At 35.9% G+C, this 72,089-nt stretch overlaps 1 protein-coding gene and 1 non-coding gene across 2 annotated transcripts; both read right to left on the bottom strand.

The window, feature by feature from the left end:
* Nucleotides 1-36,912: 36,912 nt before the first annotated feature.
* LOC147829621 (U4 spliceosomal RNA) lies at nt 36,913-37,055 on the bottom strand. Its single transcript, XR_015448825.1, has one exon. It is a non-coding gene; the product is annotated as a U4 spliceosomal RNA (small nuclear RNA).
* Nucleotides 37,056-38,354: 1,299 nt separating this feature from the next.
* Gpr37 (G protein-coupled receptor 37) lies at nt 38,355-58,287 on the bottom strand. The gene is made up of 2 exons (XM_004856418.4): nt 56,147-58,287; nt 38,355-39,653 (listed from the first exon to the last, which is right to left on the bottom strand). Exons 1-2 carry the CDS (start codon nt 57,158-57,160, stop codon nt 38,835-38,837), a joined length of 1,833 nt encoding a protein of 610 aa, XP_004856475.2. The 5' UTR covers nt 57,161-58,287; the 3' UTR covers nt 38,355-38,834.
* Nucleotides 58,288-72,089: the final 13,802 nt, after the last annotated feature.

Here is a 72,089-nt window from a genome sequence, read left to right as displayed (position 1 = left end):
ATCAGCCAATATAACAGGAAGTTATAGGGGTAAAAATATTCACTTAAAAAGTCTTTCTTCAGAAGAAAAACAAAATATGAATACTGATTACTCTATTAGCATTAGAGTAACAATATACTTAGCATTCTGATTAGCAATATATTTGACATGAGAACAAAACTGTGTGGGTGTTCAGATTCCCATCAGGCTTTTTACCATGGGTAATAAATACAATTGTCCCAAACTAGTGTTTTCTTTAAATAAGACTTAATAAATTTGACTAAAACATACACTTGTTCAATTATTTCATAAAGAAAATGACTGTAAATGAAGCTTTCCTACAGTCAACCCATTCTACCTTGTAAGAATGATACACAGATTGATATAAATGGTTTTCTAATTATGTCAGAAAATCTTTAGAGAATCTTTCTTTCCAAGGCTTAAAAGAATATAAAAGAATTCAATCTGGCAGCTACAATTTTGAAGTCAATTTGCAAAAGACATTTAACTATCATTTAATAATCAGTGACAGGCTCTCTGAATCATCTCAACATCAATGATAAAAGTTTTTCTCTTTTAATTGGCCACATAATGATCTCTTCTTTCTCATAGAAGATAGTAACATTTTATAGATCTTGTTGAAAATAATATTTTTATGTTCACACACACTCAGTAAAGTCCACAAGATATTAGCAAGTTTTAACACATTTTATATTTTCTTTCTGTGCTTTGAAGCAAATTCTTAACACAACTAAGGGAACAAAAATAAAGATTTGTCTATAATTTCTGATTTTCTAGCATACGTCTATTTATATATTCATGTATATGTTTTATTATTTATTAGTAGTATTTTAAAAATCAACAGTTTAATTTAAAAAATAGTGTCTCTTACGAACTACACAATTATACCTATTTGAAATACCTAACTTGCCTTTTAAATTGGAAAAAATTACTATATTTTCATTATTTTCAGGTGGACATTCAGTAGTATCAGCCTCACCCTGGAGATCTTGCTAATTAGATCCCAGAGGTTACAGCCATTTAATCCACAACTACTTACCAGAATGGAGCTTCCATTCATCATCTTTCTCCTTTTCTTTCAACTATTCACAATCCACTGTGGCTTTATTGACATCGTGGTTTCTAGGCAGCCCAAGTTTAGTATGTATCATGGCATATGAATATGGAAAGCTTTTGTTTTATGAATAATCAATCACCACCTCTGTCCTACAGGGTACATTTATATGAATGCACTCTTATGGGAAAAAAATGGCACAGGTACTGTACTAACCTACCTTCACAACATGTTTCATTGGGATCTGCCATCCTTATAGAGCATAGCTGCTAAGGATCATGTCGTATTTTCACTTAAAAATGTTGTATTATTCACTTTTGTTGAATAATCGTTAAGGATTTCCCCACTTTGAGAGTTTATGAAGAGTTACAAATAAACAAGTTCCACACAGTTTTCGCTTGTGTTTCCCATATCAAGATTTCTACTATTTTTAACAGATTGAAACAGATGGGGATGTTATTGGCTTGTTTGCTTGCTGTTTTCTCAGATTCTGTAAAGAATGATTGTCAGGGAATTGCTTCAGCAGTCTTTGACAGCAGACTGAATGAGCATGTCCAGTCTATATCAGGATACTACCAATAGTTCATAATTGAAATTAATCACCCAGAAGTTTTGAATAAATTTTTAAAGGCCAACCTTGATGACTCTATCATGAGAACTAGGAATCTGCATTTTGATCCCCAGCTGATTCTTATCCCAGTGGTAAGAAACTGTATTTGAAAACACTGATTTATCTTTAACATGGTAGAGTAACCACATGGCTGGAGATAGATAAAAGGGGCAAACTTGGCAAGGGCACTATTATATCCAACGTATCATTCTGAATTCTTCTTGAACTCTTTATTTCATATTTACTTTCCCTACGCCACATCTAAAATTCACATTTCTTTTTTTTAATTTTAATTTTTGTTAAAATTCACCTTTTTCTTGTGCCCTAGCTGTGCCAGTGCTAAGTGAGGTTAGTAAACAGGCAAAAAGAAGCACTTGCCTTGTGACAGGATGTGGTTGTGATGATTACTGGTCACACAAATACATCTATGGGCTTTGAGGAGAGAAAATGAAGATGGTGAATGAAGGCAGGCAACACCCTCACCTCTTCAGTGGAAGAGGAAGCAGAGTGGTTATGACATCTCAAATTGGGTTACTGCTCTGCACAAGTAATCAGAAAATACAAAAGGAATGAGTTATATTTCCACTTCTCATCACAGTTGGCATTTGATTTCTCCCAGACCTCACTAAATTGTAGGTCTCAAAGCTAAAAAAAAAAAGTATATAAATATCAAACTTTCAAAAAATGGAATGGTAAATCCTTAAAACAATCCTGTGGCCTGCTAGCTGAGTCTGTAACCATTATCCCCTTGGTTTTGTTAAGTCCAAGTTAATGCATCTGGCATCCAATTAACACCCCATTTAACTATGCGCCTGAGACTTTTGCTTCAGAACTGTATTTTAAAACAATTAGCCCTCTACTGAATAGGGTGGTGTGATCATGATTAGGAGGGAGACGCAAAGAGAAGTGTGATTAAGCCTTGATGAAAACTCTCTTAAAGGGAGTGGGGCCACCATGAAAGGAAACTAGTGAAATTAGGACAACAGCAACCTTCTTTTAGGATGCAAGACATTTTAGCACCCAGTAAAACTTACATTAATTACGTTACCTATATTAATGCATGGCAAATGAAACTCCTCATGTAACACTTTTCCCAAGCATGAAGGTCCTTCAGTATTTTATTCGAAGGTACTATCATATATTTTGCTCAAATGAAAACTTATAACTAGCCCTATCTCTGAATTTCAATTTTACCTGGAGACTACTGGAATTATTTACAATGGAAACATAGTAATTTTTATAAATTTAATTTTTATATATAAATATGAATCTAATTTTCCCTGCAAGCTTTTAAAATCTACCAATAAAAGGCATTTATTTATACTCTCCTAAACAAGGAAGTAAAAGACCTCTATAATGAAAACTATAGGTCAGTACTGAAAAAAGAAGATTGAAGAGGACATTAGAAAATGGAAAGACATTTATCCCTGGGTGAGCAAAATAAATATTGTCAAAATGTCCATATTACCAAATATAGTACATAGACTTAATGTAATTACAATCAAAATATCAACATTCTTCATAGAGCTAAATAACTCTAGAATTTATATAGAATCAGAAGAGACCTAGAATAGCAAAAGCAATTATAGGCAACAAGAGCAAATAAGCATAGATTTTTTGTTTCTGTATTAAGTCTTTCCAGAGCGATGTAATCCAGGGCAGTGTTTCCCAAACCTTGATGTATAGTAAATTCCCTGGAGATGTTTTGAAAATACAGGATCTGATTTGGTAGGTCAGGAGTATCCTTTAACTCTATATTTCAAACTCTCAAATGACACTCATGTTGATGTTTCAAGGAGTACACTTGGTATTACAGGGCTCTGTATGGACTATATCTCTTAAGTATCCAAGGTTAGCTTTTACAGAAGAGAAATACTCTTTTCAATATCAAATCTGACATTTAAACTAGCAGAAACAAATTCTAGTCCTTTGAATGTTTCTAACCAGTATAACATGCGCTAACATAGTATCTTCAACTGGGTTCAATTTTTTCTGATGCTCTCTATAAAATATTTTATTACTCATGATATTTCAGATGAGATGTTTAATTAATATTCATTAAGGAAATAGTTCTTTAGGTTTGTAATTTAGTGAAGTAGTTTCCCAAAAGGCTAAGTGACTAGCCCAAGGTGATAAGCAAAGCAGAGCTGATTATGGAGCTCATTTGTTTAGAGTATAAGTTCCTGCTTATGCCACAACATCAAAAAATCTTGAAGCATGTGATGAAGGGCAGAGGAAGGATTAAAGAAGGAAAAATACATTTTCGGGAAATCCCTAGATTCCCCAATACTGTGTCTTCTAAATGGAGTAAACTATTTGACCTAACCTGATATGTCATTAAAGTGTGTCCTTTGGCACTTACAAGGAAACTGTTATTAAGGAATAAAAATACAACAATTAGGTAAGTTTTTATCATCTATAATCTTTGATGTCACCAAGATTCCAGTCAGGTTTTCAGTCTTTGTACGCATTTGCAAGAGTTAGATGTTAACTTGTACACACAAATCAGCTTTGTTATTATTAATAGTAAAGTTTTCCTCTATAGACACTTTTTAATAGTTATAATAAACACTTTTGGTGGTACAAATATGTGTTTCATTTTAAGCACTGTACTTGTTGTCTAAATATATTTAATAAAAATGCAAATTGTGAGAGTAACACACTGTGTAATAATGAGGGGCATTTTGGTTGGTTCTAATATTTGCTTCACCAAAGCAATAAAAAGAAGTATTTATTTTGAACTTTATTTTAATAGAAAGGCTAAATTACAAATGAGGGAAATTTGAGGTAATATTATTTCCCCAAAGACAAAAGTATCATACCAATAGCAATTAATGAAAGGCATATGAATTCAGATATTATACTTTAAAGTACACTACAGGCTGAACTTTCTAGTTACCTGATGAGATAACTAGGCTTCAGAAATTACTGTTCCTTTATATGACCAGTGTTTAATATTCAAATTGCATTACATTATCTCTCTACATAGGTGCTGAGTATGTGTATCTGTTATTTTGTATAATAATTTCATATTTTTCTTCCATCAAGTCCTTGAAATGGTCAAGCCCTATGAAACAGAATTTTTAAAGAACATTCAGCACTAGACAGTTATACTGAGCCTGGCATAGCGGCACACACCTGTAATGCCAGCAGTAAGGAGGCTAAGGAAAGTGGATTGCCATGAGTTATAGGCCAGCCTGGACTACATAGTGAGTTCAAAGCCAGTCTGAACAGCATGGGGAGACCTTGTCTGGAAAAAAAAAATGAAGACAGTTATAGTGGCCTAACATCAAACAGTACCATGTGTCTTTCCTCACCATTCTCATTTGTGAAAACTGAAATTTTAGGAAATTCAGTTTCTATACTAGAAACAATTTATACTAATGTTAAATTTTCTTTCTGTAACAACAGACAGAAATCTATGATCTAGATTTTTTTCTGAAATAGATATTTGGAAGGTAAAAGAAAAAATTTAACAGCCAAGAGAGCAATTATATTTTTGTTTTCTTTTAAAATTTTCATTAGTACATGTTTTCAGTATACAATGACTAGATTCATTGTGAGGAGTTGGTACATGTACATAACACATTTTAATTCTTTTTAATCCCCTTCCCCTCCTCCTTCCATCGCTTTTAAAAACACAGAAAAGAATGAACCACATATTCAATAGGATAGCTATTATCAGAAGAAAAAAAGTATATCAAGTGTTAGTGAAGATATGGAGAAACTGGAACACTTGTATATTGTTGGTAAGAATACAAAATGGTACGGCAGCTATAGAAAAATAACATGGAGATTCCTCAAAACTTAAAACTAGAATTAATGTTTCTAGTAATCTTACTTCTGAGTATATATCTAAAAGAATTAAAATAAGGATCATGGTAAGGTAGCTTCACTACCATATCTATTGTAGCATTGTTTCTTATGAGGAAAACTTGGAAAATCCCAAGTTTTTGCTGATACATGAATAAAGAAAATTACATATAAATATATAATACAAAATACCACTCAAACTTAAGGAATACTGTCATTTACAACAACATACATGAAAGAAAATCTTTCAATAAAATAGTCCAGGCAGAGAAGGACAAATAGGTGGTATAATTTCTCTTCATGAGTTTTCTATAATAGTGCAATTCACAGGTGCAAAGAATAGAATGGCATTGCTGGGGGCTGGACAGCTAGAGAAATGTGGGCTGCTCTAAATGAATACAATGTTGCAATTATGCTAGAAGAACCAATTTTAAAGATTGACTGTACAATATAGTGCCTATAGTTGACAATATAGTATTGTACAGTTTGAGATTTGCTAAGAGGATAAATACCATTTTAGGTGTTCTTCCCTCCAAAGCAAACAATCATGCAAAAAAAAAGACGCAAGGAAAATTTGGGTTGTATTGTGTATTTCTATTACCTTAATTGTGGTGATGATAGTATGTGTGTTTGCATATAACCAAAGTCATAAAATATGTGCAGTTCAACCAGGTATGGTGACACACACTTGTAATTCCAGCACTTTGAGAGGCTGAGGCAGAAAGATTGAAATTTTGAGCTCAACTTAGGCAGCTTTGCAACTTAGAGAGACTCTGCCTTTAAACAAAAAATAAAAAAAACTGGCTGGGAATGGAGTTCAGTGCAATGTCCCTTGGTTCAAACCCCACTGCTGAAATAAATAAATAAATACGCTTCTTTATAAATCCATTATGAATCAATCAAGTTATCGAAAACATAAACTACAAATTTAAAAGAAACCAAATGGGCTGAGTTTTACCTACATGGATAACAGAAGAATCATTTATAAAATATACTAAGCATACTCTGATGCAGATTTCAAAATGGCCAGTGCCAATGGAAAAGAAGTAATTGTACACTTGTAAAGTTCTAGTAGTGATGAGAAGCGGGATACCCTAAGTGTCAATGATAAGATCTCTAGAATCAGACATGTGGGTTAAAATTCTCACTGTGCTGTCACTGTCTAGGTGAACTTGAATGAATGACTATCCAGAAATAAACAATGACAAATTGTAGCAGACAGAATAATGTCCCCTAGAATGTCCATACTCTCATCCCTGATACCTGCTAGTACTGTGTATTACTTGATGTGGCGAAAAGGACTTTGCTGGTAGATTAAATTGAAGATCGCAAGAAGGGAATATTACTGTGGATAATCCAGGTGTAATCACAAGGACCCTTCCTTGTAAGCAATGAGGTAAGAGAGAGCAAGGGAAATAGGAAGACAGAAGCAGTGCTCAGGCTGAGGCAAGTTTGCAAGCCCAGGGAAATGGGAAATTTTAGAAACCCCCAAATAGGCGAAAGAACTGATTCTTCCCATAGCCTCCAGACAGAGCATAGCCCTATTGACTCCCTGAGTTTAGCCAGTGAAACTGATTTGTGACCTACAGAAGTGGAAGATAATAAGCTATGTGGGTTGAAGCGCCTGTTTATGATACTTTGTTACTGCAGCAGTAGGAAAACAATAGACTACCTCATAGAGTTACAAGCGTGGTAAATATTTGTAAAGCTTTTAAGATAATGTCTAGAGCTAAGTGCTATGTCTTACAAGCTACTGCTAGTATATATGCTGTGATCTAAATATACATTGAATATTCAAATTTTAAAAATGTATTGCCATAAAAGACACATTACCAATAATCCCCTTCCAAATACCCTTCTCTTTGAACACACTAATCCTGTAATACTTGCCACTTTCTGAAGCAATTCTGCAAGTCTTTTTATAAATTGTGGTAAAAATTTCTGAATGCCATCCAATGGCAAGGCCTACTATTAAAAATATTGTCATATGTCATTATCCACCTTATTCACCTAAATTGGTACCATGCAACTTCTGGCTCTTCCTCAAAATCAAAATGACTATGAAAGGTAAGAGTTTTGAATCACTTCAGGACACAGAGGCAGCCATGACAGCACAACTAAAGACACTCAGTCATGAACAAGGACTTTCAGATCTGCCTCAGAAACTAGCAAGAACAATGGGCTAAGCATGTTTGAAGCAAGAGTGGGAATATTTTGAGGGTAATTAATGCAATGTGTCTTGTGCTGTAACAATTTTTTAAAACTTAAATGTTCACCACATTTTTTATCAGACCTCATCAAATTATCTCACTTCTCTGCTTAAAAATCTGCTCTCTTTCTTTTGACCTGTGAATGAAATTAATTTTCTGAATTATAAATTTTCATATGCTTCACTCTAAACTTTTTGTTGCCACTTTTGGCCTCACTCAATCCTGCTCAGCCACAAGGGGCTCCTAAATGCCCCAGAAAAGTAGATGCTTCTGAGCATTCAGACCTTTGTAACAGCAATTCTCTCAGCATGGACAGTCCTTTCCTTCATGTTTATCCCATCTAAGTCTTACCTACATTTCACATTTATTACAGTGGCTTGTCTTCCTAAAAGCCCTTCTATGGAAATAGAAATTCCTTCTCAAAATATCCTATTCTCAATAATCAATAAGCATGTGAAAAGGTGGCCAATATAATCAGTCTTCAGGGAAATGAAAACTGAAACCACAGCCCATTCACTGGGAGAGTTATAATTAAAAAGATAATAATAAGTGTTAGCAAAGATGTAAAATGGTGCGGCCACTTTGGAAAACAATTTGCCAGATTTTCAACATAGAGTCTTATAAGATACTTAAATATAGAGTTACTATAACACCCAGGAATTCCAGCATAGGTATGAACACAATAAAAATAAAAATATATACACACTTAAAAACCTGTACATGAATGTTCATAATGACATCATTCATACTAACCCAAAAGTGACGGCAACTCAAAGTCCATCACCTAATGAATAGATAAACAAAATGTGGTTCACCTATACAACGTAGAATTTTTATCAGTAAAAATGAATGAAGTACTGACACATACACCAGGTATGAACTTTGAAAGCTTTATGCTAGGTGAGAAAACTCAGTCACAAACAGCATATAGTATAGTAACAGTTATAATAAATAAAGTTCAGAATAGGCAAAGCCAGAGAGGCATCAAGTAGGTAAGTGGCTGTCAGGAACTGGGGGGAGTAGGAATTAGGAAGTGACTGGTCATGAGTATTGGAGTTTCTCTTTTGGTGATGGCAAAAATATTCTAAAATTCTGGTGATAGTTGTATAACTCTGTGACCACATTAAACACATTGTATTGTCCACTTTAAAAGGATAGATTTTATCATATGGGAAATATAGCTCGGTAAATCTGTTTTAAAAATACTTCAAAAATACCCCAATTAAGTTTCATAGTGACAGTTGTCACAATTTGTAACCACTCTGAGGCCTCAAAGGCCAGAAAAATGTCTGATTTTTTCACTGCTGATCTGTATTGCCTAAATCTCTTATCATAACACAGTCTATGGCAAATGCTGAGTGTTTTTTATAGAAGTGAAAGTATTATGAATAGTATTTATAAATGACTATGATGATGATGATATTAGGAAAGCAGACATCAGTTTGTGCCTGAGTAATACTAAAGGTAACCTTGAAAATCAGCTCGTGTTTCCTTTTATATACAAATTAATTCAGGGCCGTCTGACTCCTCTGGTAATCAAATTTATCCTCAATGTTTATTTCTAAACTAGCTTCAGAGAAGAATAGGATGTTCTTTATGTCCAGAGAGTAATATGGGTTTTCGTGGTCCCAATGGCAGCACCAAAGCCTGCATTAAAGCCTATCTTCTGGTGGGTTCCAGCTTTCAGAACACAGACATGGCTGGGTCTCTAAAGTTCATCCCTTTTGTGTCATGAATTTGTTCACTGGATATTTATTACCATGCATCCTCTCTCCAGACAATAAAAATATAGAAATAAAACCATCATATCTTCCCTCAAGAAAAGAGTGTCATAAGGAAACAATAAGTGAGTTATAATCTAGGTGACTTTGACCAAGCTGACAACAATGAAAGCAAAATAAAGTGATAATATTTGTAATATAATGCGAAGATGAAGTCAACAAAATTTTCTACTTCAGTTAGTGGGGTGTTCATTGTTACCCATATAAAGAAGGCTTTTAGTGGCATGAAGGGAGTAAATGTCTGTTTACAGTGGGTTTAAGGAAAAGAATTGGACATAGATTATAGAGAACAGTTCTGGAGAGCTTTTTTAAAGACCATACTAGCTAAAGATGAAGTGAGGTTAAGAAGATTGTTTTTATTTTAACAAAGAGAAATAATAGCATTTTTACAGTGACAAGAATAACATAGCAGCTGGGTATGGTGGCATACACCTGTAATCCTAGCACTTGGGAGGCTGAGTCTGGAGGATCACCTAGAATTTGAACCCAGCGTGAGCTACATAGTGAGATCCTGTCTCAAAAGGAAAGTGACATGGCAAAGAGGGAAAATTAAAACTTGTTAGGAGAAAGAGAGGAAATACTAACCAGAGCAATTAAGTCAATAAAAGAGGATAGAAGCTACTGTGCAGTAGAAAGAGCTATTCATTCAGGAGTGTGGACAGTGAGTCCTTCATAATGGAAAGAATGGGCTGTGAGACTACAGGTGTGTACAAGGGATGGTGTAGTTTTGGAAAGTTATCTGCTTTTAGGTGGTCTTTATTCATGAAATAGGAAGCAAGATTTTCAGTGAAGAGTGAAGGTAACAATGGTTTTGACATGTCAGGAGGCTTATGTAAGGCATAACTGTCTAGCTGGAAGACAGAACAAGAGCAAGACTGGGAGAGAAAAAAGATAGGAGTAAATGACTGAGATTGTGTAAACATTTTGATGAAAAGTCAAGGAGATGAGAGGCTACAATATCATCTATTTGTAAATTTATACAAATCAACAAAAATCATACTGGGAAATATTGGAGAACACATCTTCAAGTTTTACCAAACTGATTTGAGTTTAAACCTTTGTTTTCATTTCTACTGAACACTTGATCTCAATTTCAAAAATGTGTATCTTTTCCTAGTTATTACTTTGTTTTCTTTTATCTTTAAAATATTAAGAATAGGAACTTATGACTACTCTGTGACTAGTGTGTTATATGATGTTTGAAAATTATAAATCATACCCTATAATTAAAAACTTGAAATACTCAGTGATTTATAGCTAAAAAGAAACAACTCATATTGGGTGGAAAGAAAAAAAAGAGAAATTTTATTTATTTTATTCATACTTTCAGGGAAAAGAAATCATTGAATAGCATTGAAAAGAAATAGCTGGAAAATGTGTGTAAATTTGACATGTTGCATTTATTGAGTTTGATAACTTTGGTGAATGCTTGCCAGGGAAGAATGTTAAGTGAAAAAGTCAAGAAACACTCAGAGTAAAATCCATCACAAACTCATCATTTTACATTGGGCCATCAATCTTCAGCAAGATGCCAACTGTGAATCGCATGAATATTTGGATGTGAGAGGGCATCATCAATAACACCCAGTGTTAATAGAAAACCATCAGACCCATGCTCAGTTGCCCACTGGTGATGGTCATTGATCTGCTCTTCTGGCAGGACAAAGACTTATGAATTCTGGACACCATTTTGAAGCAGATCTCTCCATGCTGCCCCTTCAAACACCTGCAAAATATTAATCAAACTCCAGATATTTTTAGTATCAGATGGTTCAACCTTTTCCCAATTGGATACTGGGGAAGAGGTATATAAGATTAATGTGAAACCTAAGCTGATATTGAAGTGTTGAGCACTGAACAATGGAAGAAAGATTCAATTAGTGTGGGTCATATTTCAAGTTGTAATTCTGATTCTTTCAAGCTGTAATTCTGATTCTGATTATTACTACTGAGGATGGCAGTGATCAACAGAATTCAAATGTCTTTTTTGCGAGGAATCTCAGCTTAAGGCATGTGAAAACACCCATACCATGAAATTTCCAGAGATAATCTTTACCCTGGCAATGACTCCAGTAATTGTATTAATTTGTTATTTCACTTAAAAAGACAGAAAAATAATTTGTAGGAAACCAAGGACTTCTTTTAGAATGCACATACATTAAGAGAATAGAAAATTGAACAAAAATCATGAAATTACAGAAAGTTTGATTATACTATAAATAAATATATGCGAATAGTGGAGACATTCAAGGACTTATTTACAAAGTTTGGAACACATAGACCATCACTTTATGTACTATAGAGGAAATTACAAGAAGAAATTAATCCATTTTATAACAAATTCTTAATAAGATCGATGTACTAAAGTGACATGTGCATTATGTATATCATTTTTCTCCTGCTGTGTGTGAGGAGTCTGAATTTATCTCATGAGTGTTACATGATGTTTTTCATTTGTGGTCAGGCAGTCATTGACATAAGAGAAAAGGGACAAAGTTGTATTAGAACAAAAGAGAAAATTTGTTAAAAACACGAATTAGAACAAAATTACAGGAGCAAGAATGAATATTGACACTAACTATAGTAAATAAGAAGGAATTTAGACAACCAAGAAGAAGCAGCAAAGACTAGCTTTTGGTATTTGACACTGGGCTGAAGGAAAGGCAAAGAGATGATTCAGAATGCTCTCCATGTAGAACCCAGTATGAGATGCTTCTAGATCCAGAGAGACAAGTGCCCCTAGAAATGGGTTGTTATACAAAAAACCAAGTCAGAAAAGTATCCTGGATTTCTACCAAACACTGGAAGCTAAACAAAATAACTTAACTAGACAGAGGATAAATAAAATGTATAATGACCATAAATTCATAAATCTAGCTATTTGCAACAAAGCTACCAACCTGCATACTTGTCTGCCTGTGCATACATTGAATACCAACCTTTTTCTATTGGGTCTCTCCCTCTAATGAAACTAAATATATGATCTCTTGAGGGCAATCCAGAGGAGCACATGAAAGGAGGAGGAAGTAAGAGATGGAAACTCCTGAGCTGGTCCATTTTCCAGTTGCCTTCTGCTGTCCCTCAAATTTCTCTGCTCTCCTCTTTCGACATATATGGAGTGTTAGTACTTCCTCATCTCCTGAAGTTAGTGGTGGGCATGTGGCTTCCTTGAGAAGATAGAATGTAAGTAGAACTGATGTGCATTACCTCTGGAAAGAAACACTGAGTTGTCCTTGTGAGGTATTTCAAAATATTCTTCCCTTCCCTATACTCAGGAAGCATGTTGAAACAGAGGTTCAAAGGTGAACCATTACACAGAGTGCTGCTGCCTGCCAGGCCACAAGACATACAATGCAGCTTTTCTGGATAAGACTTAACACTGCTTTTAGGCCACTGATATTTGGGGGTTGTGCCATAACCTAAGTATTCCAACTAATACCAGGTCCTCCATCTACCCAAAGACTCAGAATAAACACAAGAAATACTTCAATGCTTTGGGCATAAAAATGATGGACAATTATGGAATTGTGTTAAAATACTTAATTCGAACTTTACTATCAAAGTTTTTACATGGATACCTTTTATTGGTTTGTAATTAAAGCACAGCATTCAGTACAACTATTACGTAAAACTCCGTTTCCTAAAAAATTAGTTATCAAAACAACTATTCTACTTACTTCCTCACTTCATACATCCACTCACTTCTACCAGACAGCCTTTCTTTAAGTTGCAAGTCCTAAAATGCATATTAATTTAGTCTAAGACACTAAGAAGGTTTCTTCTCCACCCCCACCCTCAGTTTAAATGGCAAATAGGATTGCATTTTCACTTTTCCTTGTACTCATTACATAGATTTTCTTTCTAAACACTTTTTGACATAAATATGGTATCAGAAGGATAAAGTGAGTGCAGCAGTAATATTTTCAGCTTTGTGGACTGTATGTAGACTCACAGTTTTTCAGCTCTGTCATTGCAGAATGAAAGTTGCCATGGATGGTATGTAAAGAATGAGTATGCTAATTTACAAAAAGTAGAAGACTAATTTTGGCCCAATGGCTATAGTTTTCAAAATCTGGCTTTAGATATCAATTCTAATTTAAGTCATTTTCATATAATCAGCTGTCTGACATTTTAGGACTGTAATATTTAGCTATTTCATTCATCTGAAAGGATATCTGCATGAAAAAAGATACATACTGTATTTATGCCGAGATCTCCAGCATATTCTATTTTAATAAGTAATTTCTCACAATACCAGTTCCATACGGCAAGATATAAAAAAGAAACTAAAATAAAATTTACATTTTATAGGGCATTTAAAAGTTCATTTTTTCTTGATGCTATATTTTAAATAGACTTTTATGGAAACACTTTTTTCTTTCATACCAAAAACTAAGAGATAAAAATGTTGGTGTGATAAAGGAAATAAAGAGATGCTAGAATCCAAAGAAAAACAGAGATGAATCTTTGAAATTATATTCAGAGATGAAACTGTGACTGACATGACCTAACATTTCTCCACCAGGAAAGCATTTGTCTGTGTCAAATTGGTTCCGTGTTTATTAGTTCAAAATAGAATGTCCTGAAATAGCCACATACACCTGAGGCAGACAGAAAGAAGAGTCATGGAGGAGAAAGAAAAGAAATATATGAATATATACTTGACTCTCCCAAGAGGAAATTTTTTACCCTTTTTAATTTCAATTTCAAGTTAATTTTAATATGGTATATTTTGAATTCATGGGACAAAAAATCAAACAAGGAAGTCAGCTATGAAAAATGATTTTAAAATACATACTTTTGTGCAGACATGAATGAGGCTGTCTAAAGGCAATTTTTGTTTCCTGTTTCAAATAACTTGTATGTGTGGTAAAAAGTTATGTGTATCACACAATACCTCTGTATCTCAGAAAGCAAGTCTAGGATACTAATTAAAATCAATTTTATTGGCTTATAAAAGATGTATATATAAACTTTATCTTTCTTAGGTTTTTCTTTCATATACTACTAAATATACTAGCCAGTCAGGTTCTAAATAAACTGGGATGCATTCTTCTATGATTCTATCTTCACTCTAGATATAAGCAAGGACAAGATTTCCTGCAAAGAGAGGAGTATGGATTGATGCACTTTGCAATGTTTAAAGCATGAAGCGATTATAATATTTCCTATGTCCTGCTGAAAGTTGGAAGTGGTTCTACCTTCATGCTGAAGCTGTTTTGACCACAGTGTCACTGCCACAGAGCTGGAAATGTCACTGAGACCCTGAGCAACACTATACACTGAAAGCCCAGACAGAGTTTGTACCAAGATGGTCCCTCACTGGCTGGAATTTGACTCTATCACAGTTCCACAAGCTTGTTTAAATTATTTAATCAAAGTTTTGGCTTTCTCTACTGTTACTTAAAATGCCAATGTTAGGTAACAAAATTGGTGATTTCATATGGCTCTAGAGTATAGAACAGAGATAATAGTGTCTACCTCACTTTGTGGCTCTCAATAAATGAAATGTTCCTATAAACATGTCAGTTTGGTATACATACACTTTAAAATTTTTTCAACTTCCTCAAAGAACATTTTTTAAATTAGAGAGTATGTTTAATATAGGCTGCAATTTATCATTTTAGTTCATTAATTTCTATAGGCCAATTAATATTGATGAGTCAATATTTATTATTAAAGAAATATATATTGCACAATAGAACCACTTACTCCATCGTGTGTATGCTCTGTAGTTATAGAACCCTAAAGTTTGCTTCATTGTTAGTAAAATATTTGCCAAAAGTTATGACATCAGCTTGGCCACATTCCCCCAACATTGTACTTTCCTAATATAATCTTAATGCCCATGTTTGATACCTGTCTTACTCCAGGTTAGCTTATGCAGTACAGTTAATTGGATTCTGGCCCAGATGTTCCAACAGTGACCTCTCTATGACCTCTGTCTCCACAAGCATGCCTCCAGGTGTAGAATACAGCTCTATTATTAATTGAAATGATGTCTGTGTCTTAAACACATTTTCAACTCAAGAAAAGGCCAGGAGTCCAGCTCTGAAACACTCAGGAGATGCTTGCTTTAAAAAACAAAAGATATATTAACTGCTAGCTGTTTACCTGTCTACTTGAGAGCATGTTTTTTTCAATTTGATTTGATGTGGTATTACAAAAATCTGAGGATTTTAGCCAATTATCCATTTCATATTTTAAGACTGAATGAATCCAAAGTAAGTGCTGAGTATCCATATGGGAAGATAATACAAACATGATAGGGAGAGATGGTCAGTAAATCTCTGGACTATTAATAAATCTCTAATGGGCAGTTTTAGAAAGGAGAAAACAAAGCCTAACCCATAATTAGTAATGAGATGTGACAATTTGCTGATAAGGTTTATCATCACTATTAAATCTGTTAAGAGGATTGATTCCCAGTAGAATGTGCAAAGTCCTATGTGAATGTAATGCAGCTCCTAAAGTGTCTAAAAATGCTTCCTAGATTACTAAACTAGAAAATACTCCCCACTCTGGGAGGTTGAGGCAGGAAGTTTTCAAGTTCATTGGGCAACTTAATGATTTAACAAGACACTCTCTCAAAATAAAAATACTTTTTAAAATGGTTGGGATGTGACTCAGCACAAAGGCCTTAAATTCAATCCCCAGTACCACCAAAACAAACAAAACAAAACAACAAAAAATGCACTCTAGAGAAATGTTTAAAGTCATGTCTTTATGCTTCTTTACACATAAAGTTTACGGGAAATAACATTAGTAAGAGGGGTGAAAAACTTCAACAGTTTCAATTATTCACTGCAAGCTAGAGCCCGCTAAATATTTTATTCTTCTTAAATTCTCATCTACTTTACTGGATTCAGATTGTTCTCCAGGAAATAACTGGCAATGTAACCTGAACCCCACCCTCCAGATCCATTGGAAACCATGTTGGGATCAAATATCTTGACCAAATTTTCAGAGAAAGCAAACAGTCATTGAGGCAAATTCAGACAGCTACTTCTTGTGTTTTTGTGAGCTTTGCTCACCTTCTGGAGACCCAGGATTCTTCTTATGGATCTACTAGTCATCTTTAGAATGAATTTCTTTATGGAATATTTAATTTTATGAAGCATTTTATAATTTTAAATAATTGTAGCCAGTAGAATGATACAGACTTCTCTTGATAGTAATTTTAAATAATTGTAGCTAGTAGAATGATACAGACTTCTCTTGATAGTAATTGCTTATCTTCTTCAGAAGAAAGTCTTAAACAGAGACTACTGATCTAAGTGTTAAGTACCTTAAAAGCATATAGAGAATGAAACAGGTATTTTGGAGAAATAGCATTCTATTGCTCTGGTCCTATATTTCCCCACTGGTTACAGCAGAGGTCTCAGTGATCCATGACACTGTGATGTCTTGGATGGCAAGACAATACTGCAGCTAAAAGCAGCATGACTCATACATAAAACTTCTATAGAGGCACAAATTAATCTATGGGAAAGAACAAATTTCCCATTCATCTATGAGCTGTTCCTGCTAAAATATCTTGTTCCTTTGTTGCTAGGACCCTGCTTGAGTCAGTGCTCTCCACTGCAGGGTTCCCTGCACCAGCCCTTACCCCTTCAAGAAGCTGTGTGTTCAATAAGTAGTAGCAAGCTACAGGAGATAGTGTCTTAGCCTGATAAGAGTTTTGGGCATCCTGGGACCCCATCTATGCAGTAAAGATCTTGTCTTGTCCTTTGTTATCCTGCCCCCTTACCCTTGGTCAGGTGATTAGAAGTTTGCACAGCTTCCAGTAAGTGAATCTGCTAATATCCTCCCCAGGTGTCTCCAGAGAACCACTCACTCTAAACTGGTAGTCACTGCCCACCTTGCCCAGCCTCCCAAATGGTACAACTCATCCTGGTGTAGCCGCAGACCTGACAAGTAGTAAGAGTAGTAGTCACTTGTATTCCTGCGCTTTGAATGTATAGAGAGAGGGTCCACTCTCTGCTTGACAATCCAATGTACAGGAGTATATGCATCAGCCTCTCTCTGTGATATATTTCTCCCAGATAGAAAATGATTAACAGTATTGATATTTTCCCTCAAACTGCACATTTGATGTGTCAGACACTGACTTTTGGATTTACTTAAGGGAAGGTAATAATAATAACAATAACTACCACTTTCTGAACACAGTGTTTCAGCCATCTCACTACTTTTCTCATTCAATTTCCTCAGCAATTCTAGAATATAGGAGAATGGACATTCGGTAAAAATATCTCTAATTCTCTTTGCAGAATTACCAGTCACCTCCTACATCCCATCATGGAACATTTTGGGGGTACTGTCAATCACATGCTCTTCCACAAGCCACAGACCAAGGCCACACAAACTCTATTGAAGATCTGAATCTTAAGCAGATTGGTGTTAGCACAAAGAAAGGCTTGGTCAGATTCACCTCTATGGTGCTGTACATAAAAGACCTTATATCTGTCCCTAACCTAGATCTTAGAGCTACCAGAGTTCCTGTGTTTTCAGATGTAAGTTACTCCCTATCTTTTTGACAAATTTATTTTGCTGCTTAAATTAGCTGGGGGAAGCAATCTGCTGCCATCACTGTGCTGTAATAATTGACTTTTAAATATCAATGGGATTTTTCTGAAAGACAAATCCACAACATGGTGGGGAAAGCTTACGTTCAGTGTCAGACCCATTAGTAGTTGAATCCCAAGTTAATTTATTTTGACCCCGAACAAGTTGCTTCATTTTCCTGTAGCTTAGTTTTGTTAGTTATAATATAATGTTTATCTTTTAAGGTGGTTGTAAGAAATAAATTTATATCATATACACATATGTGATGGGTAATCTTTGTTGTCAACTTGATTAGTTTGAAAGATACCCAGAAGACTGGTAAAGCACATTGCTGCATATGTTTTCATGGTATTCCAGAGGTGACTGGAGTGTAGACCAGTAAACTAAGGGGAGGAACTTGCCCTTTTTTTGGGTGGCACCATTTGATAAGATTGCAAACTGAATGGGACAAGGAAGTGGGAAGAGGAGGATATCAGCCAACAGATTTACCAGCTCCAATCAGCTTCAGCAGGATGTTGTTTGCTGCCATTGCCTATGGACATCAGACTCCAGCTTCATCAGCCTTTTAACACAGACTCACACCAGCAACTTTCCAGGGAGCTTTTAGGCTGTTAGCCATGGACTTGGGAGTGCATTAGTGATGCCTCTTTGTTCCATCTAGTGGGTCTGGGATCCAGGAGTCCCCAGACTCACCCTCACTGGGCTCATGTCTCTCTCCAATGTAAAAAGAGGAAGAGGAGTCAGAGAAGACCAGTGCAAAATAAAAACTTTATTGCAAGTATTGCAAGAAGAGATACAATGTCACTCAGAAGGAGGAGTAGGGGCACCCAGAGCTGGGTCACCACTGTGTACAGGCCAGCAATCCTGTTCTTACAGATTTAGGGTCGCATCTCCACTCCCCCCTCAGATGATGGTCACTACTTGGTTGGTTATTGGACTTGTTGCTAGGGGCCAGGTTAGGTGGGCCAATAAGAGAATCTGGAGGGGAAACATTTTTTGGGAGAAGTTACCTACTTAAAGAGGGGCTTAGGTGGAACAGTGTTGCTACAAAGAGGGTATCAAAATTGCAGGCTGCCAGATAGTGTAGCTATGCAGAAGCAGGCATCAAAACCAGGGGCTGTCAGCTCTGCTGCCTACTGAGATGCAGAGGCCCCTTCCTTTCTACTTCTTAAACAAGCCGCTAATCTAACCTACATAAGGGTCCTAACTGTCCTTACACCTTGTTCTGAGGCTTCCTTTTAGCTTCTTGAACTGAGCAGCTATGGATCTTCTAACTCAATGTAGTCTATTGATTCTGATCCTCTAAAGAACCCTGTCCAATATAGCATAGGAGGGATTATCAAATGCCTGTAGTATTAATTGTAGTTTTCACTTTATTGTCATTACAGTAATACTTCGGTTCATGAATGCTTCTGTTCACAAACAGTTCATAAACAGAAGCGTTTGGCAAATTTGCTTCTACTCTTGAACTACTCTTCAGGCAATGAATAAGTATCTTCCCTGAATGAATACAAACATAACCATCTTTCCCAGAATTGCGGGATGAATTAAATTCATCAACTGAGGTACTACTGTACTTTTATTATTCAGGTTCATTCAAATGGGCCAACTACTAGGAAGTTCTTGAAAGAACTTCTGTAACTTGAATATTATTTCAGACAAACTACCATAAAATATACTTGGCTAATTTTCTCTTATGGTGCATAATGTCAACTGAAAACATTCTTACTTTTCAGGTTTCATTGTATGTTTTCTCCCTTGAGTAACAGAAAAACATTTTTAAAAATTTTCTTATTTCTACTTTTCCTGGTCATGAGAAAAGGAAGTTTTATAGTTGCCATGAATATAGAACCGAGCCAGTAAGACATGACCTATTATTGAGAGTAGAGAGATAATTGTTATAATTTCATAAAGAAATCAGTAGACTTAGTTAACATAAGTTTTGCTCTAAATTTAATATGAAGAACATTTAGATGAGAAATTAATGCTGTTTACATTCATGGAAAATTTCTCATTCATTTGTATAGACAAGATAGGTATAGTGCACCTTTAGTATATACAAATATATTCCTAAAATGTTGCATATGCTAATTTTCTTTACATTATGATTCATATCTTCTTCATTTGATGTCTTTGTGGCAGACATCTCAGAGAAAAAAGTACAATAAACATTCATTAGACATATGACTAAAGGGGTGAATATATGAGCTTTTTTGCAGTTAGGTCAGGAAGAATATGTCACCAAAAGTCTGTGACTATCATAAATATTTTATTATTATTTTCAATGGATTTTGGAAAAGTCCAAAAAAATGTGTTGATCCTCATGATCAATAAATTGATAACAAAACTCTCTCTGAAACTTTTTGCTACATAAAAAGATTGCTGTGTTTTCTGGGTTTGAAATGCTTCATTAGTGGGCTGTGAAACCCAGCCTGTTCACAGATCCAAGATATAAAGAAATTTGGACCACAATGTATAGCCCAATCAAGATCTCAATACATCTCCAACATCATGGGGGGAAATGGGCAAAATTTAATGATACAAAATTAGATTTGTATAACTAGTATCCTTTTACTTAAAACAAAGATGGAAATGAAAACAGAAAAACAAAGTAATAAAAAAGAGGAGAGAGAGCAAGAAAGAAAAAAAGGGAGAGAGAGGAAGGGAGGGAGGGGGAGAAGATTAGAGAAGAAAGAACACATTAAAAAGAGGAAAAGACTCACTGAAACTAGAACTTTCAAAATAAGAGAAAAGACCAGTTGGGAATATACCCACTTTAAAATAATAAAGTGATATTACTAAAAAAAGCTAAATTTAATTTAGGAGGTCTACAGTTTATTTTATTCTTTAATAAAATCTCCCTGAATCTTTAGAATACTGTGTTCACCTTGGACTATCACATTTTAAGGACATGGATGAGTCAGAATATATCCATAGTGATTTCAAAGAGAAATGGAAATACTTGAATAAGTAAAAGAAAGTTTCAAATGGACAGGATTTGAGTATTTAAAGAGTTGCCACACTATTACACAATTCTTTGCAGTCAGAGAGAAGGGCTCATAGTGATTTAGTGATTGAAGCTGCCTTATAAGAAGATGTGAGAGGTAGCATCTCCCAAAATGACCACTGAAATATTTTTTCTTCCCTTACTTCTCAAAATCATACCACTTCCCATCAGGAGGAAAAGTCTATCCCTGATCTTTGAACTTGGGAAGTGTTGTGAACATTGTACTATGTGATTTCTGAGACCGGGTTATAAAAAAGACCGTGTCTGTCTCTGTCTCTCAAGACGCTGACCCTCAGAACCCAACCTCTGTGTTGTAAGGATGCTTAGGTCACATGAAGAGATCATATATTCTAGCTGCCACCTAGCTGCATCAACCACAAGTCACATGCATGAGTGATTCTTAACATGATTTCACCATCCACCTTTGAGTCTTCCAACTGAAGTTTCAGACCTCCTGTAACAGGGGCAAGCTGAGGAATGAGAGAATATAGAGAAATGAATTTTAACATTAATACTTATATTAAGCCTTCAGAGGTATCACATCACTCAGATTTGTGATTTTTTTTCCTGATTTTTCTGGTACCACCTTGAAAGAAAAACTTATCCTAACTTGGTTCTATTTTCAGCAGCTAATATAAATAATGAGAATGCTGGAAAGTGAATTGGAAACTACCCACAGAAGCGCACTCTCTTTCAGAGCTCTGGACAGGATTCCCAAGGGATATAAGCTTTTCCAGTAGCTTCTACACAAACAGCCAAGCAAAATGTGAGGATGCTCAATAATGTTAGCTGTTTGTCAAGAGTATTTCTAGACAGGATAAAATAAAACACTTTCACACAATTTTGATTCAATCCTAGAGTTTTAAACTTACTCAAATCTAATAAAAATTCTATATAGAACTTGTCATAATACACCTCTAATATTTTAAAGCAATCTACTTAACTCCAACAGGAAAATACTTTTATTCCATTTGTAATAATTGTCTTTTACATAATTGGTATTGAATACAGTGTCAAGGTTTACTTCCTTGCTAATAACAAGACAATACAGAATGTTCCCAGATGTTTAATTAAAAGCAGCCATGTTCTAAGAGGGTACAAAAATTATGTTTTCCTGAACAATCTTCTCAAGGATTAAATATTAATTTTTGCAATCTTTATTTTGATAATATTTGTTTTAACTCAACGTCTCTGACTCAAATCTTTTGAAGATTTTGTTTGGATCAAATGGTAAGATTCCTGCTGTTAGAAATTTTGATAATGTTTTTAATCTTCATCTAGCTGAGCAAAAAATATTAGAAGCAATAAAAGTAGTTTAAAATTAAGATTCAAATTATGGGCAACAGAAAATCATAGAAGTATCTAGACAATTTACATGACAAAATAACTACAGAAAGTAATGAGTTTTTAAATCTTTGGCAATAGTTTACTAGTGTGATCTTTGAAATAAATTGGAAATGATTTTATATTTTTGCCATTGAAGACATTACAAATCTTGGATTTCTATTTTAAAATATATGATTACAGTTCTATTCTCTAGGTTGATTAAAAACAGTTAAAATCAGTGGTCTCTGATATTAATAATACCCTTTTTACTCCTAGGTAATATTTTCTTTCATCATATTCTTACACTGGATTGTTAATCATCAGCTTTTTACATTTTGAAAATCTTTTGCTTATGGAAAATAAATCAAGGAGGATAAGGAATTTAGCTTGAAAATATAATTCTTTTTCTTTTTCTAAAATGTCAATCTAGTTTTATGATACTTTGCAAATTGGAACAAAATCTAGCTTCTTAGTCACTCAAAATATCAGAAAGGAGAATATTGATTCTTCTCAGTCCGGGGCAATATACTCTTCACATATTTTATCTATTTACTCAATTCATTTATTTAAATTATATTTAATTTATAAAGCATAGCTGTGTAAGAAAAAATATATTGTCATTTTTAGAAAACTATCTACATCATTATCTTTTATTTGGTGTTCCCTTTTATCTCCTTTGAATTTTTCTTTTGTTTTCTTATGCAAAGAATAAAAAGAGCCCCTTCTCCCTACTTCCTTAATAGAACAAAAACACCTCTGTTGATGTTTCAACTCTCATTCATCTGTTTTGGTCCTACAGAATATTTATTAAAACCAAGTTTGTTTTGCCTTTTTTGCATTTCCCTACATTTGAATACAAACATCTCCTATTATCTTTTATATAGGAATTCAGTATATTTGTATTTGTTTTTCTCCTATCCAAGCCAAATCTAAGACGTATAATTCTAAATTGTATATATTAACCTCCTCTGAAAGCATCTGCATCTTCAGATGTATAAAGATTTAATGTAAGAGAAAGGGAAAAGGGGTAAGGGCAGGTGATGGGGAATGGATATGAGCAAAATATAGTATATGTTTTGAAATCCTCTCAAAATGTGAAGCTAGGGGGAAAGAAGAAAGAAGCAAGGGTGTGAAAATAATCAAAGTATGTGATGTGTATGTATGAATCTGCCAAAACAAAACCTGCTATTCTGCATAACCCATAAAAAAGAGTGAAAAAAAGATTTTGATGTTTCAGAAATTTTTAAATTTCAGATAGGGGAAGAGAAGCTGGACAAGATTGTAATGTGTTTAAATATTTTTAAAACTCTTCCATCTAATCCCAATCCCAGTTTTTAAATAACAATCATAGTCATTAGCCGTAATAAATCATTACATAAACTTTGTTATGCTACCAGAATAGATGTAAGCATCCTTGTTCAAGACAAAACAAAACAAAACAAAACAAAAACAAAGATTCTTTCAAATGCCAAATTGTGAACATTCAGTGGAGCCCAAGAGCAGCAGTTAACTGACAATGAAGATGAAAAGTCATAGTAGTTGGTTGGATTTCTTAGGCTCAACAGTGAAAAATGCAGAGACAGCCTGCAGGGATGGGAATTGACTGTATGCTCTGTTTTACAGTAAGATAGGGTTAGTTTCAGTGGTTTAAAATTTTCCTTGATTTTGATATATGCAAAATTTTAAGAATAGGATGGACAGGAAGTTTGTTCTGGAATTTGAGCTCAAGTGACCTTACCTAACTAGCAGATAGCCCAAAGTGTTTGATTGGATCTAGATTACCCTATTCAGCCTGGGACATCCCTCCTTGGAAAGTTTCTACCATGCCATTCAGTGGCAATGGGCTTCCATTTCGGCAATACCATACTTTGTAGGTTCGCCTTTGTGACAATCCTTAATTTGTTGCTAGGTAGTTGAACAAATTTGTCATTTACATGTTTTAAAAATCATTGTATATCAAAGAGACATCCACACTCTCATGTTTATAATGCAGTACTATTCACAATAGAAAAGAAATCAAAACAGCCTAAGTGTCCATCAATGGATGAGTGGATAAAGAAAATGTGGTATATGTATACAATGTAATATTATTCAGTCATACAAAAGAAGAAAAATCCATCATTTGTGGGATGGAACTAGAGGACATTATCCTAAATAAAATAAGTCAGTCAATGAAAGACAAATATCACATGTTCTTAAACTTAGAAGCTAAATATGTTGATCTTATAGAAGTGAAGAGAAATGATTATCAGAGGCTGGAATGGGTGGGTATGGAGAGGATGGAGAAAGGATGATTAATGAATAAAATGATGCAGATGAATGGGAGGAATAACTCTTAATTTCCTATAACACAGTCAGGCAACTACAGTTGACAACAATAAATTGCATATCTCTAAATTTCTAGAAAAGAGAATTTTGAATATTCCCAACACAAAGAAATTATCAATGTTTTAAGTTATAGAAGTTCCAATTATCCTAATCTGGTCATTGCATATTATATGTATTTACAAAAATGTCTCACTGAACCTCAGAAATATGTACAATTTGTATGTGTTAGTTAAAAAAGAAACTCAAAGTATAACTTATACTAAAATGAACCACTTGAAATCTATACATGTTAAGACGCTTAGATAAAAATAAGAAATTCAGTTAAAACAATCAAACACTAAAGGAAATTTATTTATTTATATTACAGAAAAGTCTAGAGATAGCATGTACACTTAACTATTTCCTATATAATTTTTCTTCTTTTATCCGAGCTTTGCTTCTCTCCTGTCGTAGAGCTTTTCTTAAGAGAGTAATATGGTCAAAGCAGTCTGAGTTCTCATATTCACTGACAAAACTGAAGCATGAAGTCAATTTCTGTGTTGTTGAAAAAAATCTGTGTGATAGGAAGAATAATGACTTTGAAATATGCCATTTTTGTCTTAATCTTTCGGATATAGGGGAAGAGATGTAACTCCCAAACCTACTAGATATCTGAAACGTGAGTTCCTGTTCTCTAAAACCAAAGAATGAATTCTAGGTCCAGGGATTTAGCTCAGTGGTTCCGGCTCCTACCTCGTATCGCTGGTACCAAAACAAACAAACAAACAACAAAAAAAAAAACAAAAACAAAGACTGAATTCTAGGAACAACGGAGGTTAAGGGTAGGAAAACAATTATTGGAAGAAAGAAAGCTTCTGCCTAAGAGAGACAGAGGGGGACTGGAAAGTGGGTTGCCCACTCACCCCACTTTTCACAGGAGTTTTATACAGCAAAGCCATGTGGTGAGGCAGGTACAAAGTGGGACAAAACTATAAGACCCAATGGAAATTTACAAGGTGGGCATGAGGTGGGACAAAACCATGACCAGCCAATAAGATTACAAGTATAGCCATCCAGGTAATATTGATTAAAGGGGGATAAAATGGGAAAACAAGTCACATACGAGGAATTTCCCATTTAGAATATCAATCACTGCTATCTATCTCTAGGGAAAGTAGTGCCTCTTCTTTTTATAATGCTAACCAGTGAATGTGCCTCAATTGTTCTCCATGTTGGCTCCTTACTATGTTGGCTCCTGGAGAACTGGTCCTGTCTAACTGCACACAAGATATATAATTAGCATACCTATCTACAATACTTTCATGGCTAACAAACAGAGATTTATTTCTCACCGTTTTGGAGGCTGGAAAATCTGAGATCACATGTCTGGTGAGTTCTATTTTCTTGTACATGTTGAAAAATACATGGTAATTTATTGTGCCATTCCTGGAAGGGCATCAATCCAATTTAGAGAAGGCACTGCCCTCATGACTACCAAAGCCCTTACCCCTAGTACCATCACCTTGGGATTTAGGATTTCAGTATGAATTTTAGGGATTACAAAAGCATTCAGACTATGACTTGGCCTTTAGAAACTGTGAGTATTTTACCCTATGTAGCAAGAGACTTTGCAGATGTGATTAAAATTAAGGATATTGAAATGGGGAGATTATCCTGAATGAGTCAAAAAGGCTCAGTCTAATCACATGGTTTCGTAAAAGCAAATAACCTTTCCCAGCTATGGAGAGAGAAAGACACAACCACAGGAAAAATGGTCAGAGAGATGCAATGTTCATTTCTTTGAAAAAGACAAAGGGAGTCTGGAGACAAGGAATGTGGTGAACCCCTAGAAGCTGGGAAACACAAGAAGACAGATTTTCCCACAAGCCTCCAAAAAGGAACATAGCCCTCTGACATCTTGACAGTTCCATGAGAAGACTGGCTGACATCTGACCTACACAGCTGTTAGAGAATACTTTTATATGGTTTAAGCAATTAAAGTATAGCACTTTGTTACCACACTCATAGAATACTAAAACACTGTGTTTCTCATACGTTTCACAACATTATGCTATCCACCAAACATGTCACAGAGACAAAGAAAATTGCATGAGCTGAATGAGCTAAATAACCAAATATAGTAAATTATTCAGAAGATGAAGATGGCACAGAAATCAATGAGCCTACTTTTGGGACTAGAGAAAGCAATCCACACATATTCCATGGCAGTACCAGGACTGAGAATAGCGTGTGGGTGGGGCAGCCTGTGATATGCACTATTGTGTACCTGCTCCAGAAGAGATGTGAAGCCCATGTGAACTTTCAACACTGTAAAATCTGCTCAGCTCAAAATTTAATTAGAAAAATGGTTTCTTCTTTTTTATGGATTAATTTTTCTTCTATGTCTTACAACTTCTCTTGATCAATGTATTTTCATGTCTGTAGAGGCTGTAATTTGTCACAAGACCTGTCCAAAATGAGGTGAATAATGCTTAATGCTTGGAGACTGCTTGCTCTGTTCCTAAGAGAGACAAGAATGATGGAAGAAAAGTGGAAGAAAAGTGAGGATAAGACACAAATATGACTTAGTGTTTGTGGGCAGTACAGTGTTTTTACTACCTAGGGAGAACAAGATAGGATCAGAAACTCATGAAAAATATTGTAGCAACTTGTTCAAATTTATTTTATAATTCTCAACTCACTGAGCTCTTTTATGAGTTCTTCAAATCTTCATATACTAATACTTATTTTCCTATTTTATATTCATTTCTATTTTTGATATACTATAAATACTACATAATTTGTTTTCATTAATGTCATTTAACTATATAATTGATATAACCACTATAAGAGATGCTGTAAGTAGTTTCTTCTACAGTAACTCTTGAAAAATGAGGAAGACAAAGGAAGCAACAAATCATTTCCTAGACATATCAGAAGGAAATCTGACTAGGAGTAGCAATTAATTTAATCAGTAAACTTAACATAGAATTATATACAGTAGTTCTTGCAGTTTATCTACCAATGTCCAAAGAAAAGAGACTCAGAATCAGAAAGATGTGTACCTTTCAGTCATGAAAGAACACTGGCTCATATATCCCTATATCTTAGAGGAATGAGTCTTACAGACTTGCCATTCTTCTTCACTCACCAAGCAACCACATGGTTATTGGTGAGAATCTTCAGGGACTTTGAAATCAAGGCTCAACACCTTATGCCTTAGTTACTTTTCTCTTGTTGCTGAAACAAAATACCCAACACCCAAAGTTAAAAGGGGAAAGGTTTAGTTTGCACACAGTTTGCAGAGGTTTCAGTCCATAATCTGCTGGCTTTCAAGGCAGGGTGGTATGCCAGACAGGCAACCCAGAGGAGAAACAGTTCATGTCAGGCAGAAGGTAGCAAAGCAAGCAAGGATTGACCACAGCTCTTTACATCTTATCCAGGCTACTTAGGGCAGGTAGCATTCACACCCTTAATCCTAGTTCCCTTGATCATGAATCAATCCCAGTGCCACACATTCTAGATCTAGCCCCTCCTGAAAAAGCCCCACCTATGACAACATTAGGCTTTGAGGGGACATCTAAACACAAGCCCTAACACCTCAGATAGAAAATATGAGGATATGCTTATACACCCACTATCTGCACATTAATTGAAATTCTTATCACACCTCCGTCAGTGAATTTGTCAACCCAAATCACATGACTCTAGGTTATAATGACAGAATCCAAGGCTGAGAAACAGACTCTGAACTTCAGCAAATCACGGCTCTGTTGAGCCTCTTTTCCAAATGGGACCTCTAGATCTCATCAACCTTCCTAATAAGAAAAAGAAGTTAGAGCCTGTTAAATGAATTGTGGGTACCTAGTCTCATAGTTTCTATGGAAATGTATTTTTAAAGTTACAAATAACTAACTTCATACAATTAAAATCCTCTTAGAATAATATTTTAAATCTCAGAAGTTCTCTGTATGTGTCACATGATTTTAGGGCTAATTGTTTGGGGTTTTTTCCAATTCTCATTTTTATAACTTAAAGTATGAATAGTGGCTATGTTTCCACAGATTTCAAAATATATTACCTTACTTGGGTTCTCAATCTGCTAGCTCTGGATGACTCCACAGCTTTCCAGGGGCATTGGGAAATACTGGTAGTTGAGGTAGAAAAGGAAGTGCTTTGTGTTCTCAAAACAATGAAGATACATTACTAGTATCTAGGTCCTAGGACATCAGGTACAATTAACATGCTGCAACTTGAGAAAGTCACATACAATAAAGAATTCTCTTATACCAAATGCCAATCATATTTCTGTTGAGCAACATTGTTCCTAGTCCCTTTGATATAATGATAGATGGCAACTTTGAGATTATGATTTAAAACAAAATGACACTGAAGGTCTAAATTCAATTCTTACTGGCCTATCAAGATATAATATTACCTGTTTAACTTTCTAATTTCATATCATTATAAATAGCATTGTGTGTGTAAATGTGTGTGTGTGTGTGTGTGTATGTTTCTGGTAGCTGGATTTATAAGGCAGTTTTTGTTGATTTTTTGAAAGGGTCTAAAAAACCATATATATTTTTCTCTCCTTTTCCAATGGGTGAAACCAGATGACTTTAGTGCATGGAATTAAAGATTTTTCAAATTTTCTAGTTAAGTTGATCAACCAAAGGAGCAAAGCCAGATAGCTCATTTTGGCAGCAGGAAATTGCAGCTTCAAAAATAAAGCCATGGTCCTAACTCAGCTTGATATGGATCAGTCATTCTGTGTTTTTAGTTAATCACAGAGGGCTTCTTTCCACTAGGCTTAATCAGCCAAAGGTGACATTGTGGGAGAAATTTCTAAATATCCATGCATTTTCTCAACCACTTTAAAAAACTGAACATTATATGTATGTACATTCTTCTGACGTAGAAATAGATTGGTGTACAAATAGGGGCTGATTAAATATCTGAGCTGGGCTGACCCTTATACAAAGGCATTCATTCCAGGGGCAGATGCAGCTGGGGCTCTTCGGCTGGCCTGAGACAAAGGCTCTTCAGCAAAAATACTGTATGAGTAAGGTTTAAACAATCACACAATCAATTGGCATTACAGCATCCAATCTTTTTAAACTCAGTGATCCAAGATCAGCTCCAACAGTGAACTTTTCTAATTGTTGCAAATGCCATATAAATGTCTCATTTGTCCTATCCAAAGATTTTCAGGACATAAAAGTTAATTCAGAAACAAAGTTTTATGAAAATCAATGAAGCTTTTTGAAGAAACATTATTGGGATTTTTTATCTCTTGCGAAAATGAAAGAAAAAAAGTTAAATTTCTGTGCAACAATCTCAACATCAGCAAGACAAAGAAAAATAATACAACCCCCCAAATCAACAAAAGGCTCATTTACTGTTTGACACCCTGGTTAGACTTTGAAACCACACTTCTCTAACAATCACTGTATTATGGTCACAGAATAATGCTAACCTGTTAATGTCGGGCTTGTTCAATCAATTTGGAATTCAAATTAGATTAAGTCAGGATGAGATGCTGCCACAACACCAACTCACAGAAGCTAAGTCAAACATGGTGAGACAAAAACAAAAACATCTGTTTTGCAGGAGAGTGAAAGCAAGAATAATATTTACTACAGACACATTCTGCCCACATTAGCTTACCTATACTGTGTGGTATAAGAGCACTTTTTCAAACTGGAGGAACACATGACCCATTTAACTCTAGGGTCTTAAGTGTGGTTCATAGTAACAATCTCCTCTACTCCCTGGTAATTCATAAAGGAACATATTTTTCTTCACAAACTGTTCTTAAAATTTTTACATTTTAAACTTGAAATTTCAAGGTGATCAAAACAAGCTATAAGTTTTTAAACAAAAATCTGGATGAATTCTTAGGATGAGAATTATGCTCATTACCAATATGCTTCCTGATTCCAATTACTCTTCCATTACCTTGAAAGCACTTGTCAGCACACCCCACTCTTCTTGGTAAACAAGATTGGGAACAATGTTATTCAGGAATTAAGGTCATAAGTGAAAGAAAGTATAAAAATATGATTTGTCACTTTGCAAACTCTTTCGAAAGCTTCCTTCACGACTATCACCTATAACCATTTCTTTACTCATTCTAAACACCCTAATGGACTCTCACTTTCTCTTCCCTTCCCTTTTTGTATCCGTGTGTGTGTGTGTGTGTGTGTGTGTTTCTTTCTCCTTGAAGCACTGTTCCCATAAACATATAAATTTGTCTGAGACTAATTTTCAAATTTTATCAAGTCAAATGCTTTGTGTGCTTAGGGGCAAAAAATGCTAGTCAACCTAAATTTCTAAACACATCTTCAATACAAGTACAAATAAGAGAAATATAACTCAGAGAGGTCTTTTCTCTCAAAACCTAGCAAAAGAAATTATGATTAAATAGTAAAATTTTAAATGTCTGTTGTTATACTTAAATTTGATGTATATAAAAAAGTAAAATAAATAAGTTAAATGCCTGTCTGTATAGCAAGACATTCAACTCCTAAGGTTCCCATGCATTTTAAAAATTTATTGCATACACGTCTTAAAATTCACGAAAAATATTGAATTCAGATTGTAGAATTGACAACAATTGGACTAAGAGGAAATGGAAATGTCATTTAACCACTATGTGATTGATTAAAGTATTACTACTTCAAAAGACTGATCATTTTGTGATTGAATAAACTACTTTTAAAAAAAATCAATCAGCATTCAAACTACAAAGACTTCAAATCTTCTATAAATCCATAGAGTGCAAGGGAAAATTGATTTAGCACCACAGTTCTAGGAATCAAAGACTTTATAACAGGGATGATAAATAATAATTATCTTCTACTTAAACCAATGCAGCCTCTTCAATCCATCAATTCTTATCGTGTTGCAGATTACAACTTTGGGGGTAAAACTGCAGAAAACACAATTTAGTGATAGTGAAAAATCAGAACTGAGTATTGTGAAGTTGTAACATTCAAATATGTAGGAAGTGTGTTTTTTAACAACAATGTTGAGAAGTCCTTTCTGAACCTTAGGTGAGCATGCTCATTAATGAAGTGAAGTTATTCCTCCTACATATAATAGAAACACACAATAAATGAGCAGCATTTCATGCTTTCTTGTGAGCCAGCTCTTCTTGACCTCTCTTATTTCCTTGGCGACACAGAGCCCTAATACAGCACCTCCCTCTACCACTCTACCTGGGTTCCTCCCTTCTCACTCCAAGCCTTTTCTAGACTTCCTTAAGGGTGCTTCTCAAACATTACAATTAGATCAGGTTTCCCCTGCTACATACTCGTAGAGTACTTTTTTTTCTCGCCTCTAATCACATTTTCACTAAATATTTGAATTAATAGATTTTGGTACCCACAGGTGCTAAGGTAATGCTGATTTTGCTACCCACAGGTGTAAGGTAGCCTCTAACAGGAATGGCTTGGTGTCTAAAATCTACACTCTTCTCCCTAAGACTTAGCACAATGTCTGGCATGCAGGTGTTCAACAGACTGAAAAGAGTGAATGGGAGAAGGAAGGAAATGGGCCATATCTAAAGTAGCTTTTAGGATACCAGGCCTACTTAATAATTGTGGGATGGAGATATTTAAAGATTTAATTATAACACAAGGTGCCCTAGTTTGTCCAGAATGTATCCCAACATCCCATGTACATGGTCATAGATGTGTATCATTTCGTTAATGTTGGACTACTAATTTAATAGCCTCAATATTTTATCAAAAAATTATACATTCTTACTTCTTAAAAAAACTGTTTGGTTGCTATATTTTAATTCACAGTTCTGCCTTCCCCATCAATATTTTGCCAAGCTGTATTTTCTCCATGCTCTTTCAGTTTAAAGATTTGTTTTCACTGAGTAAGTTCTTATCGAACACTCACTATGTGCTACCTGAGCAGATTATTTTTATACACTTTCTATGACTGGACTGGCTAAAGAGAAAGGAGTTATTATTTATAATCTCCCAGAAGGAGAGCTTCTTTTATAATTCTTATGCTAAATGATTACTCAACAAGGATCAAGTTATATGACTGTGTATATAAGCACACCCTTTGCTCTCAGGCTTGTGGATTCCAAGGTTTATTCCAGCAGTCCCTCTGGACCGCTGTCTAGTTCTCAAGCCTCTGGACAGAAACTGGGAGTCATACTATTAGCTTCCTTATAATTGTTTTAATTTCTGTAGGTTTGGTGGTAATGCTTTCTCTTTCATTCCCCATTTTAATAACTGCATCCTTTTTTCCCTATTTTTCTTGGTCTGCTTAAAGGTTTTTCAATTTGTTGAGCTTTTCAAAGAATCAGCATTAATTTATTTGGTTTTCTCTCTATTCTTTTCCTTGTTATACTTTATCAATTTTTACTTGAATATTATTTTCTTACTTGTCTTTCCTTTGGATTTAGCTGCCTATCCATTTTCTAGTTTCTTAAAGTGTATCTTCCATTAGTGATTTGAGAACATTTTTCTCTTTAGATATAGATACTTAGCATCTAAATTCTTTTTAGTTGTTAATCTTTTCTGGACCCACCCTCAAAAACATACTCAGAAATAGTGTTTATCAGCTATATGAGTGTCTATAATTGAATTTACACAGCCAAGTAGGAACTCAAAATTAATGATCACACAAGGGAATGTTACAAATAACTTTATTTCAATAAATTTGTTAATTTAAGTAGAAGGGGGAAACTCCTATAAAGACAAAAATTACCAAACTGACTCAAGAATTATAAAAATCTGAATATTACTATTAAAACATAAAATTGAACTTAGTACCAATTAAGATGCCTTTACTTGTAAATTTTACTAAATATTTAAGAAAAATAATAGCAATTCTTCAAAAATTTTGAGAATATCAAGAATGAAATATTTCTGAACACTATGATGTCTGTATTACTATGACACCAAAGCCAGACAAAGACTCACAAAAGAAAACCAACAAAAAAGCAAACTACAGACCATCATCACTGAAAATAGGAAGAGTAAGGTACAATGAAGTGTGCTTACCTGTAATCCCCAGCCACTCCTATACGGGAGATTGAAGCAGCAGTATTGTAGGTTCAAGGCCACCGTGGGCAATTTAATGAGAACATTTCTCGAAAAATTTTTTTAAAAACTTAGAAATTTCAAAAAGGGTTAAGGACGCAGCTTATTAGTATAGCACATGAGGTTATAGGTTCAATCTGTAATACCACTCTCCCCAAACAAACAAAAATAAAAAAGACAGAAAAGAACAAACAAATCACTGGCATGCAAATCCTTTTCTCTTGTTGTGGTTTTGAAGCAGCCTCAACTGAGACAATAGTGATACTGCCAATTAAAATGCAAGAAACATGGGATCATGAAATGAGGAGAGAAAGTTCTTCTATAAGAAACTCCTGTAAAGGACATTAGTGAGGATAATGTGGGAAATTTGAACATTAATTATATATTGTTAAATGATACTGTTTCAGCATTTAATTTCTTGTCTAAGATAATAAATAATATTGTTTTAATTAGGGAAATATTCTTGTTCTTAATAGAAAACATGCTGATGTGTCTATGGGTGAAGCCCTTTATCTTTTTTCAAATAATGAGTGTTTTGGCTTGCACGTAGACTGTTCCCCACATCTCATGTGATCAAGGGTGGAGCATTTGGAAGGTGAATACATCAGAGGAGCATTATACTAATCAATGGACGATCCATTGATGAGTTTATAGCCAAATGTGCTCCTAGAAGGTGGAGCCTGTTGGGAAATGATGTATCACAGAGGGGTGCCTTTGGAGAGTTTGTCTCCCTCCACAGTTCCTCCCCTCTCCCTGGGTTTCTGCTTCCTGGCTTCCTTGGGTTGAAAAGCTTTTCATTCCATGTACTTCCACCGAGTAGTTTCTGCCTTGGAGACAACCAACAATGGACTGAATCCTCTGAAAACCATGAGCCAAAACAGATCTCTGCTCTGAATTGTATATGTTGGGTATTGTGTCCCAGTGATGGGAAAGTGACTAATACAACAATAAAACAAAATAAAATAAGCACGGAAACTTAGTAAATGGTGGGTGATCTTATGAAAATGTTTTACGTGTGTTCATCACTGCTCTTATCCTTCAGCATTTCTGTTAGTAAAATTTTTTAAAATAAAATTAATGAAAAAAATTTTAAAAAATAAAATTGATGAAAGAAATGAAAAAAACTGCAAAAAAGTGGCATTACATTCTAGGATGTCTAAAATTAAATTTTAAAAAACTGGTAATAGCAAACATCATTGATAATGCAGAGCAAATGGAATGCTCATACATGGCTGTTGAGATTACAAGATAATATAGCAACTTTGAGAAAGAATTGACAATTCATAAAGTTAAAATATACACTTATTCTATCATCCAAAATTCTCCTCTCTACCCGTTTCCAAAAATACATGAAAGCTTGTTCACGTAAAAACTTACATTGGAACATTTATAGTGGCTTTTTTCCAAATTTGGAAACAGTCCAAATGTCCCTTGATATATGAGCTGATCAAAAAATACAATGTGTCTTTAAATAAAATTTGATTACAGTAAAAGACACTTTGTTATTAATCCCCCTAAAAACACCCCCCACACACACACACACTTTGAACACACTTATCTCAAAGTTTTTGCCAATTTCTGAAGCAGTTCTGGAAGTCTTCTTTTGTAAGTGTCCTTATGAGATATGATCAAAAATACAATGAATTCTGCTAAGTGCCATCCCATAGAAAGACAGGCTTGTAAAAACATTACAGTGTCTCTTCATCCACCTTATTCACTTGACCTGGCACTATTCAACTTCTGACTCTTCTCCAAATTTGAAATAACTGCAAAAAGTAAATATTTCGAATAGAATTGGAATACTGAGGCAGCCACAGCAGCACAAATAAAGATAATTATGAAAGAGAACTTTTAGAACTGTTTCAGAAGGGTTACATATTGTATAATTTCATTTATATGGTATCCTGCAAAAGGCTAAATTCTAAAAACAGAGTAGCCCAGGAAGGAATAAGTTTGGCTGCAAAGGGGAATGGGGGAATATTCTGGAATGCTGGAAGTGTCCTGTACTTTGTGCTTATGTTTACACAACTATGCATGATCATAACTACATGCTGAATGGAGTAAATTTACTATATACTAACTATATCTTAATATTAAAATTAAATAAATTTGAAATGTTATTTGAAAAATTATTTTACTCCATCTAAAACCATCCAAAGACACTTCACCTGAAATAAAAAGCAAAGTCCATTACAGTTGCTTACGCGGTTTCCTTCTAGTTCTCTGATCTCATCTGTTACTTCTCTTCCTCTCTCTCGCACTTTCCCACTTTCATTGACCTCTTTATGTTCAGGAATCACTTCACCTTCACTTTCCCTCCATCATTCCACTTTTTCTCCACCACACTTCACATATCCTGCATATTAGGGTAAAGTTTTTTTATTTACCTGTCTTACTTTCAAGGGATAAGCTAGTTAATGGCAGGAATCAAAAGGTTAAGAAAAGTTAGTTAGGCCATATATTCTAATTGTTTGGTCTAGCACCAGGCACAAAAAGTTTTATAAATATTCATTGAATTGATGCTTGAAGGGATGAATTTGAGGAGTTCAAAATTGTTAATCACTGAAGAAATTTTAAATTGAATTTGTTATGCTATACGGTAATAAAGACAGATGCATATATTTTGAAAAGAAATTTTCATTGACTATCTTGAAATCACAAAATTGTTCTGGTTAAGGTAACCAAACACCATTTATAAAGTTTTCTAATAACTTTATTGGATGCAATCTTAGATTTATTTTTTTTCAAATCTATAGCGGAAGACACTGCATAGAATTTGGAATAGAGAAAATTGTAACAAAAAGGGTTAACAATATAAAAATAAGTTATAGAAATTGCTTTTTGTGGAAAACAAGACAATGAGAAAACTTTCAAATTGCTTTATACTCAGGACAACTTATTTTGAGTTATTATAGATTCTACTTTGACAGAAGTAGAATTCAATAAGAAAGTGCATGTTTCAAAAGGCAAGCATAAAACAAAAAAGAAATTCCTGTTCCACTGTTTCAATTGTGGCTCAGTGCATATAATAGTTTCCTCATTGGGTTTTGTTTTTTTTTTTTTTTTGGTACCGGGGATCGAACTCGGATCCTTCCGCTTGCAAGGCAGGCGGCGGAACCACTGAACTAAATGGAGTCTAGGAAATGAATCTTTCGTGTGATCTGAGATTAAATTCTACTTATCTTTATTTACTGTAGGCAATTACATAGGAACTTTTCTACATAATGTTCTCCCATCAGTATTTCTTCAATTAGCAATAATCGCGCCTCGGATAAACCTCATTGGCTACGATACTGCCACTGCGCAAAGCTTAGTATTTCTTGATTTATAAGTTTATCTAAGTACCATGAGAGGCACTGTGAAATCACAATTGTTTGTCTACTCTGCAGTCCAAACCTGGGTGTCTTTAAATGTTCACTTGACTAGACCTATCACAAGTATTGCTAAGAAGACAATGATGCTTTGTTTCTTTCCTCCCTTGAATCCCTTACAAAACAGAAAATGGAAGAAAACAATCCCTTTGAAGAGTATCAGACTGGGGAAGGGAGATAGTCCAAGCACTGTCATTTAGTTAATATAGGCTTATCTGAAAGATAAATGGTCTGGTTCGGTTCTCTTTAATTTTTCTACTACTGAATTTTAGTTATTGTAACATCATATTAAATCTGAGCGAAGAAAGGCATTGAATTGGTTGGGCCAAATAGTATAGAAATCCACAAGCAGAAAACACATTATCTCAGAAAGAAAATTGGGTTTACCCATCATACAATGTTTTTCTGAAGATAGAGACATTCGATCACATCTTTGATAGCTTTTAAATATCACTGTGTCACCAGGTCACTGTCTCTGCCATCGCATTTAGATATGTGACCCATATGTCAGGAATCCAACACAATTGTTGCAACTTAAAACTCCCAAAGAGGCGGGGGTAGGGGGTAGTGAACATAATCCAAACGGAGAAGGTTAGGGTTTTATTGGGAGTTTATGAAGTATCAATTTAAAGATAGTATTTCAATATTCAAGTGTTGTAATCAGGATATATAAACATGTATTTTATTATTCTACTACCGTATTTTCATTCCACTTAAAGAAAATAAACTATATACATTTAATCAAATTCACTTTTTAAAAGGAAGAAAATTGGAATTCAGAGTGCTTCATGTAGGATTTACAAAGCTTCAAAGGCCAATGTTCAGAAGAAATCTGAGGTCAAATGAATTTTTAAAATTCTTGATTCTCCCCATAATCTCTCATGGGAAAACCTGTAGCTCTACATGCTAGTTCCAAAATGAATTTTTAAAAAAAGATACTTTCTTCCTACTCTACCATTTATTCATATTTCATAAATATTCAGATGTAACTGTACATGTGTGTGAATATTAAAAACATAGTTTTGTTTTAAGATATAATATTGTTTTATGAGTCACGCATATAAAACAGTACTACTAACTAGGAAAGCTTTTTTATAACATAGTGGTTTCCTGCCTTAGAGGAGAACATAATATAAAACAGTAAGGCCAGTTTTAAATTGTGCATAGAACCAGTAATTTTGTCTTTAAGGCAATTAAAAAATTTATTGAATCTTGGTTAAAAGTAGATTGACAATGACATTAAAGAATAAAGTATAATTTATTTGGTGCTACTTTGTGAATGCCGCTAAGTACAAATCATTTCACAATATCAAATACAGTATACTTTCAGTCACAACTTAAACATAAAATAACTTACAAAACCACATAGCTATAATCAATATACAATAACTACATTTTTAAAAGAAAGAATTCTAGCCAATTAATTAAGTTAAGGTGCAGTAACTTTTTCCAAATAAAATATTAGCACCATACTAGATAAAATGATCTAAAACTATTGGCGTTCTGGTTCTTCTTCAATAACTAAATATAAACACTTTTTTTCAGAACACAAATATTAATTTGCAAAATCAGTTCTCTAGTAGTTAATAAGCATTTCTTTCTTTGCTTGCTTTTATTTATTTTTTGCATGTTTTCCTTGTAAGGAAAAAATACTAAGTAGAAATGTTCACAGGATATGAAAATCAAACAAACAGATCTGATCAAACCGAGTACTGCCTTTCAGCAATGAGTTCCAACCGAAGCAAAAGTGGACATCTCCCGGCGTATGGTGCTGAACGGTGAGAGCTCCAGCTCCGTGGTGTATTCATTGTCATTGTCATCACTGGTCACTGTGGAAGACTTCTGGATGCATTCCTCACAGCAACAGCAGCAGCACTCCATAAAGGCCCGGCTGAAGGGTTTGCAGAGACAGAAAAGTAGCACGGGGGTAACACAGGACTTAAAGAACAAAAGGAACTGGCTGATGATATTCAGGAGATCCATTGTCTGTTGTGAAACCCCGGTAGCCATATAGGCAGTGACAATGTTGCAAATATTTTCAGGAATGATGCAAAATCCATATAAAATGGTCAGGGCCACTACTGTGCAGTTCATCTGGCTTTCTAGTTGGATCTGTCGCTTGTTCCCTCTGGTGCTGGCTTTCTCTGCTTTGCGGATTTTCCTTGCAGTCACTAAAGAGCATGTGATGGTGAAAAGCGTGGGTAAACAAAAATAACAGCCAAAATACCACCAGAGCCTTGCACTGTCGTAGGTGAGGGCTAAAACATATATGGTGTCTGGTAAATTGGGAGAGATCTTTATAATACATCGTTCTGCAGGAGCTCTGCCACTAAACCCAAAATCCTCCTTGCTTAGCTGGCGGAGAACAACTTCTGGAAGTGCCAACAGTAAAGCGCCAACCCATATGACAGCAAGTTTGGCCGTTGTCGAAGAGCAGTTTTCGATCATTTCATAGTACATCTGTACGTTGGTGGCGGCACGAAAGCGGTCTATACACAGAGCACATAAGGTGAATGTAGTGACTCCCAGAGAGGCAACCTGTCGGGGACAGAGAACACATTCATCTGGGTGCTCTCTTTAAGATTAAAGAAGTAGATTATAAATACAGCAGAGAGAGAGAGAGAGAGAGAGAGAGAGAGAGAGAGAGAGAGAGGGAGGGAGAGAAAAGAGAGGGAGGCACAGACAGAGAGACAGAAAAACAGAGAGACAGAGACAGAGAGACCGAGAGAGATATTTCCAGGAATGAGGCATGGATAATGAATAGCTGGGTTGGTGACTTCAACTGAATCATTGTGAGCATAAAAATAGAAGAACGAAAAAAGTTGTAGTAGTTCAGGGATGATGTGTTGAAAAAAACAAGAATTTAGGGCTGGAAGCATCTATAAAGGTCACCTAGTCTATACTACTTTATTACGGATAAGAACTCAGAGACCCTAAGAATTTCAGTCACCATGAAAATGCCTGCCACCAGGAGATCTAGATAAGAGGTAAGAGTATGGGAGTATGTCCCATTTGCATTACTGAAAAGGATGTTTTCCAGCATGGGAATCAATAGTGTTCCTCACCTCACATTCAGGAAACACATAGGACTTTATTATCCTCAACAAGCTAGATGATTAGAGATGTTTCCCAATTTCTTTCAAATACAAAATAAAGGACAGTATTTTAATAGTATTTTCAAAGGCATACATTCATGAGGGAGAAAAAGAGCATTTCACTAGAGGCCAAAATCAATACAAAATTTCAAGCAGATCAGAAGTCCCCCACCTTTCCCTCATCTCCCTGTTATTGCACGTTATCTTTGGGGCATCTGCCTGCCCTATTGCGGATTTCAAGTTAGTTTTAGGTAGAAGGGGAGATCAGGTGTCCATGTCCCCAGAGACAAGAGACAAAGCTGGGTCAATGTTGGAACTAGGGGAAAGACCCAGTTTGGATTTGGAATTCCCCCAATACTGACATCTTTAGGAATGTAAAGGACATTTTTAAAAAGAGAGACAAGGGAGAAACTTGTAACTATAGGATCTGCCTGATAGAAGTCAGGGGTGAATGGTGGGGGAGGATTGGTGAATTCTGACCAAGGGCCTGAATTTACATGGCGTTAAGGCCAAAATTCACACCATCTACGTTGCTCAGAAAAATTCCAAATGGAACTTGAAATCATTCCAGGTATCTGGTAAACACAAGCATGTATCCTGTTTGAAAGAATGTACTTTATACCAGGCCTCAAATCCCATAAAGTTCAAGGGAACATGAATTCACAAAAACAGAAATCACTATATGCAAGAGACAATCAGCCACTATGGGCTATGTGCCAAAAGAAACAAATTACAGATGTTTACTTATTTGACAAGTTTACCAAATATAAAGAAATAAGAGATACTGGGGTCCGGGGATGTAGCTCAGTGGCACTGCCCCTGCCTGGCAAGCACAAGGTTGTGAGTTCGATCCCTGGTACCAAAAAAAAAAAGAGAGAGAGATACTGAAGAAAGACTTTTTAAGGTACACATAGGAAGAACCATGAAAATAGAAAGATACCAGATAGAATGACTAGATGATTATAACCACAGGATAATTTTGAATCCGAAAACACTGTGACACTGACCACATAAAGCACTGTGTCCACAAAGCATTGTTCTTAGATGCATATGCTCCAGACATTTAAATGAATCAGTAATTGTAGGTTAAGAGCCAAATATACATTCCTGTTTCTTTCACACAGAGATTTTCTTAGGAATATACATGCACTCTTCTAATGTAAATAAACTATCATTTACCTATAAATACTGAGCATGATGGATACATTCTAATGGGACACACAGATCCATACATAACACAAGCATTCATCTGCCAAATACCAATGCCCAGCACTGTACTTGATATTGGGGATATGGCAGGAACGAGGAGCAATCCCTTTCCTCCAGGAGATCATAGTCAACCAAAAGGAGGAAGACTGTTCTTGAAGTCACAAGATAAACAGAGAAGTCACCTGGGAGCATCAGATTGACTCAAATATTTTGAGGGAAATTTAAGTAATATTAGTGTTCAATAGCTGTAGTCATTATTTATGTATTTAAATAAGGACAATGTGTAGAAGGTAAAAATGTTAAAGAGCTTTCAGATAAAACATGATCCTAAAAGAAAAATCCTCAGGTGGAAGTAATGCTTTGAGGTCTGCCTGAGAAGCCAGAGTATGTGCATTCACTCTCCCCCTGCTTACTGGTGGCAGTATCTAAGAAATATAGGCATATCGGTTGTGGTAAACCTATGGCATTTGTGCCACAACCCTCTATGAGTTATTACTGAAAGTTCTAAAAGATTCACTGTTGCTGGTAGGTCAAGCTTGGCAAAAAGGCTGGGAAAAAGTGAGTATGCTAGTATCTAATTTTTTAGGACTCCATGGGATCATGTTAATAAAGGAGTACCATTTGCCATCCAATTTTAGTACTGAAAACATTTGTTGTTTATCTACTGCATTCAAGCTGTCACTGTCCTCAGAGCTATGGCATCTTGCTTTGTGGATTCTAAGAGTTGCAATGTCAAATATTTGCTCCTCTTCTTTCACATTACACATCACACTATATCTACTGGTTCCAATACAAAAAACATGGACATTACATCTATGCCATGGATAGTTTCATAACCATTAAGGTAGACAGTTTCAAAATGAGATATAAAAACAAAAAAGCATAAATGAAGTAAAATATGATTAAAGTTCTGGATCAATACAAATAAAGAGCTTACTGTTGGGCTTACAACCATAATTCTTTTTCTTCAAGAACTAATTTTTCAGAAAATCTTCCATAAACACCAGTATGAGAAAGAAAAAAGCATTTCTACATTCACCTTTTGAAAATTAACATTTCAAATTAATGAGCTGTTCATCTTGATGGAAATCTGTTTTGTACCTATACTGAAGTCTCAAAACAATTCTAAAGTTCAGGTCCACATTGTGTGATTGTCTTCTGATCATATATTTCTAACATCAATAATTGCCACATTGGAGAAATCTGAAAAGGGCCTGCCATTCATTACCCAAAGGTCTACATCAGACACTGTCATGTGGAAATTGCAGTAGTTTATTTTATACTTTTTTTTTTTTCAGTACAAAGAATCAAACCCAGAAGTGCTCTGCCACTGAGCTATATCCCCAAGCCTTTTGATTTTTTATTGGGAGACAGATCTTTCTAAGTTGTCCAGGCAGGATATGTTTGTCAAACTTTACATTCATATTTAAGTTTTTCAAATGTTTTGATTAATTTCTCTTAAGAATGTAAGACAAAAAAAATTCTCCAACTAGTAAATGTATGCAAATCTTCAGCAAGGCTTTCCAGACTTTTTGTTAAGGCAAATCTATGTGCACTGTGTCACTGTGTCATATCCTGAGTCACCTCACAAATATGAAGTTACTAAGGATTTAGGTTATGCATTCTTCTTATATTACGAATAACATTTCTATTAAAAGGAAAGCTCATAACAAAAATACTGGAGACTCAGAGAACAGGCAGTCTGTTAGAAGTGCACCAGATATATTTGTTGGTAATTTTTTATCATCATTTACAAAGAAGACACAATATACAAAGGATTGAATCTTCTCTACTAATCTCTTTAATTATAATTACAGGGATTTTCAAAAGTCTGGACCAATTATAATTAGTGGCTGCATTTGCATCCCTATGTCAAGTCATTTATAGTATTTCATGAGAGCAAATGTATGTGGGTGGTCATGTACTAAGATGGATGTGTTAGATTGCTGACTCCTTCACTATCAGAAGCTGTCCTGCATATCCATGCTTAATTAGAAGATGGTCCCTACTTTGAAAAGGAAAACATTTCCAGGTTCCTTATATTCCATCTATCTCTCCAGAAAACAAAAATCAGGGCAAATTTTAAGCAAGATATATATGTTACAACTTTTTACTCAGTAATTTTTATACTATAATTTATTTGAAAATGCTCAGTTCCTCAGACATAGTCCCAAAAGTTTTAGTATCAAGTTAGAAACTCAAACATATTTGATCTGCAGTTTTCTTGAGAAACCATGGAAGAGGGCAGGGAGAAATCACCTTCCCAGTTTGCATATACAAAATTCAGTAAGCTTTTTTACCCCCCTCTTGTTTTCCACTTGTTGCTCTGTGATAGCATTCTCTATAGTTAAGATCTAGCTAACAAAGGATGAGCAATTCAGAAAGGTCACCAGAATGGCGGATGATTGCTAAAAGAGCCAGTAAGGAAAGCAGAGCTAACCCAAATGCAGATAGCTCTTGCCACCCAGATGCCAATCCTAATCATCAGTTCTGCCCTGCTGCCACTGCCTGAAGTGTTACTTTAGATATTTTCTGTAAATGCACTTATGCACTAAATTTTATACTGTGAAAGAACAAAAAAGGGTGCAAAGGCCTTATCAGTATTTTCCCAAATTATTTTAGAAGGCTTTAATCTGTGTAATCTTTTAAATACAAATCTCAAAATTAATTGGTAGAACCCATCTGGATAAGGAATGCTGGCCTAGTTTCTGCTTACCTAAATATGAAATCTGCCCATGTAATTAAAATCTTAAATGTTGGAATAACATGAAAAGATTTCCATCACAATTTTTAAATATACTTATTTGTGTAAAGCTTATTAAAATTCTGCCAAGATGAATAGTGCAATTATATGCAATTATAAAACTGTATCATGAATGCTAGATATTTTGCATTTAATGACCATATCTGATTGCTAAAATTCAGTATCACTGTGAAATATGCTCCTGGGAGGAAAGCTGTTAAGCTTTGGCCTACATGGGTAGTTCTTTGAAGCAACATCCTGAGATAGAATGAGTAAGATGCAATCGCATATGAATTAAACTGTAATGGGAGGAATAATTAACATCAATAAAAGCAGAACTGTAAATACTTTTAATAGAATGACTATTAATTTTGAGAAGTTCAAGATGAGAGCAAAGCTAGAAGCAGATAATGTTAACTATTAGAGAAAAATATTGAGCATTTTGAGATTGGCATCAAAATCCAGAAATGGCAAGGGAATCAAAATAAACAACTCAAAGCTCGTTCTTTCAAACAAAAATGTTCTGCTGTCCTTTGTATCCCAAAGTAAGAACAATGCAGCTCCTTCAGCTTCTGTCCAGCAGACATCCAGAGCAGTAAGTCTTCAGGCAGCTGCAACCACCTACAGCGCTGCTCCAAGGCACAGGCCAGACACAGTGAAAGCGGAGGCCTGAGAGTTTACACAGCCAAGTGGCAGCCCCAGTGCCCATGTGTGGGATTAAGGGTCACTCTTCTTGATCACCCCAGTACTGCTGCTGTTTGCACTTCAGTCTCCTTATGGCTTTATTCCTTTGTTCTGAGTGGCAGAGTGCTGAATTAGCTCAGTGCTATATATATGTATATGTGCGTATAGGTGTGTGTACTTTTTAGAACCTATAAAATATATTTACAGGGAGTGGTGCTGCACACCTATGATCAATCACAGTGCTCCAGAGAACTAAGCAGGAGGATGCGGAGTTTAAGGACAACTTTAACTACATAGAAAGATCCTGACTCAGAAGTAAAACAAAACAAAACAAACAAAAACAAACATTATACTATGGTTGTTTCTAGGAACTACCATGAATAAGGAAGGATTTTGTCCTCAAAAATGTCTTGATTATCCCTCTCTTGCTGCCATGCACCTAACATGTAAGTTTAAATAGGGATTACTCATTAAGGTCTCTTGGATAGACCAGACTGCACAACTGCGGTGAAACTCCTTGATCTGGGATGTACTCATGAATGCTTGGAGACTGTAGTTCAGAATCACTGGTTTAGCAAGATTGGGAGACAAATGTAATTTCAAAATATCTCCTCAGAAAATTACTACAGTTGTCTAACTAGCTTCCCAACCTGATCAAATGGTAAAACTTTCTATGATATACATTTGTATTTCAAAGGGTATGATCTAATTCATTGCAAATATCATCTATTTCCTACTTAATCTATTAGGCTAGGATGACCTTGGGAATTGGGAGTTTAAGTTATATATTAGTAACCCAGCATAGTAGAGACTTGTAGTTTAAGACATGCATTTAAATCTGTGTGACACAAGAATAGTCCACAAAAGCAGGAGAACTTGAAGATCTCCCAGAATGCGGATCTTCATATGTTTTTTGTTGCTCCTGACATGCACAGTAACTCTTCCAAAGTTGTAAAAGATTTGCTCCTGTGTAGGGAAAAAATAGCCCCTAAAAGAAGATGATTCACCTCATATATTACTTCAGTCATTTACAGAATCATTTAAATTTTTCAATGAGTTACTTAAATTTTCTCTTGCATGGTAATGCATTCTAGGGATAAAGTTAATACTTTTGCTATATTTGCTAATTTGGAGATTTATAAAGTATTGAAGAATACACACTAATAATCACATATACTAAAAAACTGTTTCATTATATTTTGTACTTTAAATGTTTTACTAAAAGAACTAGACTCAATTTTAAAAGTTTATTACTAATCTCAGTCAAGATACTACTGAATTAAGTTAATGACTATATTCAGTTCATATTCAGTACTCTGACAGGTGAGTTCTCATCTTCCCTTGCCTTTGTATCCTTAATAAGGACCAAAGTAATATTTATTTTTTTCTTTATTGTGGACCCCGAGAAGACAAATCACTGGAGAGAGAAAATAGAAAGCTAATAGTTGAATTTGAAAATACAGTAGAAGTTTTGAGAATAACTTCTAGAAGTACTTTCCAAATCTTGTTACAGAAAAAAAACTAACAAAAAATACTAGTCTGATCATGATAATGAAGCAGCACAAATACAGCCACCCACAAGGAAACATTGAGTTCTTCAGCTAGTTCCTTATCACCACAGGCATGATCAAATTCAAAGAAATTCACCCCAGTATTTCTGAGATCCATTTAAGACAGCAATTTTATACTGCCATTGGAAAATGAATCCAGCCATCGAGGTTTGTGACAACACTGACTTTGGGGAAAGACTCAGGGTGAAACTATCACCTTCCATTATTGGGAAAAAAAAGTACTGCTTTTTCCATTACAAGTTAGGTCAGTATTTTCTTTGGTGTCTGTTAAAAATAAAACAAACAAAAAGAAACCAATAAGGCAAAACATTTAGTAATTAATATAGAAAGCATAATTTATAAATAAAGATATAACTGGATTTCTTTGTTCCCATTATTCAAGTGTCTAATTCAATGCAAATATCAGGGCTTGGGGAAAATTGGGAAATATATTTACTTTGTCCTACATCAAATTCTTATTCACTCAAAATGAAATGAAGAAAGAACATACAAATACTATATGAAAACAACCTGTGTCTTAGCTATTGATCCAGTTCTTCAAAGCTTGCTGCAGACAGGGAATGAAGAAACTATTAAGAATGAGAGTAATCTGTGAAACAGACAACACATCATCTAACGTACAATACAACTTTATAAAACAGATGAAATAAACCTGGTAGGAAGCAATGACACCAGTGAGGCAGAGAAAAAAGACCAATGTACCTCTAAGCAAAATGTGTTCATGTGAAATTGAATCTCCATGCTTACGAAAAGTGAAGTGACTGGGATACACTAATTTTTATAAAATAGGAAAATTTCTAACCAAGGTCATGACAACTGCACTCTTCTCTAACTTCTATTTTACATCAAAACTGTTTAATGCAACTATTTATGTGTTGTCCTTTGATTACAAGTAACCCTCCCTCAGAAACAAGGGCATTATTGTTAAGGGAACCCATTCATTAGGGCCATGAATGATAATCTATTATAAGTCAGTGGTTACAGGACTAACAACCAATCAGGGAAAATGCAGGATAACTCAAGATAGAATTTTCTCTGCAACTCTAAAGGGTTTGAGCCAGCATGCCTCTGGCTTCCATTTCCATTTTCCACAACCTTCTTCCTTGCAGCACTCCAGGGCAACTTCCCCATGGAAACAGTACTGCTTTGAGCACCATTAGGGAAAGCATGTTTATCACAGTGCTGTGAATAAGATGACCTTTATCAAAAGGTCTTCATTTCAGAATGCAAGCAGATGACATGGCAGTGCACATGTCGAATCATGTTTCCAAGCTGAAAACAGAGAGCTGGGAGAGTTACCTCACCCTTTACAATCATGCACACATCTCTATAATGAAACAAAGTTCTTCATGGCCAATCTTTCACTAAGAGAAGGCTTCTCACCTTTCTTAACATTACCGATATTTAATCGGACAATCTATATATAATAAATACTCATTTATGTCTATTACATGAAAAAAGATTTTAAAGCCAATATTTTGAAGGCATTAACTATCAATTGTAATTTTGCCTCATTTTTACCTTTTCTTTTACTTAAGCTTACTAACATGTTTATATTTATTTAAACAGTAATTAAATCTATTTTAAACTACTATATATACCAGCCCAAAACTTGTCTTGATTTCACGAATCGTTTTTTCCCCTTTATAGTTCCAGCTTCATCTAAGGCTTCTTATTGAATATGACTTTGGCAGCACAATATATTTCTTTCTTTTCTTTTTTTTTTTTTTTTTTTGGTACCGGGGATCAAACTTAGGTCCTTGCTCTTGCGCAGCAGGCGGCAAAACTGCTGAACTAAATCCCCGGCCCCTACAATATATTTCTAATGTAGTTAAAAATGTTCATTTAAATATAACTTGTCTAACATTGTAATTTAACTATGAATCAATCAAATGTCCATTATACAAAAATGTAAAGAAGCATGGTCTGTAACATTTGTCCAAAGAAATAAGCTGCCAATTGGAATTAAACAGTCTAAAGAACTTTTTATATTCCATATGTATTCTCAGTAATTAGAAATTTCAAAATGAAGTAGTTCCTCTAAAGTCATAGTCCATTTTTCAATCCTTGGCATTAGTATGATCTCGCTAATCAATCATCACATGACCTGGTATTTCAGCTTGTATACCTGGGGGTTCTAATTAGTATCCAAAGAGTACTAACAAATTTTCACCTATTTCACTTTGTTACCTATGACATTGGTTTGTATGAAAGTGTACCCAAACTAAAAACAAAATTTTTTCTACTTGGGTAATTATGATTTGAAAGATAGAGAAAATCATCTTTTTTTCTGATGAAGTTTCTCAGCTGTAACCAAAATTCCACCATTAGTAGTCTGCCGTAGAAGTACACTTCCTTCATTCAATCCTCTTATTATAAAAGTCAAACATTTCTAAATTTCACAACTCAACGTGAATTAACAGATGCTCTTCCTCTAAGAGAGAAATTTGAACAAAGAAGACAGTAAAGTAGGGGAAGGGACTCTGGAGGGGAAGAGTACTGATAGGAACCTATTTTGGGAAAGAGTGACAACCCAAGGAGGCTATTTTGTAAGTAGTCATAAACCTACTGAGAAGAACTCATTCCAGACAGGGATCAAATCAATGACCTTGGGTTCAATAATGCTATGAACCATCTACATGTGCAGACAGATAATGCAGAAAGTTATCACAAATTCACAAACCACAGGTGTTTAGTCTCGAGAGTAAGCCCAGCACTGACAGTATACCCTGTGTTTTATGAAAATCTTATGGGAAATGTCTGCACCTAGTTTGAAAATAAGAAGACTCCCGTATTTTAGGTTGCAGTATTCTCATTCTTCACTTTATTTTGAAATTTTAGATGACATCATCTCTTCTGCCATGAAAAATACTATTTTAATTAAGATATTTAAGAGTTGGCCTTGGCAACATAGTTGAGTTAATAATGTGACCTTGACAGGTCAATTTTTGGGAGATGAAATGACAGGAGCATCCCTGAAAGAAAGAAGTACACTGTTAAGAGACAGACCTCAGTGCCCTGCAGCCTGTCCATCTCTCTACTCCAACAGTCTACATATCAGACACTGACCCATGTACTTCCAGTGGAACACTGAAATCCAGTTGCAGGACATAAGACTGTCATTAAAGATGCAAGAATTCCAGAAGGTGCATGCTGCACTAGCACAAAGAGCAAGGGACCCACTCAGCCTTAGGCAGACTCACTGGCTCAGATCTGTTTTACTTTTGCAGACATATTTGCTTCCTTTTCTCTGTTGAAGGATGTTTTGCTGATACACTCAGACCCCTTGGAAGAAGTCAAGAACTCAGGTTAAATCACCTGGGTGTGAGCTTGAGATATGAATCCAATTCTTGGTAGTGTCCGTTCATTACACTTCCCTTTCACACATTCGACGGTAGCATCTATGGTATCTCCCTTGACAGCCTTCCTCCCTAGTTTCTAGGTCAAATTAAATACTGTGTAATTTGAGATTTTTAGAAAAATTTTAAAAACTCAACTTAATGTACTATCATTACGTTGTTAACTATGCAAAGAAAAATTTGAAATATGATTTACTTAATGTCCTTATAGCTTAAACACTAATGATTGCAAAGCAGAGATTATTATTTTAGGCACTGACACAAACTTGGTATTTTAAAAGAAATTTCTAGGTAGGTCTCATCAGCTAAATTATCTTGTCAATTGTTTTGATGGCATTCCTATCTCAGGAAAGGTAAAGAAAATTAGAAAACAAATATTAAAATATTTTTTTTCTTGTAACTTTCCATCATGGATCAAGGTTCTATAGGCATTTATTTTATTTTATTTTTTTGTTACTGGGGATCGAACTCAGAACCTTGCACTTGTGAGGTAGGCGGCAGAATCACTGAGCTAAATCCCCGGCCCTCTATAGGCATTTATAAAGACTAGTAGTAAGAATATAATTTGTAAGACTTATAAGGAGCATGGTGTTCATTTGAATTTTTCCATCTTTGGTAATAACTATGTGTAATTGTGAGCTGATTCATCCTAGGGCCATTCTTGAACTTCCTCTGCTTTGTTGGAACCTCTGTTATACTATTTGTCATGTTGTAGAGCACAACTGACTTTAATAACAGTAACTCATCTATGATAGTCATCTTTGGAAAACTTTTGCCTCTTATCTTCCCATCTCTTTCTGCCCACTCCTAACAGTGCCTGTCATTGAAGGAAAGCTCAATAAATGTGTGATGAATGAATGGATGGTGACTCAATGCGTGCATGATGATATATATGAAAAAAGATTATAGAAAATAAATTATTCACACAATTCCTTTGTCAGTTAGTGGGTGCTACTGTTTCATATATAATTCTTAAAAGCTAAATGTCAGCTAATGTATCTATAGGGAAAGTAAACAAAATAGATGTTCCTGTCCATACTTCATTGGCAAGCTTTAGAAGAGGAAATGTCTTCATTAAAATCAACAGTTAACTTTTTAAAGTCTGAATATCACAGTTTTTAGTTTTTACGTAAGATCCAAATAGAAACTTTCTTTCCTGCTGGTCATCGGCTAAATATTTTCACTTCCATGAAAAGTAGAAAATGATTACAAAAGGATTAATGGGGGAAGTCATAAAATATTTGTTAAGCACCATTCCCACATATTGAGTCCAGAGAATATTATTAGTAGCTTTCAAATTGCTCATAAACCTGCATGTTTCCAATTAAAAGACCATCAGAATATCTAATAGCTAATCCACCACTCAAGTGAATTTAGCATCTTCTATGATGAATGTGCTATAAGTTGAATGTACGGATTCTAGGGAAATCTGTGTAGGATCTCATAGCTATATGATGATACCACGTTCAGCCTCCAATGCCCTCCTTTCTGACTCTACAGTGCTACTATAACTTAAGGCAATGAAAGAGGCATTTGTTCCACTAAGTTTAAAATTGGTATTTGTAAAACCATTGCAGAGGTTGGCTTTTTCCATCAGAAAAGATTCTAGATTTGTCACAAATCATCCCTGGAGCAGAGACCCTGGTGAGATGTATTCCCTTTATTTACCCTTCATCCTTACACAGGAATCTTGTATCTCAATGAAAAAAAAAAAAAAAGATAGATCTGTGATTGTATTAGCTCTAATTGAAGGCTTCTGTCCTACTATGTAAGTTCTTTAAACTAAAGAGGAGCCTAGATCATTCAAAGTCCCCAGTTGACATCCAGAGAGAGAGAGAAATTTTGGCATTGAGTCTGGATCATGAGATGTACTGACATTGAATGGCTTCCGTTCATCCAGTAATGAGCAAAGAGCCATTCTAGTTGCCATATTCAATGCTTGGATTACTTGGCTTTAAATATTTGTTAGATCCTTAAGTAAATGATGTGGTAGAGAACTTCTCCATCATTCCTCTGGAATCCGCACTCAGGCCTCCATATTCATTACAGACAAACACACAGAGAGACAGACACACATCACATCACTTCACCTCACATCACACCACACACACACACACACACACACACACACATTGTAACTATTTTTTTTAAAGCACAGGGTTTTTTTCTAGTGCCTTTATGATAAACAATTTTGAAATGCTGTATCCTTCATATTGGTCTCTGTCCATCCAAATTCTGTTCTCTCCTATTCCCACTTTTCCTCCTATTACATTTGTCCTTGGTCTTTATGAGATTTATCACAAAGACACCATAATCCTAGAAGAGAAAAGAAGTTATCTATAACAACAGTTCTCAGAACATTGCCAAGTAAGCCATGTTAAGAACTTTTGATAGACGTTGTCCTCATGCCTTAGGCCAGTAAGATAAAATCAATAGAAGAATTGAATGGAAATTGTAGTCTGTAGTTTCTGCTGAAAAAAATATCTCCTGTTTTTCTATACAAACCCAACTTTCCTTGGATCATAATATCCAAGCTGAAGAAAGCAAAAAGCAATAGAAAGGAGGAAGAAAAGGAACAGGAGGAGGAGAAAAAAGAAGAGAAGGAGGGAGAGAAAAAATGGGAAACAAAAAGAAAAATGTGTATAAAATTGTAAATAAAGAAAAGTTTAACAATAAAATTATTTTGAAAAGGGCTAATTACCTTTCTGGAAATGATAAATCTTATATTATAAATCATGAAGAGTATGTATGGTTGGGCCGGGGATTTAGCTCAGTTGTTCTGTCACCTGCCTTGCAACCACAAGGACCCTAGTTCGATTCCTGGTACCAAAAAAAAAAAAAGAGTATGTATGGTTAAATTTTTAAAAAGGAGAACCATCAATGAATGGAATAAATACAAAGTGAAGAAAAGGAAATATTTAGAAACATGGAAAAGTGAATAGCAAATGTTTTTTAGAGATCTTGAGGTAAAGGAGAAATGAATGAGAGGTGGAGATTTGGGAGAACATCCTAACAAGTTTAACATGCCTGTAATAGGTAAGACACTATGTGATTTTAAGAACGTAACATGCAACCTGTATAACTTTATTTGCTGATTAAAATAATCATGTTTGACATATTAAAATGTATCGTTGTCTCATGTTACAATTTTTAAAAAATAATCAGCTACCAACTGTTGAATTTACTATATGTTTATGAGAAATAAGATGAAAAGTCACAAATTTTGTCACGTAGCAAATGATATCAACTGGCCTTTCAGGTTTGGGGCCTATTGAATAGGTTCAATACTGCCATTCAATACTGAATGGCAAAAGTAATACTTTTTTTTCTGTTTAATAGATATAGAAATATTTTTTAAAAATGCTAAGGAGCAGAAAGGGAAAATAAACCTCTCTAAATCCAACTTTTGCCTCATAGGTATTTGTCTAATAAGAAAAATATCAACATGAAATATTTAGGTTAAGTATCTGCTTGCCACTGGTTAACTATATTTGCTTAGAATGGTTATTTCCCTTCTCTGAGCCCTGAGTTTCATTATTAAAATGAATGAACTCCATTAGAATTTGTCTGTTTCTAATTTAACATGGCACTTGAAAACCACAGAAGCAGATACTGTGGTTCTCCACCCAAAATGCTCCCTCCCAAAGTTCTTTAGGAATGAGGCATTGCTTCTTCCTTTATCTCTGGAGTGGTTAAAGTTCTTACAGGCATCCCACTCTAGGAATTGACCTGGATCAAAGAGAGCCACCTACTTCAAGATTATGCCCTGTTCCTGGTAGTAACTTGTAACCAGTGAATAGTTCAGTGACAAAGATAAAGTCTGGCCCTCTTAGCTCAATTCAGGACATCTCTACCTGGCCACCTCAGCCCTACAGTTGTTCATGGCATCAACTGAGGTCTTTGTGGCAACCACAGCACAGTTTAATTTCTTCCTCGTTCCAATCCTTCTTCCTTTAGAAATTCTTAGGGATTCCCTAACAGGTGTTGAGCCTGAGAGTATGCCCCAGTAAACTTCATGTCCAATAAATCTCCACCTCAGGGTCTGTTTCTTCAGGAATCTGACATGGGACAGGCATTAAATCTCTGTTAATTTCTGTGAAAATAGCAGTGCATCCTGGAAGTAGAAATGTTTTATTTTGAAATTTAGATTGTTGTTCTAGTAATGAGGAATTATAAATCTGATACTATTTTCTAATAATTATATCTGTAAAAAATGCTGAATGTTATAAAATTATTTGTTAGCAATAAAAGTCTGGTAGGAATATAGAAATGCTACATGTTAAGATTGTCAATCACTCCTGTAACAATAAAAAGTATATATTATTTAAAATGTATAATTTTTCCAAAAAATTGAATTTTTTAAGTCTTTCTTCTCTAGGAAACATAAAGCCTAAAACCAATAACTGAGAGAGGGATATAAAAATGGGAGAAAACTAAAAAACTAAGACAAAACTAAGACAGGGATTTTATTAACCGTAGAAGTGAAAACAAAATATTCATCAGAACCAGAAAATTAAGTCAAATACAAATAGAAGAAAGTACCAATACATTTTTTAAAACCCTCAGAACTAGCGAGAAAGAAAATTAAAACAAATCATAATAAATGCCACTGCTTGACACTTTCAGATCTTACAAAGCTAAACTAAATTTTTATATTCTTTCCTGAATTTGATGAGTTTTTTCATTAAAAGTTTCTTTCAAGAACTTTTATTCTCTCCCCAGTTTTTTTCTTCTGCCAAGTCCCTATTGTTTTTCCACCTAACATATAAATGTCTACATGTCCAGTACCAATAGTTTTCAGTGAGACAAGCCAATACATTTATTTCTTATTGGAATACCTTCCCTGTTCACCTCAGAGTTTACTTTTGGATAATTTCTGCATCAGTCCATTTTTCTGTGTTATTCAAATAAACAATCAGAGAAATCCTAAACTGAGATTGACTTTGAGAAGGCATTTAACAGTCAGACACATATTCTCTAACATAAATTCAATCACCTCCTCCCCAGTTCAGAAATGAACTATCTCCCGAACAAATGTAGATGTTGCAGAGATATTTCAGCCTTGGCAACCAGGACATTGTGGATCCTAGTAAAGTAGCAACAGCTGATTTTGTAGCCATGGAATGATTCTGCATCTGATCCCTGTCAGGATAACAGAGGGTCTTATTTACAGTCTCTTGCTTTGGTTCTTCTAAGTAGGTACTGTTTTCTGTTTACTTATCCTCTAGCTTTAGGCCCAGGAACAATGTTGAACACACTGTCACTGGCCCTGGTGCCAGACTGGATCAGGGGCTCTGGAATATTTACAGTTTCCCTTCTTCTGCTTCCATAAAAGAAATGGACAGTCTGAAAGAAGAAAATCAAGGGCCAGCTGGCTGAAAACACAACTGGCAGCAAGATGCTTGGGCCTCTTCCAAGAGCTGGTGTTTCAAGAGAGGCCATTTAAAGAGTAAATTCCAAACTATCACAGTAACTGTCCAGAACACTAGCTCTAAGAAAAAACAGTAAAACCTTAGTCAAAACAATTTTCATTTCCAAAGTTTGGAATTCCTTTGCCCTAAAGAATTTACTAGTCTTGGAGTAAATCCCTTCAAATAGCCAACTCTTTATACCCACAATAAAGGACAAATATGTACTGGACATTTTGAGAATGTTAAACAGATTTCATGCCATGGTGGCCAAAGTCTTATTTTTTGCTTATATTCATTCATACAAAAATAATAAAAATTTTAAGAAATTGAGAAGAAAAAAAGAGAAACAAGAAATGATCTAAGAGTTTAGATGGAATAACCTGGAAGCCAGCCAAACACAACTAATTTGAGAGGTTGTTAATATATTAGAAGACCAACTGACAAAGAAAGATTTTCTTTTTGTTTAATTGTTACTCTAACTTTTGTATTTAAAAATGCAATAATCTTCCTGAAGAAGAGGTAGATCACAGTGAAGCATTAGAAATCTAGTAGATAAGTGCTACTTTTTTTTCTTGCTAGGCTCTGATACGGGCAACCATGGGCTCGCCATTATTTAATCCCAGAATCTCTGTTGGGTGCTAAATCAAGAAATACACACAGCACCATATTCAGAGAGAAAAATCTATAATCCAAACAATTGTGTACATCATGAGATCATCATTTTTTGGATATCCCAGAAGCGCATGAATTTGAAAGTGATTTGAAAGTGATTTAGCAAAGCTGTCTCTTTTTTTATATGTAAACACATACATACACAGAAGATTAGAAAGAGAAAAGGAGGAGGGACCCAGAGAAAAAGCCAAGGTTCAGCCAGGTAGGTGGCCCATCGGGAGTCTTTGATGCTATAATCCTGGAATAGACAAAGCCAGTGGTCTGAGACCCCCCCCCCAAGGTGTTACCTCGATATAGGGCACGATCTTGCAGGAAAAGTCCTCCAGCAGCCACTTCTTGGTCAGCTCATGGAAGATGACAAGTGGAAGGCAGAAGAAGATGATAAGAAAGTCCCAGAAGGCCAGGTTGGCCAAGAGGGAATTGGAGATGCTCCGCATGTAGTAGTTATGACACACGATGCACATCACCGCCAGGTTGCCAATGATGCCAGTCCCAAAGATCACCACTGATAAACACATGACCGCGTAGGCTCCGTAGGACTCCTGGGTCAGCGGGTAGAAGGGGTTCTTCAGTCTCACGCGCCGGTTGGTGCTGTTCCCCCGGCCTGGACCCCCGCGCTCGTGTACATCTTCACTCGAGGATCCATTCTGGGGTAGCGCCCTGCCAGGGGGTGCAAGTGTCCGCCCTTCATGGACCGCGGGTCCACTGACGGACTTGGGTGGGGGGTTGTGGTGGGAACTCCGGGGTTTCCCAGCTCTCCCCGGCCAGTAAAAAAGATCACTGGCTCCGGGTTCCGTTTTCACATTCTGCTCCTGACTGCTCCAGGAAATGCTAGCCCCTCTGGAACTCCTCTCTTCCTCCTCTGAGGCCTGAAGGAGGAGTTGGAGGGCCACGGGGTCCCCTCTCCCTAACTCTCCAGGGTGCTCCTGACCCCGGCCGCTTTTCCACTTCCAGGCGCCAGGTGCAGGTCCCGCGGGCCCAGCTGCCGACGCCTCCGCCCCTCCGCCCGCACCTGGGTCACCGCCTGTGGTTGCCCGGAGGTCCCAGGAGGGCGCTGCGCGCACCGCCGCCTCCGTCTCCTCCCGGGGCAGCCGGACTCGCAGAGCGTCTCCGGCAGAATGTCCCGGTCCCCAGGCATCCCTGTTGCGGCGTTGGGTCAGTGCAGGTGAACAGCTCTCCCCCAGACAAGTTTCATTTCTGGCCACAGGAGCAAACCCAAGGGCAGAAGAGACAGAAATCTTGAGCAATAGTAGAAGCAGAAGCCGCGACGTGCGAGCCAGGAGTGCGCCCTGATCCCTCATGGCTTGGCGAGGGCGCACCCGGCAGCCTCGCGGTCTTTCAGATCCCACACCTGCTGCCTAACTTGCTGCTGAGAGTTAGACACATGTCCCCCACTCACCCACGCCTGGGCAGCGGGAGATTAGGGGAAAGCAGGGGGCCGGTCTTGGGGTCACACCCACCTTACAATCCTTCCTCTTTCGACGTCCTGTGCATGTCTCAGCCACAACCAATCCAAGTTCTGTGTACCCACAAGCGTCGGAGAGGGAACGGCTACTCCGGGTGGGTGGCTGACCTTGAAAAGTTGCAACCAACACCTGATTGTTGATTAATGTTGAGACTGAACGAAGTCCGGACGAAGCCCCACGCTCCTCCCTGCCTTTGGGTAGTGGTTGCCTTCTTCGTTACAGTTGCTCTGCCTATTTACATCCTCTCGATACTGTTTTATCCAGTTCCAAGCCTCTGTCTCTAGAGAGAAAGAAAAACAAGTCCTCCTCCCCCAGATGAATGGCAGCCACGATCCAGTCCCCTGATCACTGGAAACAGGTTGCAGTCAGACGCAGGGCCGAAAAGGGAAAAGTCTTGTCCCACCGAACCCCAGTGATTCTAAGGGCTACTGATGTCAAGAAGAAGCCAGATTCTAAACCCACAACCACTGTCAAAGTTGCTTGTCCAGCAGCTCAAAGATGACGAGGGGGCGGCACAGGCTGCAAGGTCGATTGCCCCAGGGGAGAAGGGAGTCGCTGGGCGCAGCGGAGGAAGAGGGTGCTGGCCCTCAGTGGACTGTGTCGCCAGAGGAGCTCGTCCCTCCCACCGCGGGCGCAGCCCCTGCGGAGCGTGTGGTGCCTGGAACCGCCGCGGGCGAGGCAGTGCCTGGCCGGGAAGGGGGAGGTGGCCCGGTGTTTCCCCGCAGCTCCAGCCACTGCGCGCGCCCGCGTGCCCGAAGCTCCGCTGTTTGCCTCCTCCCTCTTCTCTTCCTCCACCAAGGGGCGATTCTGGCGTGTGGGGCACGGGATCCCCTGATGGTTTATCACTCACTAAACCCACGCACGTTTCATTCAAGCCATTTGGAGCAGAGAGGGAACGACAGCGAAGGAGCGGAGCCTCCCCGACTGTTGGGCCTGGGGGATGAACTCCCAGGTTAATTCCCCAGATAGAGGAACCAGCCTAACCGGTCCCGGGGCGGGGCTGGGGAGGGGAGCTGGGAGGAGTAGGGGACGGAAAGCTGGGGACCCGGAGGGAGGAAAGGGTGAGAGCCGCGAAGGCGGTGCGCATCCCCAGGCCTTAGACCTCAGAGAGTAGTAAAGTAAGGCGTCCAACTCCAGATATTACCCAGGGCTGAGACCCGAGCGGAGAGGATTCATCCAGGGAGAACGAGAGGGGGATGCAAAACAGGAGCAGCCAGGATGTACCACTGCCTTTATCACTGACTTAGGACGCATCCTACCAAGGGTTACTTCCAACCACCCAGAGCACAAGAAGTTTTGTTTGGTGAAGTCCAGAGAAATGACAGGAGGGGGAAATTTACTTCAACAGAACCCTAGCAAGCTATGTCTTCCAACCTTTATACTATCCCCATCGGTCTGTCATAGCTGCCGGGTTGGAGCTGATAAACAAGTATCGGACAAACTGGTGACGAGAAAATGATATAGGAAGAAATGAACAGTGCTGAAATTAAAAAATAAAGACAACACATCTAGAGATACAAGAGAAAATATAATGAAGAAATGTTAAATGTGGGCTTCCGAAGGACATCCATCCGCATCCTAATCCCTAATCCTTGTGAATACAGGACTTTTCGGATGATCTAGAGATGGAAAGAATACCATAGGCTATCCTGGTGGGTACATTATAATCATAAGGTTCCTGAAGTGGGAGGCCAGAGGGTCAGAGGGTCATATGAGCCATCTCTGGAAGCAGGAACAGGGAAAGAAGAGGCGCTGGCCCCCATTTGAGACTTCTGATCTATACATTTGGGTTGTTTTATGCCACTAAATTTGTGGTTGTTCATTTCAGCAGCAATGATAAACTAACACGCAACTTAATCTAAAAATGTAGGCATCAAGGACAGTTTTATAAGAAAATACAAATTACCAAAAAAATAGCTCAGGAAGATTTTCAGAAACCTAACAAAATTATAACATTAAAAGAATCAAATCATTTGTGGAGATCTATCCAAGAAACCACCAGACCTTGATATATCCCAAGGAATATACATCTATACAAAATGTTTGAAAGTTACCCAATGCATATTATAAAAACAGGATAACTTTAATATCAAAATCAGAAAAAGAAAGGAAAAAACATGAGCTAAAAACTCATATTCATTTATACCTTCATTTATTCATTTATATACATGAATTCTCTCAAATTTGTTAAATGATTAAAGAAATACTCTCCTCCAGTTACTTAAGGCAGAGCAATGAATAAAATGAAGTCCTACTCTCACTAAATTTATATTTTCCTGGGAGAGGCAGGCACTGAATGAATAAATAAATAATATTATGACAGATAAGAAGTGCTATGAAGGAAAGAATGGAGAGTAAGGAATAGAATGATCGATAGAGAGAGCCTGCCCTAAAGGAAAGACACCACTGTACCCTACCACATTTCAAGATTTTTATAGCTGTTGTGTTAAAAATAACCTGATGTTAGTACGAGATGCCTAAATAGACCAATAAGGTAGGACAGAAAACAATGAACTATGGGTAAACTTATGTGGGAATTTTACAAAGTAAGAGAACTGTCATAAATGGTAGGAACAGTTGCACCAGTCAATGAATGGTACAAGAGAAAGTTACCAATGCTGGTGGGAAAGATGAACTTACATTTGTCTCTCCATACTATATATATAAAACCAAGGTCAGATTAAGGATCTAAATATGAAAATTAAGTATTTAAAACTTTGAGGAGAAAATCTGGGGCAATATAATCAAGATATTAGAGTAGGAAACGTTTCCTACATAAGATTTAAAGAGCAAAAGCATAAAAGACAATAGTGATTAATAACACTATCTTAACATTTTAAGTTTCAGAACCAATAAGGAAACTACGGTCTGGCAACTGGCTGCAATCAGACTGTGGTATGAAAGTGTAATGAGATCTGGTGCTGCTAATTAGGAAAAAAGAGCCTGGCTTCAACTGGTCTTCTAAAAACACAAAATAATGGTATGGTGCAAGTTTACAATCACAAGAAAGATCTTACAAAATTAGTATGCAGTACACTTTTTTCAGAGCTGAGTTATTGTTGTATGTCATCATAACAAAATGACCTGATGTCTTCCGAATGGCGCTTTCAAAGAAGTGACCCAGTCATCCTGCATCTAATTGTGCAGTGTCTGGGGACGATCCTCTGAGGCCAAGAGAAGCAGGTGTCATGGAGATGCCTAGGAATGGTGTGGTCTTGAGGTGATTTACCACTATTGTGTCATATTCTTTCAAATAAGCCATATTCCACAGAGCTCTTTATAATTTTAATCTTATCTTATGAAGCCCAGACAAAAAGATTGGCATCCAATGTCTACAACAACATCTATAAATTGACATGAAAAATAAGTTGAAAATTTCTAGTTAAAAAATGATGGGCAGAATTTTGCTTTAGTTTTTTCATAGAAATAAGAAGACTGTTTTTAAAAAATATTTTCTTTGTTAATGTCTACTTGTATTACATTGAAATAAAGTTCAAAAAGTGACCAGCAAAGAATGAGACCAGAATTTACAGAAGAGAAAATACAAATGTATTAGTTACTTTCTTCTTGCTGGGATGAAAAACATGACACCTGCAATTTAAAGGAGGAGAAATTTAATTTGGCTCCCTTCAGAGTTTAGTCCATGCTCAGCTGGCACTAAGGGAGAAACATCATGGTAGAAGGGTGTGACAGAGAAAAGCTGCTCATCTCATGGCAGTCAGGAAGCGGACAGAGGAAGGAGGAGCCAAAAGCAAGAAAATACTCTTCCAGGTCACTCCCCAGTGACCTGCCTTTTCCAACTAGGTCTCACCTCCTAACATCACATTCTGCACATATGGTGCTCCCACAATCCAATCACCTTCCAAAAGTCCCAACTCCAAATACATGAGACTTTGGGGGGACACTTTTTTGGTTGTTTGAGACAAGGTCTTGCTATATAGTTCAGGGTGGCTTTTAGCTCACTAGATAGCCCAGGCTGGCCTTGAACTTGCAAGGATCTTCCTGCCTCAGCCTCCAGATTGCTGGGATTACAGGCATGTGCCACCATGCCCAGTTTGGGGGACATTTTAGATCTAAATCATAATGCCACGTGGCCAATAAAATGAGGAAAGATCCGCAATCTCACAAATAAATTAATCTCACAATCTCAATCTTATAAATTAGAACACTGATGAAAGAGAACGATATCCCACAATACAAGAGGATAGGAAATGAGAACTTTCATGTTCTGTTGTTCAAGAAAATAATTTGTCAATAATTTAAAAGTGTTGAAAGTTTATATTCTCTGAACCTGAAATACTGCTTACAAATATAAACCCTAGTGGAGCTCTTGCATGTGGCACAAGGAAACCTCCACACTTGCTTTTAAGAATAAAAAGGGATAGAAACAATAGAAATGTCAATCAGAGCAGGAATGGAAAATATAATTACAGTGTATTCCAAAACAGAACAAACAAGACTATGTATCTAACCAGACTGAATCACAGAATCATAAACAAGAAAAAAGCAGTTTATCTCTATTGTCCCACATTTTGTGTAACTCTTAAAATGCACACAAAATAAGTTACATAATATGACATGGTATCTGAATGGAAAAATACACATCAACTCCAGAATATTAATCATGTTATGAAAGAGAGGAATGGGAATGAGATGGGAGGAAGTTTTTATTATAACTGCAGTACTTTGTTTCTTTAAAAAGAATTCAGGATAGGTGTGGTGGCACAGGCCTATAATCCCAGAACTCCTGAAGGCAGGTGCATTGATCATTCCAGCCCACCCTGGGCAATTTAAAGGTTTAACAAGACCCTGTCTGAAAATAAAACAATTAAGAAATGCTTTTGATGTAGTTTATTGCAAAAGCCCTGAGTTCAATTTCCCCTGGGATGGGGGAGGATAGAGAAAGAGCTCTGTGTTGATTCTGAACAGGGGGAAAAAAGTTGCCAAAAAATGTTGATCCTGCTTCCCCTCTTATTTCATTAGTGTGGAGTTTGGGTTAGGTATGTCAGCTATTTTCCTATCCTTTTTAAATCTGGACACTTTAAGTGTAACACTTATTTCCACCCCTATCCAAGGAGGAATTAGAATCAAATTTGAACAGGGAAAAAATATCTGTACATCCTTCCTAGAAGCTCCTGTGCAAATTTCACTCTTGGCCTGAGCTGGGTATTATTCTCAAAGCGGGGGGCAAATGCACTCAAGGAACTAGCTTCCCAGAGTAGTTTTCAAAAATGCTGGAGGCAGGACTGGTTGTGTTCTTGGAGATGACACCTCTTTATTCTTAAGTAGCCTCCTCAAACTGAACAATGAAATCTTACTACTTGGATGGCTGCCATGTCCTGGCTCCTTAAGTACAAATTTGTTCTGACCATGAAAAAAAAAAAAAAACAACCCACAGGGACCTCCAGCCACACTATTGGAAACTAGCACAATTATTTTTCTTTCTATAAATACAATTTTCTAATCTTTAAAATAAGGATAGTCATACATGCCCTTAGCTCTGCCTACTTAAGTCATTATTTTAAAGAGATATGAAGATTTCATAAAGTGTAAAATATTAATTGTTGTTACATTTAGTAGTTCAACTGCTTGTGGTTTTTAGCAGAAGTTAAATGCCATTAAGAACATGCAAGTCTTGAAGGAGATTATGTTTGATAAATAAAATTCTAAATTAATAACTTTCTATAAAAATGTATAGTGTATTCACCACAAAAAAAGAAAAACAAATGTCTTTCCTAAGCTTATCTCAGAGTTGCTATAATTTTTTTAAATAGAAATAATTACAACTCATCCATTTCTGTAGTTTTTACTTTAAAAATATAGATCAGAAAAGAAGTTAGCTAATCATTTTCTGGTTTAGATCTGAGGTCATTTATCTGTACAAAAAGAACAGATTGAAACATGGATTCTTCTGTGTCAGTGTTTCACGGGGTTTATATTACATAACATTGATTTTTTTTTTACACAAAGAAAACATGTAAATTATTACCTGTCTTGGCACTTCTGTGAAATCTGTTATACTCCATTTAGTGTTTGGTATGCTGAAATAAGACACATTACAGGTTCAAAGAAATGACCATTTCAAGTTTTAAGATGCTCATTGAACAGGAGAAATTTTACCCAGTGGTCAATTCACTTCTCAAACAATTAGACAGTTTCTTTTTACCTTCAGAGAATTCAAAAGGACCGTATTTCAAAAAGACATTGTGCTTTGTAATCAGTAGATTATTATTTTCTGAGACTCAAAGTGTACCTTTTTTTAAACAGTTCTCTGTTGTTAATCTCTCCATCCCTCAATGTCTAATTGTTTTTGAATTCCTACATTGCCCACCTATTCTGTCTCATACACATGAGAGCCTAATTAGATGAAATGGGGGTAAATGGTACTGTGAAAAATATGTTCAGTGGCGCGGCACCTGCCTGGCAAGCACAAGGTCCTGAGTTCGATACCGATAACAAAAAAAGAATAAAAATGTTATGTCTATTTTAAAAACCAAATATCAAAATCAAAGTATTTAAATTTAAAAATAAAACAATAATTAAAATAGTCCTTAATTTATGGCAGTAAAATTGCAATTTGAGGGCTGTATGAAATATGTTTGGACAAAACTTGGGCTAGTTATAGTATGTTGTATAGCCAAATTTCCTTTAAAAAAACTGAAAGGAACGTGGAATGAAAAAGGAAGCAAAACTGAAGATAAATTAACACATACATAACTAAACATTCCAGACCTTTCTTAGCTTTTTATGCATGTAAATGCTGATGGAATGCAGTTTCATCTTTTTGATGAAAATCCCTTGAGAAGCACAATCTAATACTCAGTGTTCAGCCAATAATGATGTACCAGGAGACCAGTGCTTCTTCAGTCTGTCATGGCTTTTCAAACAATGTATTTTCTCTAACAATTATATTACTTTAATTTTAGATTTTGTAAATAATCATAATAACCAGAACTTTCCAAGGATTATCCAGAAGAAATGCGAAGAAAGTGAAGGTTTCAGAAGAGATTTTAAAAAGAGAATACACCATTGATTTGGCTCTCTTGACAATCTATTAAATTTTGGCTCCAGTAAGGAAATCAAGTCAATGGACGCATCTAAGCCTTGAGTCCTGGCACTTTGAGTAATTATTTCCTTGATCCATAGTTAAAAAATAAATGGTATCAAAACAAGATTTCCTTTGTGAGGTTTTTGCTTTGAGGTTTATAAAACTCTATCCTAAATAGTGATCAACGAAAAGAACTTTTCGAGTATAGCCTTCTGATTTGTTTGTATTCACATTTTAGGATCTTCTGCAGAGAATATTTTGTCTGCTGGGATTAAGTTCCAGAAAGAATAAAAATACTGCTTCCTCTTGGAAGGAAATCTGCACCATATTTATTTTTAACCCCCTCAGAAGAATATGGAGACTGAGTATTATCCTCACAACAAAATGATCTGCTAACATAGAAAATTTTGAATGATAAAATTGGTAACATTTTAAAATTTGTCTGACAGCAATCAAATTTGGATACTTGAGATTACTACTAGAAGGTAGATCTTTAGAGATAGGGAAGAGGACTAAGTGGAGGAGGAAAGAGACTTGGATAATGAGGATTAAAATATTATATGCATGTGCCAGTATATCAAAATAAACTTCATTATTCAGTACTATTAATAATAATCATCAATAATAATGATAATAATAATAGTAGAATACTAATTTCTAGTGTTGTCATCTTTAGATTTCCATTGTACTCACTCTATGCTGGTCTATGGAGGGCTTTTGTAGGAGTAGCATCCTGCTCCTTTTTCTGTGAACTCGATAGCCTTTCCAGAATATTCACCATTAGAAGCTAGAAAAGCTTTTGCTTAGACTCTCAGACAATAAGTGGATTTTTTCCTCTTACATGAGAGAAACAATATGTCATGATATGACTGAGGACTTTAATGATCTACCTTTTAAGGAAACCCCTCCTGGTGACTCCTTCTGGGCATTATAGGGTTGAGTAGTTTCTTTTCCATGATTTCTTGATGTTTTTGACCCTACTGTAGGAAAAAAAAAAAGACTCATTTGACCTCGACACAACTGCCATTACTGTAAATATTAGACCTCAAAAACAAATTTTATTTGTAAAGTTAGAGGATTTGACAGCTAAAGAGAAATTAAGGATCAATAATCCAGTACAACACATTTGTTTTACAAATAAGTAAATTGACCTAAGTGGCTGAAGTTATTTGTACTATATCATGTGGTTCCTCAGAAAGAGTGAAGGGGAGGAGGAACTAGTCAGTTTCAGAGAGGCTTCCTAAAGGAGAAGGACAGAGCTAGATGTTGAAATGGAAAGAGGAAAAGTCCATCTTGCAAATAGAAGAATTGACTCCGGTAAAGATTGGAAGAGAAAAAGGATGTCATATGTGAAACTAAAAGCAATTTGGTGTTCTAGGAATAATGTTAGAGAATTTTCATTTTTTTTTAAAGGTTACTATCTGTGATAGTTGTCATATGTCAAATCGACTGAAGAAAAAGTCATCTAGCAGATTAGTACATCCTGGTTGTGTCTGTTAACATGTAAGTTAGTAAACTGAGCGGGAAGTCCCAGCCCAGATGTAGGTGGCACCAAATTTGTAGCGCGGACAAAATAAAAAGAGAAAAAAGAAGGAAGTGTTTCCCGTTCTTCAGAGGAGCTTGGATCTTCACCATTCCCTTTACTTGTTGATGTCCAGTTCCTTCAGTCTTCTGGTACAGACTCACCCACATTTCAATGCACACTCTACTTTTCTGACACAGACTTGCCCCAGGGACTCTGCAGTGAACTTCCAGGTCTTTGACCCTCAACTGCTACTAGATCCTCATGCTCTCAAATGCTCAGATAACCATATTAGATTCTTCCATCTGTATTCCAGCAGACAACCATTGAGACTTAATTCTGATTCTGTAAGCCTACCAATAAATCCCTTGTATAATCACACATATATTTTATATTGAATCAATCCCTCTAGAGAACCATAAGTAATAAACTGTCCTAGTTTTTAAAGAGTTGCTTAACTATGACATTAACTGGCTCATTATTTTATTTTAACTCTTAATAATCTATTGGTATAGGTTAATCTCTTTATTCAATACTTTCTACCTGCTATGTACCAGCTCCTGTGTTTTGTGCACTAGATATACATGGCAAACAAAGCGGGTATGGCTCATCTTCTGAAGGAACTCACACTGTAATAGAGAATTCAATCAAGGAAAAAAAAGCAATTTCATTAAATTATATTTCCTGTGTAACAGGAGATGTAGGGAAGACAAAAGGAGATCTTACACAGTCTAGGAGGGGGGTCAAAGTAGATATACTTAAAGAGGAAAGTTTTACACTGAGGCCTGTGAGTAAAGGTGAGAGGCCAGAGGAGGAGGGGAGAGTTGGACTTACAAATGATGCTAGGAAAAAGCTGAGATTTGACATGATAAGCTTAAAAAGGTGGCAGTAGTGCAGAGAGGCTGGGAGTAGTATTTAAAATAGAAGGAGAAGAGATGGGTCAGAGAGTCAAGAAAGGGATACTTCATGAATGGACTTAACAGGCAGTGCTGTCCAAACTGAAGTACCAGCTGCTTTGAGGTCTTACAGAATATGCTCCAGGAGTAATAGGAAAGTAAAGGGAAGTGCAGGAAACTCATCAGAACCATAATCTGTCTTTGTTTCTGTTTCCTTCTCCCATTAAGCATTTTCCTTCCTCTCTTCATCTCAGCTTCCTTTGCATCCCAAACATTTGATGAAACACATTTGCCAAAACTTTACACATTGACAAGTCAATTATTAGGAGATAAAGGAAGGCCTTCTTTTTTTAGTTTCAATATCTCAGGAAGGGACACAACATGGGCAGATGACCATATGGGGGCCTCTCACCTGTGGTCAGAGGAAATGTGCAAATTAAAACAGCACCCAGCATTCTCAGATACCCCGAAGGTATATTATGCAGAGAAGTGAGTTCACAGAACAATTGTGCAGACTTTTCCCAGCATGAGAAGAGGTTCTCAGCAGGAAAAGGCATGTGTTCACTTCCTTGACTCAGAACATTGTTGTAAAGATTAAAAGGTATAATCAAAGAGCAGGTGACACACAATTGGTGCTCAGTAAGAGATTGTTGTGTAGCTGACTTTTTGTCACTCAAATAGCAATGAAGAGATAAAAGTCATTCCAAGTACCCCTTGTTGAGACTTAACATTAACAAGAGGACTTGGATCCACTCTTTCCCTAGCACACTTTTCTGGGAAGTGAGAACACACCAAGAATTTATTGTCCTAGTCTTTGTCAGATCTACCAAATTTTGGCCAGTGAGTCTCATCCCCAAAACTTTTTCCACCTATGACAGAAACAAAGAGTGTGAAGAGTTGCTCCACTTTAGACTAAACTTGGGAGCTGTTAGTAATGTGTTTCCAATAAGGATAAAGACACATAGGGAAGACTTTATAGCTAGGATGGAAAATGCAGGAGTTTCAGAAAGAGAACTCATCAGAACTCCAGAGAATGGTTCTGTGCCTGAGATTCAGCTGATTCTCAGGTCTTAATTTAGGTTGAATTTTGATTTAGTTACTTGTGATTCACTCTGTCATTGTTAATACCTATTCCCTGCCCATAGATATCTTATTACACTTTTCCCTGCTCCAATTCCCCAAATTTAAGAAAAAAAAAGTTTTAAGTGCAATCACTGCAGTGAGTAATATTCAACATTTTAAACCTAGGAAATAACTACAAGTATATCCTCAACAATAGGAGAGTTTCTACAAAATTATAAGCTCTTCTAGATCTTGGAGTTTCTAATCTATAGGAAGCTTTTGCTTGCTTTTAAGCAGCAAACAGGAATATGGTTTCTCTATAACCCATGCACGCTTTTATACATGAACAGATTTCTCTGTAGGTCAAATATAGTAGAAGGAAAAGATAGTTATACCCTTTCACACCTCTACCTGCTAATTTGTCAAAGATCAGTTTGAAGCATAACCTTCCCATGGATCTGTTACAGGAAGGTGAACTGTATTTGTCCCCTTTTCCCCTGGGTGACATGGAAGGACAAATACAGAATGAAAAGACCTGTACCTGGGGTTTTTAGTTCTGGAGAACAGTTTTACCTGACTCTAGAACAGAATATGAAAGGTGGGTAGTGAAAGCATTTCTCCTCTCTGGGTTTGAGATGAGGAGAAAGGAAGCAAGCATAATACTCAAGAAACACTTGCAGATCACACAAAAGAGAAAAAGTGATTAAATGATCAACTAATAATCACCAAATGCCATCCTGCATGAGGCATTATCTGGGGTGCTTGACAAAGTAAACCAAGCCTAGGCAGTATTGTCTCATTTTTATTTTTATTTCATCCCAATTTTTATTTTATTTTTTAAAATCTTTGACTGATAAACAAAAGTTGTCCATATTTATGGAGTTCTATGTGATGTTTCAACACATGTAGACTTCATGTAGTGTTCACATTAGAGATAGCATTTCTATATCTTCATTAATGTTTATGATTTCTTTATGGAGAAAGCATTAAAAATCCTTTCTTCTAGCTTTTTAAACTATACAATATATTTTCATTGTCTATAGAAACATGATTGTACAATGACACACCAAGATCTTGTTTCTCCCATTTAACTGAAGCTCAGTAACCTTTCCCCACAGCTTCCTCCACTATACTCTCTCCAACCTGTGGATAACTGATTCTACTCTCAACTTCCATCAGATGAGTGAGATCATGCAATACTTGTATTTCTCCCAGGGCAGTTCTTAATTTTGAGTTATCACCTAAAACTGGACTTCAAAATTACACACAGGACTTTGGGCCAAAACTGATGCAAGGCATTTTTATTTCTAAGAAGTTCTAAAATTCCTTTCACTTCGGGTATCATTTTGACAAAAGCAATGCAGAATTTAGTTGTTTGAGGACTGAAGCAATTCGGGTAAAGTGTTAACTTGATTGGCTTTGGGGTCCACCCTGGAAGGATTGGTAGAGCCCACTTCCAGGTACGTGTAGGTGGGTCAGGGATGTACGGCCTTAGGCTATACTTCTGTCCTCAATCTGTCTTCTCTGGCACTGTTTCCCTGTGCTGCTTTCAGCCACCATGAACTGAAGATCTTTGCTCCGTGCCCTTCTACTATGATGTTCCTTCCTCGGAGACAGCTGGCCACAGACTGAATCCCATGAAACCATGAGCCAAATCAAATCTTCTCTTTTGAATTGTGGGTGTCGCATACTCTGGCTCAATGATGGGACTGTTTCCTAATACAAAGACATGTTGTTTCTGTTTTGTAATTGCTTATAAAGAAATTGCTGTGATTTTAATTATTAATGGAAATATACTTAAAAGATATTTGAAATTTGTCACTGTAGTTGGAGAAACTATGCTGGTTGTGGTGGGGCACTCCTGTAATCCCACCTCTTGGGAGGCTGAGGCAGGAGGCTGGCCTGGAATAAACAGTAAGACTCTGTTTCAAAAATGAAGAAATTGAAGGACATCCACTTGGGAAGAAAATATTCCCCCAGACCACCACTTAGATCAAAATGACTATACTTTATTCAGATACCTATAAATTTTACAGTCTTGAAAAGATACCTGGATCATAATCCTGACTTCTCCATTGACTACAGAGCAGGTTAATCTTTGAGTTGTCTCTAATCTTTCTATACTTACATATCCTTATTTGGAGATGATTAAGGCAGTTTTGAACTATATGATACTCAAACAATAATAAATATTTTAAATGTCCAGATATTTGCATATCTACATTTTACATTGTTTATAAAAATCTTTTGCAGAGGTCATTTATGGGACAGAAGGAAATCTAAAAACTCTAGTTTTAGTTCCAACATTGGCATTAATATTCATGAGTTATAACAAGAAAAATCGCTCGTTATAAAAGCGTAGAGTTATATTTTATGTATTACATGCAACATTAGCTAAAAACATGGACTCTGTTTAAAGCTATTGTGTTGTAACTGGTTCATGCACGTAAGAATATTGTGCATTAAGAGGGATTGCAGAAATGATTGAATATTTGTAGTGATATTCCAGCTGGTGCATGTGTTATTTTCAAATTCCTATAATAAACATGTTGTCATTAAAATAAGGAAAATGCAAAATTTTTCAAGAAAATTGTTCATTTAGAATTACCCAATTTGTGCACTGTCCAATCACAGCTAGTTACTCAGTAGCAAACTCAGGCACTTTTTGTATCCAAACCTGTCCTTCAACTGTGTTGCCTACAAATGTCAAAATCATTTGAGCTTCTTCCTTTATCTGTGAAAGCCAGTTGTACTTGTCACTGTGATTATGTAAATTAATGTTACATAAAGAGAGATGATGTGATTATGGAAATAAAGAGTTGTTCTTTAACTGTTTCATAAACACTGCTAAATTACCTGTTAGAGCGAAAACTATAAAATATTATGATAAAAAGTTTAAAATGCTTATACCTTTACAAAGTTCTATGTTCTTATTCTATTGAGACGTAGACCAGAAATATAACTATGTTATGGGTGTGGTTTGAACAAGAACACATTCATTCAACCAGCACCACTCATGTTCTTAGCCTCCTCTCAAAAGATTGGTGACTAGGGCTGGGGATTTAGCTCAGTGGTTCTGATGCCTGCCCCACAAGCATAGGCACCCGAGTTTGATCACCAGTACCAAAAAAAAAAATTGGTGACTAAACAATAATAATATGGTTTCAGATTAAAAATAAGAGAGTTAGGTATATATTATTTTTAATAATTCCTCACTGTCACTTTTTAAAATTATGTAAAAAATTACAAATTCTAATAAAGTTAGATAAGAAAATTTCTACTTCCACTTTACTTGGTTTGTTTATATATAGCTTCTTTCATACTACATCTTCTATTTAAACCTCAAACCCTTCTATTCCCCTAAATTCCTTTCTTAATGGTCAACAAAGTGTAGATACCCCTGAACTATAACAACCTGAAAGAAAATAACCTGAAAACAATTATATATACCCATTAACAAATTTACCTTCAATTCTGTCTATTGTTCTAATTACTGTACTGTCATTTTTATAGAGAATTCATTGCTTGGTCAAATCTACTCATTTATACAACTGTGTGACTCCCATGTAGAACATAAGATTATTACTCTAGTTTATTATTTTTAAAAAAGTATGTCTCAATCAAACAAAATAAAGTGTTACTAAATAAAGTGATTTGTGAAGAAAAAATACATAACTATTTTAAGTGCTTATTAATTCAACAAACATTCACTATATTTATGCAAAAGACAATAGAGTGTAGGTATATAAAAAAGAAACAAAAAAATCTTGCATAAGGAAGCTTGATAACCCTATTGTCCTAGCTACAGGGAAAGCTTCTTTTGACAGTTTAAAATGAAGAAGTATAAAATAGACTATGTAAAAAGGGATGTGAAATCCAATAGTATAGCTTAAATAATCTTACATGAAAATATTTTCCTTCAAGATTATGAGAGCAAATGAGTTAATTTTAAAGAGATAGGCACAAAAAATTGAAATGATAAAGAAAATTCTGAGGTTTTAGGCAAAAGTTTGTTGTTTTAATCTATAGTCAATACCTTGAAAATCCTTCATGGTTTTCACTAAAATCTGTACATTGAGATAATCCCTGACATCTTTCTCACTGCATGTCTTCGGCAATGCATGGCTGCTAATGACTGCATTTGCTCATGAGCCTGCCCTTTAGGAGATGTAGCCTTTGGGGTGGGGAACTTCCTGTAACAGCAGACCTGCCATAGCTGATCTGTCAGAACGAGTC

The sequence above is a fragment of the Heterocephalus glaber genome, unplaced genomic scaffold (assembly GCF_053883595.1).
Source record: "Heterocephalus glaber isolate CG9 unplaced genomic scaffold, H.glaber_assembly_v1.0 deba00000546, whole genome shotgun sequence".
Taxonomy (NCBI): Eukaryota; Metazoa; Chordata; class Mammalia; order Rodentia; family Bathyergidae; genus Heterocephalus; species Heterocephalus glaber.
This window is presented reverse-complemented; position numbering and strand designations above follow the sequence as displayed.

Coding starts and splice junctions, on each gene's coding strand:
- Gpr37 (XM_004856418.4), bottom strand. CDS start 57,160: ATGAGGGATCAGGGCGCACTCCTGGCTCGCACGTCGCGGCTTCTGCTT. Junction 39,654..56,146: donor AGATCGTGCCCTATATCGAG/GTAACACCTTGG, acceptor TGTCCCCGACAG/GTTGCCTCTCTGGGAGTCAC.